The sequence below is a fragment of the Mustela nivalis genome (genome assembly GCF_964662115.1).
Source record: "Mustela nivalis genome assembly, contig: HAP1_SCAFFOLD_1091, whole genome shotgun sequence".
Lineage (NCBI taxonomy): Eukaryota > Metazoa > Chordata > Mammalia > Carnivora > Mustelidae > Mustela > Mustela nivalis.
In genome coordinates, this window is record NW_028135573.1 from 51,027 (window position 1) to 120,418 (window position 69,392).

Genomic DNA, 69,392 nt, shown 5'->3' on the forward strand with positions numbered 1-69,392 from the left:
GGAGGGGAGTCTCTGTTTCCACTTAAGCATCTGATACCAATTTCCTTATTTATTTATTTGTTTGTTTTTTGCGATTTTATTTATTTGACAGAGAGAGACCCGGTGAGAGAGGGAACACAAGCAGAGGGAATTGGGAGAGGGAGAAGCAGGCTTCTCGCTGAGGAAGGGCCCTGATGAAGGGCTCAGGGCTCGATCCCAGGACCCTGGGATCATGACCTGAGCAAAAGGCAGTCGCTTAATGACTGAGCCACCTAGGCGCCCTATTTATTCTTTTTTAACAGGGGGAAGGGCGAGCACAGTCCCCCACTCCCACAAATTATGTGGTCAAGTTTCCCACATTTGGGGAAATCTCAGGCATCAGCAAGATATTGAACTACACGAAAACCAAAGACACTGCCTAATTTAAACGTAGGCCCGGATGGAGAACGTTGAGAGAGACGTAAGTGTTCTATGCAAGGTAATCAAAGTCCTCCCCCAGAAAATAAGTACTCATAATTTGAGGTTCTATGTGAATGTGGGAGGCTGATTGGAAAGGAGAGAGGTCAGTGTGGTCATTTGTTTAGGCTATCTGCTCAGGAAGGAGCAGGACTGTTGAGCAGGCCTTGCAGAGGACTGTGGTGGCACAGACCAAGCCCCACCAGACTGGGTTGGGATGATGGCTTCCTAGGAGGGGAGTGAAGGCGTTAGTTCATGCTGGAGGCCAGAAGTGCTAACCCCATGCTCAAGGGTTTGAACAATGTCCTGGAGGCCCAAAAGGAGGCTGTGAAGATTTCTGAGTGAGAAGGGAGAGAATGAAAGGAGCATTTAAGGAGTTTTCTAAGGATGGTTCTCACCCTGGAGGTGAGAGGGTTAGACAGAAAGACTTGCAATAGGGAAATGAGTGGACACGCTCACAGCCAGCCTGCTACCAACTCATCTAAAACACACCTGCAAACTGACACGTGTTGAAATCATTCCGGTCAAGGTGTAATAATGGAAATGACAGTACCTAGAGGCAAGTTGAGAAATAAAGCAAGGCAAGTCTGTCTGGATTCAATGAAATCAAGAGGATGAAGTCAATACTGAGGAAACAGCAAAAGAGACCCGGAAATGCCAAGGCAGGAACTGTGGGTAAATCTACTGGATCAGTGGATCGTACTGGAGTGGGATTGTGGCTCTCCTGCGCTTGGGGAAGGAGCACGAGCGAGCTGGGTCCTATTCAATACCGCCCGCACTGTGTATTTTCTACGCTAATGGATGAACACCGGCTGGTTAAAAACCTCAAAGATGTGATGAGGTCTCCCTCCTTGTTGGGCTATAATGCTCATCCCGGTTTCTCAGGAGAAGAGACACCAGTTGGCTCCGGCACAGTGGGAAGAACCCGAACAGAGCTTGTCTGACTCATTCTGTCTTGCAGAAATGTTGCCATCAGGTAATTAACTTTATTTTTCGAAACAAAATTGCGAGGGCCTGCAAGTAGGGATGTTGAATGATGCAACTCAGTTGGCTACTCCCCTCCTCCCGCCTCCCGGGTAGGTCAGGCGTCTCCCCAGCCGCACCCACATCAAGCCCGCGCTCCGCGGCGCCGAGGCCTGGGCGCCCGGCAGGACACCCAACAAAAGCCTCGGGGTCCAGGCCCAGGCCGCGGGAGCTCGGCGCGGGGCCCGCAGCGCGCAGGCGGGGTTACCGCGTCCCCGCGGGACACCGTCGGCCGCGGTCACCGGACCCCGAGGAGCTCGCCCCCGCGCGCCGCGCCCCGGGCGCTGGCGGGGCCTCCCCATTCGCTCCGGGAGGAACCGTGCGCCCCCGAGGCCGCGAAAGCGCGTCGCGCCAGGGGCCCGCGCCAAGCCCCGCCCCGGGGCCGCCCCTTCCGCTCGCGCCGGGATCCGCTCGGACGCGGCCACGTTGTCCTGCGCGCCCCGAGCGCCGGCTGCGCGAGTCCGGCCGGCGGCGCCCCTCGGCGGCCCCTCGCGCAGCCGCGGGGCTCGGCGGGGCCGCGCGACCCCCCAGGCCCGGGCGGCGGGGGCACCGCGGCGCAGGGAGGCCCGAGCCACGCCGGGGACCCGCACGCGCGCGCGCGCCCGGGATCCGGGCCGGGAGGCGCCGCCCTCCGCCCGCCCGCCCGCCTCCCCGCGCCGCCCGGAAGCCGCGAGCGGGAGGGCGCGCGGCAGAGTTGGGCTCCGCGCAGAGCTGGGCGCCGGGGCCCATGCCCGTGCGCCCCCGCGGGCCCGCGCCATGGCCTCCGGGAGCGTGGCCGAGTGCCTGCAGCAGGAGACCACCTGCCCCGTGTGCCTGCAGTACTTCGCCGAGCCCATGATGCTCGACTGCGGCCACAACATCTGTTGCGCGTGCCTCACCCGCTGCTGGGGCGCGGCGGAGACCAACGTGTCGTGTCCGCAGTGCCGGGAGACCTTCCCGCAGCGGCACATGCGGCCCAACCGGCACCTGGCCAACGTGACCCAGCTGGTGAAGCAGCTGCGCACCGAGCGGCCGTCGGGGCCCGGGGGCGAGATGGGCGTGTGCGAGAAGCACCGCGAGCCGCTGAAGCTGTACTGCGAGGAGGACCAGATGCCCATCTGCGTGGTGTGCGACCGCTCCCGCGAGCACCGCGGCCACAGCGTGCTGCCGCTCGAGGAGGCGGTGGAGGGCTTCAAGGTGAGGGCGGCGCGGCGAGGGAGGGGCGGGAGCGCGAGCGGACAAAGGGAGGAGAGAGCCAAGGGGCTTCCTCTTTTCCGCCTAGAAAATGGCTGAGCCGGACGTGTGGTTCACAGCCGTCCTTTCCTCTCTGTCCGCTCCAGAGCCTCCGCACTCAGATTTGGGAGAACCTGTAGCTGGTGAGGAAGCCAGAAGTGTCCCCACCCCCCGCCATTCCCCCTCCCCCCCGGGGCCCCTGGGTCTCCCCGCGCTCCGGCACGTTACGCACCGAGAACACGCCCGCTCCCTGACGGTGTAAAGGATGTGCGTAAAAGCAGGCACCCACCGCCGCGCTCGTGCTCCTATCGGATCACGGGTGATCTCACACAAAACACACTCGGACGTCAACTGGCTGTGTGCCCCGCCCGCAGGTGCCCATCACTTAGTCTGTGAGCATTTCCCCAGCCATTCCCTGCGCTCCGGCCTGTTCTAGAAGCCCATGGAAAAGAGCAGCTCTTTCCCGCTGAAGTCCTTTAACCAGATTACACAGTTACCATGAAGATTACACGAAATCAAATGAGTCGGTCGCTCTTTGTGAACCCTTGGACCGGTGGAGGCGCACGGCCAAACAATGACATGGAAACAAAGTGTTGACTAGAACAGTTGTAAGGCAACATTCTGTTATCTGTGTATTCGCCCGCTGGAGGACAGAAGGGTATACAGTTATGTTTAAATGTGTGTACGTTTGTGCATAACTAATCACTTAGTATTCATGGTACTCTCCGATATATTGTTTTACACTGGCAGTACCTCTGGAGTAGGTTGGGAAGGTGGTATTCGCCTATGCCACATGTGAGGAAAATGAGAAGTTAACTCATTTACTCTCTATGTGTCTGTGGAGAGCCACAACCCAGCTCTAAGCCTCACAGCCCACTCACCTTTCCGTTGAGCAATGCGGTATCCGTCCAGGGATGGGCAGGTGACCCACCAGTTTAAGACACACACAGACTGCCACAGAGAGGTGTGGAGACCTCTGTGCCCTGCCGATGGCAGGAAGTCCAAGGACAGGCGCTAAGCAGGGATGTGGCCTGAGGACTGGTTGCACGTGATAAGCACATGAGCCGTGCTGATGCTAAGGTCTGTCTAATCTTGAACTGTGCACCTGTTTTGCTTTTCTCAGGAGCAAATCCAGAACCAGCTGGACCACCTGAAAAGAGTGAAGGACTTAAAGAAGAGGCGTCGGGCACAGGGGGAGCAGGCACGGGCTGAACTCTTGGTAAGGGGGTGTGGAATTCACAGATGACACCGCTTATGCGGGCCACTGTGTTTTGTAAGGCTGACGTTACTTCCCTTACCCTTACCCCGTCAGGACGCCCAGAACTTCAGCTGTGGGTGAGATGGCCCCAGGTGGGAGTGGGGGGCTCACCCGGAGAACCAGAGGAGTCCCACTTTCGGGGGGAAGAGATAGAGGAGCTGAGTTGGAACCTGTGGGGATCTGACCTATCGGAAGTTTATCCCGCTAGTCTTGTGTAGATCAGGGCTGATCCTTGATGACACTGATACAGGGGAAGTTCTTGGGCACAGTTAGCCTCCTTTGGTGCCATTCTGCAGATGGCTGCTGACGGTGGCTGAGGAGGGGACGACGGATGTGCCCTTTTGTGATAGGGATATAAGGGGCTTTTGTTCTGACAACCAAAAATTTAAAAAAAAAATATGGAGACTTTTATAATAAATCCTTATATGCACCACAGAGGTGCTCAAGTAGTTTTCTTTTTTTTTAAGATTTTATTTATTTGACAGAGATCACAAGTAGGTAGAGAGGCGGGGGGGGGGGGTGGGCAGGTTCCCTGCTGAGCAGAGAGCCTGATGCGGGGCTCGATCCCAGGACCCCAGGACCACGACCTGAGCGCAGAGGCTGTAACCCACTGAGCCACCCAGATGCCCCCAGTTCTGTTTTTTTTAACAGTAAATAAAATATGAGAAATTCTCAAGAGGAGCAAACTGTTAACAAACTTGTGAGGTTTTGTCAGTCCTGGCCAGGGTGTCATAAAGGACTTTTGGGCAGGGAACGTCGGATTCCACCATTTGTTCTGCACCCCCCCCCCCCAAGACCTCATCTCCCCGAGCTTGAAAACAGGGCTGCCGGTTGGACAGTCTCCTGGCGGGCCTGCGTAGAATCCCCCCACACACAGCCATTGTATCCCCTGTGAGAGGGCTGTCAGGGAAGAAAAAGCCCTTCCTGGAGAGGACACTTAGACATGCTTCCTGGTTCTGACCCTCCCTGCTGGAAAGGCGGGGAGCGTGGTACACCGTCTCTGCCTGCTTCCTCCTCTGTGGAGTGAGGACATTGGACTCGACCTGCGGTTTTTCATCAAGGCTGGTGCTGCCTTCTCCTGCCCTCCTGTGGCATGTGGCTGTCCCTTTGGTTGTCACTCGAGGAACTGAGTCACTGGGGAGGGAGGGCAGAGACGCCAAATGTCCTGCCTTCCAAGGGAGTTCCATGCTGGGCAGAATTGTTTTCCCCTTGTTCCCCCTCCGCCGCCCCAACGAACCAGTCCTCCAGGAGCTGCCCCTTCTAGAAGCTGAGAATCAGTTGTTCCTTACGGTCAATTTCAGCTTTAGTTTTCTATTTCTTTTTCTTTTATTTTTTTTTTAAGATTTTTATTTATTTACTTATTTGATAGAGAGAGAGAGATCACAAGTAGGCAGAGAGGCAGGCAGGAGAGACACAGGGGGAAGCAGGCTTCCTGCTGAGCAGAGAGCCCAATGCGGGGCTCGATCCTAGGACCCTGAGATCATGACCTGAGCCGAAGGCAGAGACGTAACCCACTGAGCTACCCAGGCTTCCCCCCCATTTCTTTCTTTTTTTTTTTTTTTTAAAGATACTATTTATTTATTTGACAGAGATCACAGTAGGCAGAGAGGCAAGCAGAGAGAGGGAGGAAGAAGCAGGCTCCCTGCTGAGCAGAGAGCCCGATGAGGGGCTGGATCGCAGGACCCTGGGATCGTGACCTGAGCCGAAGGCAGAGGCTTTAACCCACTGAGCCACCCAGGTGCCCCTGTTTTCCATTTCTAGGGTTACGTTGTATCACTTGTGTCTTTGAAAGGCTCTAGCTGAAGGGAGCTGTAACCTTACCAAAGCGACTTGGAAGGAAGGTGTGTGCTGCCCAGTGAGTGCTCAGGAAGGGGTGCGAGAGGGACAGAGGGGACCGTTCACGGGAAGATTCTCGGGGAGGGGAGCTGAGAGCAAGTGTCAACAAGCTTCCGGAAAGGGCCGGACAGTGTTTTTGGCTCTGTGGGCCACCTATGGCCGTGCCCCCCAAAATCTTCCTTCCTCAGGAGTCAAGAAAGAGAGTTGCTGACAATTTCTTGAGCACAGAGCCCTAGAGTCCTGTCAGGGGGCGCGGGGAGAGAAGGAAGGGCACCTTGGCTTCGGAAACAAATCTGCAGGAGAAGGAGCCGCACCCATGGCTGAGAGGGGTGGTTGAGGAACACTGCTGGGAGCCAGAAACGGGGTCTGGGCTACACAGGAAGGGCCTCAGGGCCGTGGTCCCAGTCCCTGTCCGAGGATGGAGTGTCCCGGTCCACCGCCGCGCGGCACCTGGCTGACTCCATCCCTTCCCCGGCGTCTTCCGTGGCTCCCAGTTGCCACAAGTCTTGCCCCACCTGGCCTGGCAGGTGTTTTACCCTCTTGCCTTCTGTGGCTTCCCCTCTGCGCTCACGGCTCTGCCGGACAGAATCGTTGGCTCCTCTGCCCGTCCTTCCAGTGTCGTTCCCCTGTCAGGAAGCCCCGTCTGCTCTCCAGCCGCAGGGGACAAGACTGCCCCGTGCTCCTGTGGAGGCTGTACCAGTTCTCGCAGCGCGGGCCGCCCCGGCCTCCCATCTGGGACGACTGTCGTGGGACTGATAGCTTTATTATCCCCGGGCGACTTGCCTCTCAGCCGCTGTGTGTTCAGTCCGCACAGCCTGACACCGGGAGCGAGGGAACAGGGTGCTGGGATGAGAGGATGAGCTCTTGGGCTGGCGAGTGGGGAGCAAACACAGCGGCTCTGGGGGAGCCTTCCCTCCGGTCAGTGCCCTTCCCTGTCGCCCGCACAGAGCCTGACCCAGATGGAGAGGGAGAAGATCGTCTGGGAGTTCGAGCAGCTCTACCACTCCTTGAAGGAGCACGAGTACCGCCTCCTGGCCCGGCTCGAGGAGCTGGATTTGGCCGTCTACAACAGCATCAACGGCGCCATCACCCAGTTCTCCTGCAACATCTCCCACCTGAGCGGCCTGATCGCGCAGCTGGAGGAGAAGCAGCAGCAGCCCACCAGGGAGCTCCTGCAGGTGAGGCTCGGGGCAGCCGCCAGCGCGGCCCGAATATCTCCCTTCCTGCTTTGCCGGGCGGCTCGGGGCCCTTCCTGCCCGTCTGTTCCGTCACTTACCGGGCCCTGGCTCAGCTCTCGGCTTGTCAGAGGGAAGACATGCCTCGCGGAAGCTCCGGTCCCCACGGCTTGGATCGGGCGGTGGCGTTGTCTCACAGAAAGGGCAAAGGAGGACCATAGGCCCAGGCCCGTCCTGCGCCACCTGGTCTGATCACATGCAAGGCTCTTGACCTCTCCGGGCCCAGTGACCCCATGGAATGAGGGGTTCGGCCCCCATGCCATTTAGAGACCGTCTCAGTGCAGTATTTTGTGATGTGAACATCTGTGTGTGTACCGGCCCGGCCATGAAATAGCGAGCCCTTGAGCAGGGGCGGCTGGCCGAGTGGTCCAGTGCGGCTGTCGTGCACGCGATCCCGGGTGATCCCAGGCGATCCGGCTGCGCTGACCTCAGCAGGACCGCAGGACACGAGCTGCTGTGCTTTCGGTGCGTGGGAATTGTCTGTTCTGGTCCGGCACTGTTCCAGGCAGCAGGATTGAGTGGTGAGGAAGCTCTCCTGGAGTTTATGGTCTGCTGTGGAGGTCAGACAGGAGAGAAGTGAGCCGTGGGGATGGCTGGTGTTGATAAAGGTCATAAGAAGGGCCTGGAGGCCTAGGGCAAGGGTCAGCAAACTGCCCCACCCTCCGCTTTTGTATGTCCTGCAGGCTAAGCATGGTGTTCACAGTTTGGGGATTTTTTCTGTGTGTTTTTGTTTCTTTGTTTTCTCGGTGTTTCTGTTGTTGTTTTTAGTGGGGAAGGGGCCGCGGGAGAGGGGAAGACAGCATCTGAAGCCGGCACCACACTCCGTGCAGAGCCCGACCGGGGGCTCGATCCCACTGCCCTGAGATCATAACCTGAGCTGAAGTCAAGAGTTGGATGCTCAACCGATTGAGCCCCCTCACCCCGGCACCCCTGGTTTTTACAGATTAATTTGTTTAGATTTTATTTCTTAGAGAGAGAGGGAGAGCATAAGCAGGGGGAGCAGCAGCAGAGGAAGAAGCAGGCTCCCTGCTGAGCAAGAAGCCTGATGTGGGACTCGATCCCGGAACCCTGAGATGACCTGAGTCAAAGGCAGGTGCTTAACCGACTACGCCAGCCAGGCATCCCTGATTTTTACAGTTTTTAATGATTGGGAAGAATCAGAAGCATTTTATCTCACAATAAGTGAAATCATATAAAACTCCTACGTCGGCATTAGCCACACGCGTCCCCGGACGGTACTGTGCGCGCTTACCTTCCACTGCCGCAGCCCAGCAGAGTTGTACGTGTCGGATGGCGTGTGGCTTAGGAAACCCAAAATATGTACCGTCCAGCCTTTAGGAAAAAGTTGCCTGGCTCCTGCTTCAGACTCCTAAGAAGCCTAGCCCTGAGCCTTCGTGAACACTAGTATTTAATGGTCAGGGAGAAAAGGAGGAGTTTGCAGTGGGAACACTTGGCCAGAGACGCAGAGTATGACCAGGGAAGAGGGAGTGGACGGCAGAGTCTCAGGCCCTTAGGGCTGACATCCGAGTGGTTTAAAGCCGTGGGTGTCACTGATGCTGGCAGAGGGGCTGCTGCGGTAAGCAGTTTGGGCAGGGGCTGCCTTGGGGGCAGTGGGGACCGGCAGGGTGAGGGCCGGTGCGGGAGGAGGTGACGGTCAGGGAGGAGGGCCAGGAGGACGGAGGGCCGGTGGGGCTCCCAGAGAGGGATGCTTGAAGAAACGAGCTGAACTTGGTGGAAAAGAGTCTGCAGAAGAGTCTGGGGCAGGATCCTGGTTCGGAGAGTCGGGGAAGCGGTGACTGATGAACTTGCCCCTCCCGGCTGCGCCGAGAAAACAGGCGTGGAGGGGACTGAGGCGCGCGTCTAGGAGGGGGTTTGGGAGATGGTCTTCGGGCAGGTGGGTGCGGGCAGTCCCGGTTCGGCGGCTTCCGTTCTCCCGTCGTGGGAAAGCAGGTTCCCTGCGGCCGGTGAGCAGGCCTGAGGGCAACAGACGCTCCGAAGACTGGAGCGGTTCGCAGGTAGCTTGTGAGACACGGGGGTTCCTTGGGCGGCCAAGTGCGGGTGTCCCAGGCCGGTCAGCCTGGCTGGGTGACGCTTGCTCACGGGACTACCACGGTGCAGACGCGGGACATGCAGGTGCGCCCACCTTAGGGCTTCGTAGGATGGAGCCGAGGGCCTGGGTTTGCTCTGTTCCGGTTATAAAATTCGTGCAGCAGTAGTTCGTCATTTCAGCCGTTTCAGGGTGTGCGACTCGGTCGCGTCTGGCAGGTCAGGAGGTGAGGGTTCGGTCACCACAGTTGTGTCGCTCTGGAACGCGGGCGTCGCTGCAGAAGGCACTGTGTGTCGCTGAACAGTCGCTCGTCCGGCCTGTCTCCCGGCCTTGCCTGCGGCAGGTGGCCTCTCGCCTTCCATGTCTTTCACGGCGAGTCCCTTTGTCACGGTTCATCTGCCTGGAGCGTGTCAGTCCCTCTCTCGGGCCGCTGCGGCTCTGCTGCAGGACGAGCCCTGCGCGCTTCCCGGCTGCGTCCAGGAGCTCCGGGCTGCTGGTTTGTTCCCGCCGCCGGGTGCCCGGGAGCCGCCAACCGACCCGGGCTTGGCCTGTGCTTTGGCGGCTGCGGCCTCGCCTGTGCTGGGGCCGCGTCGGGCGTGCGTTTGTGCACTGCAGGGTCGGGCCCTGGAGGTCTTCAGTGTTTCTTTTTAAGGCGGAGGATATTCGTGAGGACATTTTTGAAGAGATCGTTCTGTAGAAGAAAGAGGGGGTCGGGGACGTGGAATGAGAGGGAGACAGGGCTGAGGCGAATGTCCCTGGAAGAGCAAGCGAAGTCTTCCTCGAGGAGACACTCAGATGCGTTCCCACCGAGGTCAGGAAGAGGCAAGATGCCCGCCGCTGTCTGCCTCTGTTACCCTCGTACGGAGGTTTCAGCCCGTGTAGATGAAGCAGTTGCAAGCATAGGCGTGGGGAAAGCCTGGGCACTTGGCTGGCTCCGTGGGTGGAGCAGGTGACTCTTGAGCTCATGGTAGGGTTTGATCCCCGAGTTGAGTGTAGGGTTTACTTAAAAATAAAATCTTTTTTTTTTTTTTTAAGATTTTATTTTTATTTATTTATTTGTCAGAGAGAGAGGTAGAGTGAGTGCAAGCACAAGCAGACAGAGTGGCAGGCAGAGTCAGAGGGAGAAGCAGGCTCCCTGCAGAGCAAGGAGCCCGATGTGGGACTCGATCCCAGGACGCTGGGATCATAACCTGAGCCGAAGGCAGCTGCTCAACCAACTGAGCCACCCAGGCGTCCCAAAAATAAAATCTTTTTAAAAAAAGGATGAAAAAGGGGTGGCTCAGTGGGTTAAAGCCTCTGCCTTCGGCTCAGATCATGCCTGGGATCAAGCCCCGCCTCAGGCTCTCTGCTCAGCGGGGAGTCTGCTTCCTCCTTTCTCTCTGCCTGCCCCTGCCTACTTGTGATCTCTGTCTGTCAAATAATAAATAAAAATCTTGAAAAGAAAAAAAATGAAAAAGAACAGCGTTATAAAAGACATTAAACCATGTCATTTGGAGAATATATATTATATAATTATAAAGTAAAGAATCAGTGCTAAAATTAATTAAAGAATTCAGCAAGGCAGCAGGATGTAAGGTTAACAGACAGAAATCGGCAGGCTTTGTATGTGCAGATAACCACCAGAAGACATTTTAGGAAAGAATACCCCATTTCCAATTGAAAAACGGAAGAGAACTCCTAGGTGGCTCATTTGGTTAAGCACCTGCCTTTGGCTCAGGTCATGATCCTGGGGTCCTGGGATTGAGCCTCGCATCAGCCTCTTTGCTTAGTGGGGAGCCTCCTTCTACCTCTCCCTCTGCCTGCCACTCTGCCTACCTGTGATCTCTGTCTTTCTGTCAAATAAGTAAATAAATCTTTAAAAGAAAAAAAAAAAGGCAAAATACCTGGGAATAAACTTAAATAAACTTACAAACAGTGTGTGAAAATCTGTGTGGAAAATATTGTAAAAACTCCTGATGGACACAAGATAGACTTGAAGTAATAAAAAGACATTTCTTGTTCTTGTCTAAGACATGTCAGCATCATCCCATCAGTTCATCTTTTTTTTTTTTTTTAAGATTTTATTTATTTATTTGACAGAGAGAAATCACAAGTAGATGGAGAGGCAGGCAGAGAGAGAGAGGGAAGCAGGCTCCCTGCTGAGCAGAGAGCCCGATGTGGGGCTCGATCCCAGGACCCTGGGATCACGACCCGAGCCGAAGGCAGCGGCTTAACCCACTGAGCCACCCAGGCGCCCCCCATCAGTTCATCTTAAGTTAATTTATAAACTTAATGCAATCCCAACAAAAACACAACACAACACTTTATCTGGAACTAGACAAATGGATGGTACATTTCAGATAGAAAAGTAAGCCCATAAAAATAGCTGGGAAACACTGAGAACAAAGAACTGGGGGTGGGAGCTGGCACTGTTAGACATGAAAACGTACCGTGGTGCCGGTCAAACTAAGACAGCGCATGATAGCACCATAGAAAAACGCATAGACACTGTAACCGTTCAGAAGACCAGTGTCACAGGCTGCCCGGGTGGCTAAGTCGGTTTAGCGTCCAGCTCTTGATTTTGGCTAAGGTCATGATTGCAGTGCCCTAGGACTGAGCCGCGTGTCAGCCTCCGTGCTCAGCAGGAGTCTGTTTGAGATTCTTTCTCCCTCTCTCTCTGTTCCTGTGCACATACAGACTCTCTAAAATAACAAATACGTCTTTAAAAGACCAGTGCCAATTTGAAAGAAAATTGCAGCAAATATCACAAATAATATATAAAGAACATTCAAAAATAGTATATAAAGAACATTAAAAAAATTGGGGGGGGGCAAGTTCTGTAGAAAAATGAGCAAAAGGGACGCCTGGGTGGCTCAGTTGGTTGGACGACTGCCTTCGGCTCAGGTCATGATCCTGGAGTCCTGGGATTGAGTCCCATATCGGGCTCCCAGCTCCATGGGGAGTCTGCTTCGCTCTCTGACCTTCTCCTCGCTCATGCTCTCTCTCACTGTCTTCTCTCAAAAAAATAAATAAATAATCTTAAAAAAAAAAAGAAAAAGAAAAATGAGCAAAAGATATGAATAGGCACTTTGCAAAAAAATATGAAATTGGACCATGCATTTGTGAAAAAGTGTTCTATTGTACTTTTAATAAGATGCTAATTAAAAACCATACTATAATACCCTTTCTGCCCCATTAGAATAGCAAAATTTTCTTTTCTTTTTTTTTTAAGATTTTATTTATTTATTTGACAGACAGGGATCACAAGTAGGCAGGGAAGCAGGCAGAGAGAGGGAGGGAAGCAGGGTCCCCGCTGAGCAGAGAGCCTGATGCGGGGCTCAATCCCAGGACACTGGGTCATGACCTGAGCCGAAGGCAGAGGCTTTAACCCACTGAGCCACCCAGGCGCCCCTAGAATAGCAAAATTTTCTTAATTCGGTACGCCGTTAGCAAGGATGTGGGAGAGAAGTCTCACATAGTGGTGGGAAGACCAACTGTTTTGGCAGCATTTAACAAAAGTATACATGCAGTTAGAATTTGACCAAGAGTCCTTTCAGGAATTTACCTTGAAGAAATACTTAAGTATGAAAGTAGGTACAGAAATATACACATACAAGGTACTCAGTGTAACATTGTAACTGCAAAATATGGGGGGAACCACCTTCCAAACCAAGAAAAGGTGGTTGAACCAATTGTGTGTGTATACAGTGGAATACTATGCAACTGTGTAGAAGAGTAGAGAGGATAACCTCTGAACTGATAGTGGTTTCCAGAAATGTGCTGTTAAGTGAAAATCATAGTACAGAAAATATGGAGTGTGCTACTTTTTGTGTAAGAAAAAAGATAATTGGAACATCACGTATCTGCTTATTTTTGCAGAGGGAACGGGAAGGATAAACCAGATGGGAATGGGGAAAACGGGGTGGGAAGAGATAGGAAGAAAGTGACGGAGACTCTGACCCAGTTTCAGACTTCTTGAGCACCAAAATAAAAACAAACAGTGATGGATTATAACCTGTTAAATAAAATAAGAATATATGGGTCCATATAATAATAAATGGGGAAATCACTCCTAGTAAAATGTCGATTAATATAGAAGGAATTTTGAAGCTAGCCAATGACCCTTTAATAACCATCATAGTAAAAGGTAATTAAGGCAGTGATTATCAGTGGATGCTAAATCTGGTAAGGAAGTCTGATAAGGGTTGGAGTATTAACATAATTTGAAAGTATCACTTTTCGATTGGTTCTTTGTTACAAAAGGAAAGATAGTAGCTATACAGCCATCAAAATAGAGCCAGTCAGGGGCAAGCTAATATCATGTACCTTTAGAAGGACATACCATGCACTAGCCAAAGATGATACAGCCTGGCCTTAGTCACATGGGGAAGAACTGACAGGCCGTGGAGGGATGGCCGCCTGTAGATGACGACACAGCGTGCGTGAGACCTATGGCACTGCCACGAAAGAGATTGGTGCGAAAGGACTGTTCGAGATATGTGTCGTGATGCTGTGTGTGCAGAAGGGCCATGGAGGGGGGCAGCTGCGAGGTGCTTCGTTAAGACTGGTCCGACTGGGCTCTGGACTGTGGGTTAGATAAAGGTCATTTAGGCCCTTGATTCAGTGATCTTTAGATCACTGTTGCTTATAACTACTGTAGTTGCATAAGAAAATGTACTTGCCCTTAGGAAATACAGAAGGCTAAGGGGGCAGGGACACATTATAGAATGTAAAGAGTGATCTCTCAAATGGTTCTGAATATAAACGTGGGTATAATAATCTGGGAAGAAATATACAGGAGCTCTGTGCTAGCAGCTTTTCTGCAGATTTGAAATTATTTCACAATAAAAAGTCAAAGAAAGCTGGACAGGTAGGCTGTTGTGGTTCACAGGTGGAGCGCTCGCTAGGAAGTTTGAAACCGTGAGATCCTTGGCTGGTGGGGCAGGAGCAGGACACAGAAATGCCGGGGTTGTGAATGGCACCTCCCAGATTTCTTGCTCCTAGACTCTGAGTCCTGCTCCTGTTCCTTGTCCCCCCGGCGTCTCGCAGGAGGGTCAGGTTAGCTGGGTTTTCAGCAAACAGCTGAAAGAGAACTGAAGTTACGACTTCTCATGACCCTCCTTTTCCTTTCTCTTGTAGGACATCGGGGACACACTGAGCAGGTACCGTATTCCCCCTCCCCAGTGTTAAAGCAAGTGAAGAGGCTGTTTTTGCCTTGTGCCCGTGAACCCTGGAAGGAGCCCAGAGCCGGAGAAGGACAGCTCACCAGAGCAACATGTTCCCTGCCCGTCTCTGCACAAGTCACTCGAGTACACAGAGCTGGATGGACCAGTTCTCCATAAAGCTCAGGACCTCCAGACAAGCCGGGAGGGGGTGTGGGCGGCTGGGGCTGCCATGGTTCGTGAGGACGTAGCCCTGGCGAGAGTGGAGGCCCCTACACACGTGGGCACAGTGCAGGGTTTCTTGTGGTCATCGCTGCCTCCAGGTTTCAGAGTCCTCCCCCAGTGACCCCCACCCCCCACCCCAGTCCCTCTGTGAGGAAAATACGGTCTTAGAAGAGTGTGACTGGCTCAGAGTTACTGAATTCATGTGAGTTTCCTGGGTCCTAGCCCTTGTTCTCATTGTTGCGCAGCGGCGGCAGCTGTGGAGTGAGAAGAGCTCTGAGTGGGCCGGATGCTGGGGCGGCCGCGCGGGCCAGCGGGGCCGGCGTGGGGCGCGCGCTCCCTGTGCAGGAGTGCCCACAGGGCAGAGACTGGCTTTGAAGCTGGCTCAGATACTGGACAGGGAAGACCCTCCAGAGGCGGGCTGCGGGGCTGCGTGGGAGCGTTTGAGGGGCCGGGCAGGGCCGTGGAGGTGGAGTAGGTCAGCTGCAAGTGCAGGGGGTAGACTGTGTGGGTAGAGTTGAGGGTCTTGAGGGAGAGGAGTTAGTGCGTGTCCAGCCCCAGCCAGATGCCCCAGTGATTACTGCCCTGACTTGTCAGTTTTGCTGTCTGAGGCCAGTCTGGTTCTGGTCCAGCACCGGGATACAGAGGTCCAGAGCCTCGCACTCCGTGACGTTAGTGTTTGGCTGTGGCTGTATGAGACAGGAATCCCAAAATGTCATTGGCTTAAGGCTTAAACATAATTTAAGACGATGTCGCCATGTAGGAAGTGTGCAGGTAGGGACCCCTGGGCTGGGCTGCTGGTCTCCTGCCCTTCACTCTCCTACCTCGATGGGACAGCCCGAGATGACAGTGCGATGGTTGCTGGAATGCCCCCGGCACGGAGCAGAGAAGTCCCAGCACAGTCCTTTTCACAGCAGGCTTCTCAAGCTGCCACAGGACACTCCTTACCTCTTACTGGGCAGAACTCAGTCACAGGGTCACATCTAGACTGGGCAGCCATGAACCCTGTAGAACTTGGGTGATGGGAGACGGGATACGGGGCAGGCATCCGGCAGTCCATTTTTGCCATGGACCTGAGCAGGGCGGGCGCCTGTCTGGAGGGTTCTCACCGTTTTGGGAAGCTGAGGGCTCTGGGATCCTGTCTGGGAATCCAGGGCTTTCTGGCAAGGTCAGCCTTGTATTCAGTTTAGTTCCGTGACCCTTTTTGAGGACGAGCCATTTGAAAATCCGTGAGCTGGGGGCTGTGGGGGTAGTGACCGTGAGTAAGCTGTTTCTCCTGCTCCCGTGCAGAGCGGTACAGTCTAGGAGGAGGTGGGGGGAGCTGGCGTGGCTGCGCTTGAGAGACTGCCGGTTGGCTTAACCCGGGCTTTGGGCTCTACAAGGTGTCGGGTTGGGGGAGGGATTTACTTTTTTTTTTTTTTTTAAATTTTAGAGCGGAAAGAATCAGGATCCCTGAGCCCTGGATCACACCTCCAGATCTGCAAGAGAAAATCCACATTTTTGCGCAGAAATGTCTATTCCTGACCGAGAGCCTGAAGCAGTTCACAGGTAATAGAAGAGGCGTCCGTCGGGGGAATGCATTCGTGCTCTGGATGTCTGTCTAGCCTCAGCCCGGTGTGGGATGAAAACTGACTGTCTTCTTTTCTGCCCTTAGAAAAAATGCAGTCAGATATGGAGAAAATCCAAGGTAAATTTATGTATTTACTGGGCTTTTGATGTTGGAGTTTCCTGGGAAGATAGACATGTGCTTTAAAAGCCGGGGGGCAGGCAGGGGGGACACCCCCCGGCAGCCTCTCTGATCTTCTGAGTCTTCCTCTTCTGTGTTTCAGTTAATGGCCTCGTGCGTACTCAGTTCTCAGTCTCTGTTAATGGGGCTGAAAAACGGGCAATCCGAAAATTAATCCAGAATTTGCCTAATTCTTTCTTTAATTGGGAAGAAGAATGAACAGAAACTATCCTGGCTGCATTTCATTTGAGGCAGCGTTTAAAGTTGTAATTTGCCGGGCTCCTCCCGCTCATGGGCGTTGGTGCCGGCCAGGATAGAGGGGGTCAAGCCGCGCTTACTACATACAGTGGCTTAGGTATTCAAGGGAAGGCCTTCTAAATGTAAAATTTTCTCTTCGTGAGCCACATTCAATAAAGAGTTGGCTGTATCCTAAATGCTAAAATTCCTGGACAGTGTATTGGGATCTGAAATAAGGAAACCCTTTTTTTCTTTGTTACAAATCACAAATCCCCCTAATCTCAGGTGATTTCCTGTGCAATGTATCCTAAGACTTTGCGTTTTATCATTCCAAATACATATGTAGGAGACACTCTGGTGTCTTCCACAATCACACAAATAGGGACAGGCCGCCCTAGACACAGTGGGTGACACCAGAAGGCAGGACTTTCCTTGACTGGTTCACACTGATTTCTCCTTCTCTCCTGCCACTTAAAAGGCTCATGAGAGCTTGTTTGTGAACATGCTTTGTCCGCTGTTAAGTGCCGGTCAAGGGAGTGGTGTTCACCCCCCCATGGTGGTGGACAACCACACGTGGAGCCCCGCAGCCATGGAACAGGTGGCTTCGGAGAGCCGAGAGTTGCACATGACTGGGGACATGGAACCGTGTTTCCCGCTGCAGGGCCAGCCAGCTGCCCGCTGGAGGGAGGAATCCTTGATCTTGGCTCAGTTTGACCCCGTTTGCTCCCCGTCTCAGGCACATGGTTACCTTCCACCCAAAGTTCCCAGTCCCTATTCCTTTAGGGCTCTTGGTTTAACAATGGAGTCAGACGTTGGTAGAGACGGCAGCCCACGGCCGATGACAGCCCACGGCCACGACAGCAGTCCCAGGCTGTCTCCTGAGACCGTGGCTTCACGCAGGCTCTGGCGGTTCGGTTGGGTAGTTCTTGGAAATACTCACAGGTCTGTAACTTCTTCTCTCTTGTTCTTTCAGAATTGAGGGAAGCTCAGTTATACTCAGGTAGGTGATGGAGACAAGGAGGTGATGGAAACAGGAGTGAAACTCCTACTAAACACCTAACCGTGGTTGTGAATGATCTTGGAAATTGCCTGAATTGGGGTTCTCTAGATGACGTGTATCAAAGAGATAAACAGCAACCATGAAAAAAACCATTGATTGTTCCTATGTGTTTACAGTATCTTTGCCTCCTAAAATGTCTCAGAGCTGAAGCTGGTGGCCTTTGGAGTAGGAGGAAATCAAGGTCAGGTGCTTGAGTAGAAAGTGCAGTCCTCAAACAGGGGCTCTGCCTGCTCGCCGGCCCTCAGGGCAGCGTGTGCTCTGCAGAAAGCAGTCATCCTTCCAAAAGAGTTAGGGTTCGGCTCTTCTCCCGAGTGCGGGATAGTGTGGGGATCTCGGGTCATGCCTTCCCTGTGCCGGGGCAGGAGTGGAAGCTCTCCTTGACCGTCATCGTCACCAGAGGGTCGGGGACTGGGTAGTTCTGTGGTCCTGGGGGTGTTCGCATCTTGGGTGTGTACTTCCTGTGGTGACGCGGCACCCTCGTGGAGAGAGGCCTGCAACAGGTGTTCTTTCCATGATGCCCTCCCGTGTGGTCCATATTTCGTTCTTTCAGCAAGTGTTAGCTGGAGACCGTGCGCATGTCCCACAGTATCGAACGTCATGTAGGCTTTTGTGGGGGTGCGAAAGAGCCTGGAGTTCACTGTCTGATTGGGGAGCCCACCCATGGTCTCGGGGACAGAGCGGTGACTGCTGTGCACGGGTGGGGGGGTGAACACGAATCTGGGACCTGGCGCTCCTGGTCCCTCCATGGTTGCTCATCACGAACATTCCGTGGGAGTCCTTCAGCCCGCCTGAGCCGTGGTCCGGGGACACCGTGTTGGGAGTGTTTAGCCTGAGCAAGACTGGAAAACCAGGACGGGAAGGATGGGTTTAGGTTCGGGAGAGGGCGAGGGTGAAGGCTGGTGAGCAGCGGCCCTTGGAGGGAGATGCGGGGGTTGCGTGGACCTTAGAAAAGGATGAAGGAGTTTGCAGGTGTGAGTAAGAGCTTGTGGAATGGAGGGTATAATATAGTGATTTGGGGTTTTTTTGTTTGTTTTTAAAGATTATTTATCTTAGTGTGTGTGTGTAACAAGTGGTAGGGAGGGACAGAGAGAGAGGGAGGGATAGAAGCCCGGGCAGACCCCCCCACTGAGCACAGAGCCTGTCACAGGCCGGTCCCAGGACCCTAAGATCAGGACCTGAGCCGCAACTAAGAGTCGGACGCCCGGCCGGCTGCGCCCGAGTGATACAGGTTTGCAGTCCCCTGTTCACATACCCAGAACGCTAAAATTTAAGTAGGGAATTCAGTTTATAATGGATAATGGGACTTAAGGTGTTTTTAAAAAACGGAGCAGAGGTGAAATCAGTACTTTCCACGTTTGTTGGCTTAGAAAGGCAGTCGGCCAACGCAGACAGTTTCTGGAGCGTAAACTCCAGGATGACCTTCACGAGAGAACGCAGCCTCTCGTGGGGTGGGCGTGCTCTCTTCTCGGGGGGGGAGGTGGGACACGAGCTGGGTGTCCTCCGCTGTGCGCCCAGCCCTTGGCTGACCGCCCCGTCCCCCGCTGTGTCTCCGCAGTGGACGTGACCCTGGACCCAGACACGGCCTACCCCAGCCTGATCCTCTCCGATAACCTGCGGCAAGTGCGGTACAGTTACCTCCAGCAGGACCTGCCTGACAACCCTGAGCGTTTCAATCTGTTCCCCTGTGTCCTGGGCTCTCCGTGCTTCATCGCTGGGAGACATTACTGGGAGGTGGAGGTGGGAGATAAAGCCAAGTGGACCATAGGTGTCTGCGAAGACTCCGTGTGCAGGAAAGGCGGAGTCACCTCGGCCCCCCAGAACGGATTCTGGGCAGTGTCCTTGTGGTATGGGAAGGAGTACTGGGCTCTCACCTCCCCGATGACTGCCCTCCCCCTGCGGACCCCCCTCCAGCGGGTGGGCATTTTCCTGGACTATGATGCTGGTGAGGTCTCCTTCTACAACGTGACCGAGAGGTGTCACACCTTTACTTTCTCTCACGCCACCTTCTGTGGGCCTGTCCGGCCCTACTTCAGCCTGAGTTACTCGGGGGGGAAGAGCGCGGCCCCCCTCATCATCTGCCCCATGAGCGGCATCGATGGCTTTTCTGGCCACGTTGGCAATCATGCTCATTCCATGGAGACCTCCCCGTGAGGCAGGCGGCGAGCTGGGGCCGGGAGGGCTGTTGGCCGTGACCCTGCCCCAGGCCCAAGGCGTCTGGCTGCCTTGCCTCTTCCCGCGTGTCACAGCTGGATGTCCTCGCCGCTCCCGTGACCCTGCCGTGGGAGACGGGCGTCCACTGCCCTCTCCCTTCCCATGCAAACTGTCAGAAGATTGCCCAGACATAAACACCCGACGTCCACCTCCGGTGTTTCCACGCTTTGGTTCTGTGCGTCACTGGAGGGGTAAAGAGCAGGGATGACCTTGGGGAGCCAGAGCAGATTCCTCGCCGCGGCTCCCCTGGCTCCCCCCGGTTCGGCCCCACATAGTGATCGTGGATGTTTGCTGTTTTCCGGACCAGGGCTCCTTTCTGAGGACTTAGAGTGGACCTCCCTGGCCCTGTGAGCATGGCTCCCCCTGTCCCAGTATTTCCTTTGGGAATAGGACCTCCGCCCTGACTCCCACTCTGCCGTAGTTTGATTAACTCCAGTAAAGAGGCTTCTCTGTGTTTTGATTCTTTACAGTTATTTGACGGTAACGGTGGGAAGTGGCCCCACCTCTGTCCCGGGGTAATGTTCTAATCAATGTGCTCTTTGCCTCTGCGTCTTTTCCGAGGGCTCTGTCTGCTCCCTTCATGCTAACGGAAGGTGCATCCTGGTGTTGGGCGCCCCTCACCCAGGATAATTTTCTGCCAACACCATCCGTGGTTCCTGGATCCCCTCCCGCTCACGTTTGTGGACTGACGGTCAGTCGTACGCCGTCCCTGGAATGATTCTGAGGCAGTATTCCGGGGGCCCATTGACTCTGCCCCCATTGGGGAAGGGGGGATTGACCTTTCTGAGACGTGTACCATCAAGGGGCAGTTCCATCCCCACGGCCATCGGGTCACGAGGCATTCTGGGGCCAGAAGGCTAAGGCAGATGACTTCAGGCCCCCACAGTGGTTCTTAGTCCTGCTTCCCTTTGGATACATGCCCTCTGTTTGAAAATAAAGTGAGTATGGATGTTGTTTACATTGTTGTTTTTTGACTCTCGGTAGGACTGGGTTGGTGGAGGTCGGGGTGGGAGTGAAGGCCTTGGTTAAGGGTGTTGATTTCCCTCGTGGGTCCAGAATGCTGCTCTGACCAATCTTTTATGTCACACTGGACGATAAAACTGCTTGGTGGTACCATGTCACGGTCTCAGGGCGTGGAGAAGCCTGCAGCTCTGTACTGGCTGATCTTGTAATCTCAGGAGGAAAGGGTTCTCTCCAGCCCTTTTTATAGCTGGCAGTGGGTTAACGCAGCAACGCTTGGCATAGATCAGAGGGCTGAGAGCCACCAGCCTCCGCCCTTGGGGATGCAAAGGTCACCCACCCTGTGCTGAGGAGGCAGCACCAGGCTGAGAACAGCTTCGTTCCAGGGGTTTGGATCTTTTCTGCATCTGGACACGGCCTCAGAAGACAACATTTGTGTGGTCTATACTTCGTCCTGTCAGAGCTCTGAGGTTCTGTATTTGAAGATCATGAATGAGGTCCTAATTTATTCATCTCATCCTGTTCAAGGGGCTAATACACTCAGGGCCTGTGGAAAGGGCTGTTTACATACATACGCCGGGTAAAATACTCTAACAGACACGGACCAAGGCACACAGTCGTTTCTAGGGTTGCCCTTAATTTACAGATGCACAAACGGAAGCACAGGGGAGCACCTCGCTCATCCAAGGTGCACAGCCCAGAAGCAGCCAAGCCAGGAACCGAACAAGATGGAACATTTGACCACATGCACCTCGCCCCACCCCTCGGGATGTGATGATGCGCTCGCGCACGGGAAGGCAGAGCGTGGGCCGGAAGCCTCCCGCGCTGGTCCCGTGCTGGTCCACTGACCAGGCCACCTGCCCTTCCCAGGAGCTGTCTACTCCATGTAAGGGTCTGCCGTTGGGTGAGAGTCCCAGTCCACACTGCATTCCAGTCTCCGCTAGCTTAGTGCACGGGGCAGGGAGAAGGAGTAAGAGCTTGCAAAGAGGATGCCTTGCAGGCGTCAGGGCAAATGTCCTTGGCGCAGACACCCAGTCCTTGGGGCCAATGTTGGAGCTGTCTGGGCTTACAGGGCTCCCCAGGACACCCAGGGCTCTGGGAGCAGCATTTTTTCTAACAGCCGCAGCAGCTAAAGCAGCGATGAGTGTCGGGTTCAACAACATGACTCCCGGCAAGATACGGATGTGCTTTCAGGAGTGACTGTTCCCAGCCATGCTGGGGGAGGTGTCAGGGGCTGTGAAGAGACCACATACCTCATGATACCCTTTTTAAAAAAAATTTGACAAGAGATCACAAGTAGGCAGAGAGGCAGGCAAAGAGACAGGGAAGCAGGCTCCCCACTGAGGAGAGAGGCCGATGTGGGGCTCAATCCCACAACCCCAAGATCATGACCCGAGGGAAGGCAGAGGCTTAACCCACTGAGCCACCCAGGCGCTCCACGATACCCGCTTTATAGTATGAGCAAAGGATTGTGGTTACCAGTGGAGTGTGGGATGATGGCAAAGATGTCAGGGAGAGGTGGGTATGTTACTGGTTAGCTTCTGGTTCTTGTGGGTCCCTAGGTATTCAAACATTATTTAAATTTTTAATTAAAAAAACAACCCTGGGGTGCCTGGGTGGTTCAGTGGGTTAAGCCGCTGCCTTCCGCTCAGTTCATGATCTCAGGATCCTGGGATGAGCCCCATATTGGGCTCTCTACTCAGCGGGGAGCCTGCTTCCTCCTCTCTCTCTGCCTGCCTCTCTGCCTACTTGTGATCTGTCTGTCAAATAAATAAATAAAATCTTAAAAAAAAAAACACAAAAAACCCTGCCATTTTGGATAACGTTGCATGAACTTGTAAATGATTCTAAATTTACGCATCTGCCAAAAGGTAGGCAACATCTGAATTCGTTGAATCAGGATTTGGGCCCTCAAGGCAAACGCGGGCCCAGTACCATCCTTTTGGCTCCTGCCCTTTCCTCAGAAGGCCAGACGTTGTTGATTAGGCAGCAAGACTTCAACCACTCACTGGTTAGGCCTTGCTGCCCCAGGATATTTACTACCCTCTGTCTGCAGCTGCCCCTGTTGTGTCGGATACTGGCCTGGCAGGCTGAGAAGAGCACCTCGCCCTGGAAGAGGCCAGGGCAGAGAACAAGAGGAAACAACATGGGTCCTGCCCCCAGTACGTGCAGTGCAGAAGATGAGAAACACTTGGGGTAAGTGCCCAACACCGGTGCTGTGTAGGAGATGGAAAGCTAATCGCCGTCCTGACAGCGAATGAGCCGTTTGTCCGCGCCTCCCACCGTCTGCAGTCCCAGTCAGAGGGTAGACGGAGGTCAGACACCTCCCAGCAAAATCAAAAAACTTCAAAGTTTCTCTCTTCGTGCACTAATGTTGGGTGACGATTCCTTGACTCAAATGACACAATTACGCAGTGTTGGGGACCCCAGCGGAACTTGACTACCCAGGAGGAGACGAGAACATGGCTTCCGTTCCTGGAAAAGTTCATGAAGTCAGTTAAGGGGGGAAAAAATAATGAAAATGCAGTGTCAACAGAAGCTCGTTTGTGGGCAAGTGCAACGTGTGGCACAGATGGCCCCGGTCTGAGGAGGCCGCAGTGCCACGGCCTCACTCCGAGGGTGAGGGGCGGGTACTCCTGAGCTCACGCCTGCGGTATAAGTTGTCCTTGATCATGTGACTAAAGCACGAAACCCAAGCACCTCCCCATCCCAGGAAGTCCCCTGTGCCAGGTCTCGGGAACAGGGAGCGAGACCGGCCGCACCGGGGTGGATCCCGGGCACTGGCCTTGCTAGCCTGGACTTGGGTAGCTCGGATTTCAAACTCCGCACCGGAACTGATCCCGACAGTACTGGCCGCCGCAGTTCCTTTTTCCCTATTGGAGAGAAAGCACAAATGCCTCAGATTTGGCTTATTTGTGGGCATAATTTCATCCTTGAAGTTTGAATGAAATCAGGGCATTTGAAGGTCACTTTTTGAGGTACACTCTTCCCTGATGCTTCATTCAGAAGGCAAAGGATGTGTCTGGATAATAGTGCGGGACACAGTTGCCAAATTTAGTTTGGGACTTGTGATGCACGACAAGAATGTAACAGATTTTTATTTTCATGTCGAGATTTCACATTTCTCAGCCTACATTTTTTTTTAAAGCGTAAATAAATATGCCAAAGTATTAACAGATGCTTTTGATGAGATTATGAATGATTCCCCCCCCACCACCAGTATTGAACCCTTCACTATGGAAACCTTTAAGCACACACAAAAAAAGAACGATTTGGAAACCCTCTAGCATTCCCTAGCTTCAACAATCAATTAATGGCTAGTCCCATTTCCAGTGTAACCTCCTTTGAATTTCTGCCCTATCCCCGTTTTTTATTTTATTTTCTTTTAAGATTTTATTTATTTATTTGGCAGACAGAGATCACAAGTTGGCAGAGAGGCTGGTTGGGCTGGTGGGGCAGCGGGGGGAGAAGCAGGCTCCCCACTGAGCAGAGAGCCCAATGTGGGACTCGCTGGCTCCCAGGACCCCGGGATCATGACCTGAGCTGAAAGCAGCGGCCTAACCCACTGAGCCACCCAGGCGCCCACCACCCTATCCCTGTTACTCTAAAGCCAATCTTGGACATGATAATCAAAGAATCAGATGTGTTTTTTTTTTTTTTTTAAAGATTTTATTTATTAATTTGACAGAAATCACAAGTAGACAGAGAGGCAGCCAGAGAGAGAGAGAGAGGGAAGCAGGCTCTCCGCTGAGCAGAGAGCCCGATGCGGGACTCGATCCCAGGACTCTGAGATCATGACCTGAGCCGAAGGCAGCGGCTTAACCCACTGAGCCACCCAGGCGCCCCTCAGATGTGTTTTTGAATCAAAACATTGATTAAGAGGTTGGGAATTAAATAATTTTTTTAAAAAAATAGGTATAGACCACTGTTAGCTTGTGTTCTTTTTAGTTCTCTCTACCCTTTAAAATTTTCAGGTCCTTCACAGTCCCTCTTGTGGAAGAAGTTTTCATAAAAACGTAGGATGGGCGGGTCCTATTGCACAGTAAATAATGTTAGTGAATAATAAACTATTTACATATTTAATTGTACCTCACCTTATTCCACAAAGGAGCCGGAGTTTGACGTGCGGTAGAAGAAAGAGAAATGAGGACGGGACAAGAGTGAGCAGGAACACAAGTAAATGCACACAGCATGGTAACGAGAAACAAATACGACCCACACTTCGGTTTTTAGGTATTGTTCAGGGAACTCTGTTAGTTTTGTAGCTCACAGTGTCTAGGAGATGAAAATCGAGCCAACAAGGGACAATGCGATTACAAGACAGAATATAGTAAAAAGAGGGGCGCCCGGGTGGCTCCGTGGGTTGAAGCCTCTGCCGCAGGTCATGATCCATCCCAGGGTCCTGGGATCGAGCCCGGCATGGGGCGGGGGGTGATCTCTGCTCGGCGGGGGCCGGCTTCCTCCTCCCTCTGCCTGCTTGGGATCTCTGTCTGTCCAATAAATAAATAAATAACATCTTAAAAAAAAAAAAGAATTGTCTACGACGAGTTTCATGTCGACGTAGGGAAGGCCGTATAGCCGCGGTGAGGGTGTCGTCCGGCGTCCTCTGCGCCGCGGCACAGGTACCCCCGAGGTACCCCCGAGGGAATCCAGCCGCGGCAGCGCCGTAGCGTCCGGCGACAGCGGCCCGGGCCCCGCCGCCAGCTCCCTGCGGCCGCGAGCGGATCCTCGCGGGCCGGACTCGTCCACAGGCGGACTTCGGAGACGACGGCGCCGCCACAGCTGAGGGGCCGTTCTCTTCCTGCCGACAACATCCCGAGCACAAACAGCCTAAAATAAAACACTCGACGGGGCTTGTACTTTTCTACACGGACCGCTCAAGTGTGAAGCGCGCTGCCACGCGAGGACGGCAGGAGCCGACCCAGCCGTGAAGCAGGAAGGCGCGGGGCACGACAGTGTCGTGAGCGTGGCCATCCGTCACGTGTGCGGAAGCCGTGTGCGCCCAGCGCGGAGCACGACAGTGTCGTGAGCGTGGCCATCCGTCGCGTGTGCGGAAGCCGTGTGCGCCCAGCGCGGAGCACGACAGTGTCGTGAGCGTGGCCATCCGTCACGTGTGCGGAAGACGCGTGCGCCCAGCGCGGAGCTGCCCGGCTGCGGCGGGAGGGCGGCGGCGACCGCCGCTGCGCGTGTTACGGCGGTTTTGTTGACCAAGACGCAGGCTCCGGAGCCACGGTGCTCGCGGGCCGCCGATGGGGTCAGGGGCAGAACGGGGCCGCCGCGCAGGGCGAGGCCGCCCGCCCCAGCACCCCCAAAACCCGGCGCGAGGCCGGGGGTCGGGGCGTCCGCCGACGGCCACCGCCGCACACGGCTCCTCGCCGAACCGCGCCCAGAAACACGGGTCCGCGTGAACGCACCGCGACAAAGCGTCCTCGCGAGTCCCAACCCCGTCCCCGCTCCGAGTCGGCCCCCAGCAGGGCGGCGGGGGCAACGGGGCGACCCTGCTGCGCCCAGGGCGCTCGCCGGCCGCGCCCCCGCCCGCAGGCTGCGCGGTCTCCGCCGCGTCCCCGAGCCCCCGCGCTTGCGTCCGGCCGGCAGACCGGCCCCGGCGAGCCGCGAGGACGCCGCGCACAGCGGGCAAAGCGGGGGAAGCCCGCGTCGGGGGGCGTCGCGCCGGGCCGCAGCGGTCCCCCGCCTGCGCCGGGCCGGAGGGCTCGGACCCCCGCGCCCGAGAGCGCCCGAGGGCTGGGACTGGGACCTGTGCCGCTCCCCGGCCCCGCCGCTGCCCTGTCCCTCTCCCTAACCCGGCCGCGGTACCTCTCCCTGCACCTGCACACGCGGGCCGGGACGCGGCTGCGGGCGAGAGGCGGGCGCCGAACGGGGGACGGGGAGGCCGGCGCTCGGTCCGGCCCGAGGAAGTGCGTCCTCCCGCGAGCTCCCTCCTGCGGCGGCCGCCAGATGGCGTCAGCGCTCCCGCCAGCCGCGGGTGCACGTCACAGGCGCGTCACTCCTCCACAGCTACTTTAGCGGAAAATCTGCCGCCTTCCGCAGGGTGTCAGGATGGCCGAGTGGTCTAAGGCGCCAGACTCAAGCTCCGCTTCCCCGCGCTGGGGATTCTGGTCTCCGAATGGAGGCGTGGGTTCGAATCCCACTTCTGACACATCATTTTTTTCTTCCTCCTAATTTCCTACACAACGAGACGGATCGCAGCAGCAGGGATAGGGGTCTTACCGATCTACATTATTAAAAATTAACTTAAATTTTTCTTACAGGGGCTTTTAAAACACTGAAACTAGCGGAAGCGAAAATATCGCGATATGTTCTGAAGCCGAGAAATCTGGCGCGCCCTGAAGGAGAGCCGCGACCCCGGAGGATGGCATCGCGAGATGTCTGGAAAGCGCGAGACTTGGGGCCGGCGCCGGCTGGCGGCGCGCGGGAGGGGCGGCGTGATGGCGGGTCTCTCCTCGCGGGCTCCGGCGGCCGGCTCTGCCCCGGACCGTGTCCCCGCCGCAGTGCCCAGGAAGGCCTTCACGGTCCTCCGAGCCGGTCGGCGTGCGCAGCAGCCGTGGAGCCCGACGCCCCTCCCCGCGGCAGCGTCCGGGTTCGTGTGCTCGGTCCACGCGGTCCTTCTCACCGACCCGGGACGGGACGGCTGCCGCCCGCTCCGCCCCCGCTGGTCGTGTTCCGGCCCGGCCGTGTTCCGCGGAGCGCCCGGCTGCCCCCGGGAACCCCTCCGGACGGACCGCGGGCCGCAGCCCGTCGCGCGGCGCCCCTGCGTCCCGCCCCGGCGGCGCCCTTGCCTCCCCCAGAGAGGAGGGACCGCTGCGCCCGCGGCGGGAGTCCGGGAGGGGCCGGGGGCGGCCGCCCGGGGCTGCGGCGGGGACGCCACCAAACAGGGTAAAAAAACTAGAATCCAGTAAGTTCCTGCCCTTGTGTTACAAGGAAGGGACCTCGGCTCTGCCCCCGGAGCGCCGGCCGCGGCTCCTCGTCCCCGGGACCAGCGTCCGTCCCCAGTCGGGTTCGGCGCTGAAGGCCGCTGGGGAGCACGCGGGTTTGGGTGCCGGAGCGCTTCTCGCCGTCGGTGACGAGGGAGTGAAAGACCAAAGGAACCCCCCTGGCTAGACGGGCGTTTTCACCCTGTTAGCCAGCGGGTTTCGCTTCTGTACACGCTTTGCCGCGGCTGACCCGCGGTTCTGCTGCTGGAGGACTGCTTTGTCCGCTTTCGCGCGCGGGCCGCTGAGCCAATCCGCGGGCGCCACGTACGCGTGTTCAAGCTGCCAACCAATCAGCGCAGCCGCACCCGGAACTTGTTTGCGTCTGTCTATAAAAGCCCTGCACCCACCCAGCTCCGGTCCGCTCCGCGTTATCCGCCAGGAGCGCGCGGAGTTCCAGGTTCGAACCTGCAATAAAGGACCCTTGCTGCTTGGCTTGGACTCACGTCTCTGGTGGTCTTTAAAGGTGGGAGGAATACTCAGTTGGTGTTTCATTTGGAGGTCCCACCGAGGCCTCCCCTTCAAGGGTCGCTGCAACCCATCGGTAAGAAAGCCGGCTTTGTCTTTGGTCTCTGTTTTTCGTATGCTTTGTTCTTATGTCCTGTGTGTCTTGTCCTTTCTGAGATTATTCCTGGGTTAGAGTCCCAGGACCTGGGTTAGAGTCCCAGGGCGGTGACTGGCAAATACGCCCTGGCGGACGCGCTATAGGGTTTCCAGCGGGCCGACAGAGACGTCCTCGTGCCCGGCGGGAACAGTCCCTCAGAGATCGTGGGTTCGAGTCCCACCTCGGAGGCCAACAATGTATGTCTTCATGTTATGTCTTTAAATGTGGTTCTACGTCCCTTGTACTGGTTATGAAGGTTCCATTCTGTTTAAGGGGAGGGTGTCTAACCCGTTTGAATCTGAGGAATGTTTGACTGTATGAATGTGTTTATGTGGCTCCACTGCTTTGGGCTCCGGAGTCTGAGTGGGCTGCACCCTGAGGCTCGCGGAGCGTCGTACGGCATAACGGTCATCTACTCCATGGAGTAGCCTGGTCCGGGGTTTATACGGATAGACCTCAGCTAAGACGCTCCTAAGTTCCCGCGAGGGACGCGAGCAGGACAGCACCTGAAAGGTCCCCCTCCCCTGGTCTGCGACATCCTACAGATCGCGAGGGAATATAAGAGATCGGTATTAAGAGCTAAAGCCAGATTCAATGAATCAATGATATGAGAGTAAACAAATTAGGAGAATCCTAACGTTCTGAACACCGCTGGTCCCTTGTACCTTAACAGTTGCTCCTCCAGGTTGGAGGTAATCCTTTCCCTAATTATCCTGCCCACACTCTCCTAACCCATGTCACTTTCAGGTTCACCCTGGCGGACAGAGGAAAAGAATGCCTACTCTCGCCGTCGGAGGATGAAACTTGCCTAGCTCCTATCCCCAGGCCACCAAAGGCTTTCATCCACCCCTTCGGACTGGTTGAGCCGGAACACACACCCTCAATTCGCCCTTTCGAATTCCTCACTTGCTCGTACGTCTCGCACCCCTTACACCGGTGTCTCTGTCGCTTTCTGCCTATTCTAGGCGCCTTTCTTTTCATCTCAACTATTACCTTGATCTGGGAACAACCTAGTCTAATGGGGCAAACTCAGAGTACCCTGCTCTCCCTTCTCCTGGCTAACTTTAAGGATGTTCGGGCGAGAGGCAATAACCTGAGCCTGGATATCCGGAGATCAAGACTTATCACTTTCTGTCGCTCCGAATGGCCAACCTTCGGAGTAGGATGGCCCACCCAAGGCACTTTTTGCCTCCCCATAATTCTTAAAGTTAAGGCTCAGGTATATCTCCCAGGTAAAGAGGGACATCCAGACCAAGTCCCTTGCATTACAGTCTGGCAGGATCTTGTGGAAACCCCCCCCCTTGGTTGGCCCCCTTTCTGTTTCCAGAAAGCTGCAAGGTTCTCGAAGCCAGGCCGACAGAAGCACGAGGATCTCGTGCCCCATCTGCACCCCCTCCACCCGTCCTCGCTGATAGTCAAGACTTACTTAGTCTAGATCCGCCCCCTTATCAAATCCCTCCCCTAGCCGCCACTGCGGCTGAGCTTTCTCCCCCTGTGCCCGCCCTGGCTGAAGCCGCCCCCCGCTGGGCCCTGAAGCAGAAGGTGGAGAAGCAATTGCTGCAGTCCCTGCAGCTCACGGAGGGACTGACGGCCCTGCCGGGCACACTAGGGGGCGCACTCAGAGAGAAAATCCATTTCGCCCGGCAGATTCAACTGTGGCTTTGCCAACCCTTAGAGAGATTGCCCCCCCCCCACCCCCCCGCCCGCCCATGATACTGGTAATCCCTGACTCCAATATTGGCCCTTCTCAACTAGTGATCTCTACAATTGGAAAGCCCAAAACGCGCGCTTTTCAGATAATCCAAAAGATCTCATAGCCCTTCTAGATAGCATCATGTTCACCCATCAGCCCACCTGAGATGATTGTCAGCAGCTCTTGCGTATCCTATTCACTACCGAAGAAAGAGAGAGAATCCAGGTGGAAGCAAGGAAGCTGGTTCCCGGAGATGATGGCAGACCAACCGTGAATCCAGACCTCATCAATGCGAGTTTCCCTTTAACCAGGCCCAACTGGGACTACAACACGGCAGAAGGTAGGGGACGGCTGCTCATTTATCGCCAGACTCTAATGGTGGGTCTCAGGGCTGCTGCTTGCAAGCCCACCAATTTGGCCAAGGTATATGCAGTTTTGCAAGGTAAGACAGAGTCCAGCAGCATTTCTAGAGAGATTAATGGAAGCCTTTAGGCATTTTACCCCTATGGATCTTGAAGCCCCTGAGAATCAGGCAGCAGTAGTCATGTCTTTTGTAAATCAGGCAGCATCAGACATTAAAAAGAAACTACAGAAACTAGAGGACCTACAGGGCAAACAGATTCAAGATCTACTCCGCAGTGCACAATGGGTTTATAATGCCGGAGATACCCCGGAGGATAAGCAACTCAAAGTAACAAAAGAAATGTCCAAAGTCCTAACTGCCTTTGTCCAGGAAGAATCAACCCCTCCAAGGGAACCTCAAAAGGCCCAAGGGTTCCAACGCAATCTGGACCCAGATCAATGTGCATATTGTAGAGAAAAGGGACATTGGGCACGTAATTGCCCCCCGAAAAATAAGCGTAGACCGCAACCATGGGGAACGAAACCCAGCCCCACTCTGGTTACCCGAGATTCAGAATAGAGGGGACGGGGTTCGGATCCCCTCCCCAAGCCCAGGGTAACCCTACAAATGGAGGGGAATCCCGGAGCTCAACATTCAGTGTTGACCAGACCCCATGGGGAAGTTTCAGACAAATTTTCCTGGGTCCAGGGAGCCACTGGGACTAAAAGGTACCCTTGGACAACTCAACGGACTGTTAACTTAGGTACAGGAGAAGTAACTCATTCATTCCTCATCATCCCTGATAGCCCTTGCCCTCTGTTGGGAAGAGACTTATTCACCAAGATGGGAGCGCACATTTATTTTCAACCCAACGGCCCCATGGTAACTAGCTCTCAGACCTTGCCGTTATCAATACTCACAATGCGTTTGGAGGATGAACATCTACTCCACCAAACCACCCCCCCCTTCCCAGGAACTCAACATTGAGTCCTGGCTTCACCGATTCCCTAAAGCCTGGGCAGAAACAGGAGGCATGGGGCTGGCTAGACATCGACCGGCCCTCTTCATAGAGCTAAAGCCTGGGGCTGACCCCATCCGAGTCAAACAGTACCCCATGCCCATGGAAGCCAAATCGGGCATCACCCCACATATTAGACGTCTTTTGGACTCAGGTGTGCTACGCCCCTGTCACTCGCCCTGGAACACACCTTTGTTACCGGTGCGTAAACCCAATAGTGGGGACTACCGACCTGTACAAGACCTAAGGGAAGTTAATAAACGTGTTATGGACATACACCCTACTCTCCCTAACCCCTATACTCTCCTCAGTGCCCTGGGGCCCACCAGAATATGGTACTCAGTTCTTGACTTAAAGGATGCTTTTTTTAGCTTGCCCTTGGCCCCCAAGAGCCAGGATCTTTTCGCCTTTGAATGGACAGACCCTGAGAGAGGTATAAGTGGACAGTTGACATGGACTCGCCTCCCACAAGGGTTCAAAAACTCGCCCACCCTGTTTGATTAGGCCCTCCACGAGGATTTAAGTGAATATAGAAAGCAAAACCCTGATATAACACTCTTGCAATATGTAGATGATCTCTTAATAGCTGCAGATTCCCAACAGGCCTGCCTACAAGGAACTGAAAACCTCCTCCAGGCTCTCGGCGACCTGGGGTACCGGGCCTCAGCGAAAAAGGCCCAAATTTGCAAGTCTGAGGTAATGTACCTGGGATACTTATTGAAAGGGGGACAAAGATGGCTCACTGACGCCCGCAAGAACACTGTAATCTGCATTCCCCGACCTGCTACACCACGGCAGTTAAGAGAATTCTTGGGGATGGCAGGTTACTGTCGATTGTGGATACCGGGCTTTGCTGAGATGGCCAAACCCCTGTACATAGCCTCTAAAACTCAGCAGACCTTTGAGTGGACGGAAGAGGCAGAACGGGCTTTCCAACAGGTGAAAAAGGCCCTCCTTTCAGCCCCGGCGCTAAGACTGCCAGATGTATCCAAACCATTCCACCTATACGTGGATGAACATAATGGGGTGGCTAAGGTGGTGTTGACCCAACATCTAGGCCCCTGGCCTAGACCCATAGCATACCTGTCAAAGAAACTAGACCCGGTAGCAGCAGGATGGCCCCCCTGCCTCCGAATGATAGCAGCCACCACCTTGATGGTAAAGGATGCTGATAAACTGTCACTGGGTCAAGAATTACGAGTGACCACTCCACACGCCATTGAAAGCGTTCTCAAACAGCCCCCTGACCGATGGATGAGCAACGCTCGCATGGTCCACTACCAGGGACTATTGCTCAATCCTACGAGGATAGTCTATACTTCCCCTCAGGCCCTAAACCCCGCATCACTACTGCCTGCCCCAGACCTGGATGCTCCCCTCCATGACTGTATTGACATCTTAGCCCAGGTCCATGGGCTACGGGAAGACCTGCTGGACTATCCCCTGACAGACGCTGAAGTCGTTTGGTTCACTGACGGCAGCAGTTTCATCCACGAAGGACAAAGGTATGCAGGGGCCGCAGTCACCTCAGAGACAGAAATTATCTGGGCTGGTGCATTGTCTCTGGGCACCTCAGCGCAAAAAGCCGAGCTAATCGCCCTGACACAGGCCCTCAAATTAGGGCAGGGCCTCCGGATGACTGTATATACAGACAGCCGATATGCCTTCGCCACAGCCCACGTCCATGGGGCAATCTATAGGGAGAGGGGATCACTCACCGCCGAGGGAAAGGACATCAAAGACAAGGACGAAGTTCTGGCCTTACTAGCAGCCATCTGGGCCCCTAAGAAATTGGCCATAGTCCACTGTTCTGGACACCAAAAACCAAGCGATCCAGTCTCTAGGGGAAACAATTTTGCTGATCAGACTGCTCGCCAAATAGCCTGTAGCAAAGTCCCGACGCTACCAATACAACTACCCAACCCGGGACCCCGAGAACTGCCACCCCATCCGGAATACTCCGAAAAAGACATCGCATGGATGAGTAAACTCCCAATGGCCCAGGTTAAGGATGGCTGGTGGCGAGATATGAAAAATAACATCATCCTCCCCGAGGCCATGGGACAAGAAGTTCTAGAGCGAATTCACCAATCAACTCATTTAGGTTCCAGATGGCTACAGGACCTTATGCGACAATCCAAACTATCTATCAGAAACGTCGTTGAAAAATCAGAAAGAATTGCCACCGGATGTGCAGCTTGCCAACTTCAAAACGCCTGCCCACACTCCTCTATAACCGGATCCCGAGAGAGGGGAACCCTGCCGGGAGCCTATTGGGAAATAGACTTTACAGAGGTAAAGCCTGGGAAATATGGCTATAAGTACTTACTGGTGTTTATAGATACCTTTTCAGGATGGACTGAGGCTTTTCCAACCAAGCATGAGACTGCACAGGTGGTGGTGGCAAAGAAACTACTCGAAGATATTCTGCCCAGGTATGGCTTTCCGGGTCTGGCTTCCATAATTGGGGTTAATTGGAAATTACATTGTGCATATAGACCCCAGAGTTCAGGACAGGTAGAAAGAATGAACAGAACCTTAAAAGAGACCCTTGCTAAATTGACCATGGAGACTGGCGCTAACTGGGTGGCTCTGCTCCCCTACGCTCTGTATCGAGTACGCAACACCCCATATAAGCTGGGGTTCACACCTTATGAGATCATGTATGGTAGGCCTCCTCCCATCATACCTAAACTCGGAACTGACCTTATCCAGTCAGATCATGATAACTCCTTTTTATTCTCCCTCCAAGCTTTACAACGAGTCCATAAACGTATTTGGCCAAGACTAAGGGACTTATATGCAACAGGACCTCCGTCTGTACCCCATCAGTTCCACCCTGGAGATTGGGTTCTTGTCAAGCGACACCGAGCCGAGACCCTCGAACCTCGTTGGAAGGGACCTTTCCAGGTTATCCTGACTACCCCTACAGCCATCAAGGTGGACAGCATAGCAACCTGGATACACCACACCCACGCGAAGCCACTTGACCCACTGTCAGATCTCATCAGAAAACCCAACCAGGACGTCAGTTGGACAGTGGACCGCAGTAAGGACAATCCTCTTAAACTAACCCTGCGCCGAAAACCTGACTCCCGTTTCCCCAATAATTAATATGAAACTTCCTCTCTTTGCTCTGCTGTTTACACTCCTGCCATGGTATGGGGCCTCCAGTCCCCATGCCCCAGCCATTTTGACTTGGCAAGTCACTAATAGTGTGGGCTTAGTAGTTTGGAACATGTCACACACAGCTACTCCCTACACCTGGTGGCCTAACTTATACCCTGACGTCTGTAAGTTAGCCATGGGAGCCCCAGCCAACTGGGACGCAGAAAATTACTTTGACCTACAGAAGCCCCCTTCACAACCATCCCCCCGGGGGCGACTCGGGTTAGACCCTTGGGGAGGCTGTGGGGACTGGAGTCAGCGAAGTATGTTAAGCACACTTACCTTCTATGTATGCCCCGGGGTTCACAGACCCAGGGAATGGACCCACTCATGTAGTGGGGCGGCCCACTTTTATTGTCGCAATTGGGGCTGCGAAACCACGGGTGACACTTATTGGAAACCCACCTCAGACTGGGACTACATAACCGTGACGGCGAATTATTCTCACGCCAGGAGCAGTCCCAAATGGACACAGAACCCAGCCTGTAAAGACCAGTGGTGTCACCCACTCAAAATAGCCTTTACTGAGTCGGGAAAAAGACAAACTAACTGGGTGAGGGGATATACCTGGGGCCTCAGATTCTATAAAGAACGTTATGACGACGGTCTAACGTTCACTATAAAACTTTCTATAGAAACCTCTAAAGCCACCATAGGGCCCAACCCCGTACTTGCCCCACCACCTCCAACCAGGCCCCGCCTAACAGTTGTCACTCAGAGCCCTGCCACTTACGGGGCAACACAGACGGGCCACAATCGGACCGTAATCCTCCCACTCCCCACAAGCCCCACCAAACGGCCTATGATAAGTACTGAAAAACCTAGATCAAGAAACCCCAATGACCACCTACTTAAGTTGATCCAATATGCCTTTCAAGTCCTGAATTATACTAATCCCAATGCCACTGAGTCCTGTTGGCTATGTTATGACATAGCGCCCCCTTTTTACGAGGGACTGGCCACTCCAGGATCTTACAATCTATCATCCGCACCCTCCATGTGCCGGTGGACAAGTCGAAGCCCCCGCCTAACCTTAGCAGCCGTACGGGGCCGGGGGACATGCGTAGGAAAGATCCCGCCTGAACACATGCACTTATGTAGTCAGAACCTTACTATAAATAACACAGAGCAATATGTAATACCTCCCCAAGATGCCTGGTGGGCCTGCGCCAGTGGGATAACGCCATGCATCCACCCAGGAGCATTAAACCGAAGTGCAGACTACTGTGTAATGGTCCACCTGATTCCTCGCTTAATCTATCATCCTTATGAAGATTTAATGTCATATTGGGAAGGAGGATTACGTAGAACTAAAAGAGAACCCGGAAGCCTAACCCTGGCACTTATGCTAGGCCTAGGGTTAGGTACCACCGGGGTGGCTACCGGGGCATCAGCCCTAATCTCACAACAACCTCACTATCAATACTTACGAGAAGCCATTGATAGAGATATACAGGAATTAGAATTATCCATTTCTAAACTTCAGGAGTCTGTCAGCTCATTAGCAGAAGTTGTCCTCCAAAATAGACGGGGATTGGACCTCCTATTCTTCCAACAAGGTGGCTTATGTGCTGCCCTTAAGGAAGAATGTTGCTTTTATACAGATCACTCAGGAGTAGTCAAAGACTCGATGGCTAAGGTACGGGAAGGGTTGGCAAAACGGAAAAGGGACCGTGAAGCTGGGCAAGGTTGGTTCTGGTCATGATTTAATTCATCCGCTTGGCTGACCACCTTAATATCCTCCTTCCTAGGACCCCTTTGTATTCTGATCCTGTTACTGACCTTTGGCCCATGTATTTTAAATCGTCTGGTGGCCTTTGTCAATCAACGCCTTCAGACAGTACAAATCATGCTCCTAAGACAGCAGTATCAGCCCCTAGACTTGAGCAACAACAACGACCTCACTGGTGACAACCAAGGACCCAAGATTGGCTCCTCAGGCACCTGAGAGAAGGGGGGAATGAAAGACCAAAAGAACCCCCCTGGCTAGAAGTGCATTTTTATCCTATTAACCAGCTAGTTTCGCTTCTGTACGAAGGCTTGCTTTTTCGCGCGTGCGGGCTAATGGGCCAGTTCTGCTTCTGTAAGACTGCTTTGCTTGTTTCGCGCACGGCCCCTGAACCAATCCGATGGCGCCAAGTATGCATGTTTAAACTGTCAACCAGGGCGCCTGGGTGGCTCAGTGGGTTAAGCCACTGCCTTCAGCTCAGGTCATGATCTCAGGGTCCTGGGATCGAGTCCCGCATCAGGCTCTCTGCTCCACAGGGAGCCTGCTTCCTCCTCTCTCTCTCTGCCTGCCTCTCTGCCTACTTGTAATCTCTCTCTGTCAAATAAAAAAATAAAATCTTTAAAAAAAAAAAAAAAAACTGTAGGGCGCCTGGGTGGCTCAGTGGGTTAAGCCGCTGCCTTTGGCTCAGGTCATGATCCCAGGGTCCTGGGATCGAGTCCCGCATCGGGCTCTCTGCTCAGCAGGGAGCCTGCTTCCCTCTCTCTCTCTGCCTGCCTCTCTGTCTACTTGTAATCTCTGTCTGTCAAATAAACAAATAAAATCTTTAAAAAAAAAAAAAAAAAAAACTGTCAACCAATCAGCTCAGCCCCACCCAAAACTTGTTTGTATCTGTCTATAAAAACCCTGCATCAACCCAGCTCTGGACCTCTTGGCATTATCGGCAAGAGCGGCCAGAGGTCCAGGTTCGAACCTGCAATAAACGACCCTTGCTGCCTGGCTTTGACTCATGTCTCTGGTGGTCTTTTAAGGTGGGAGTAATACTCTGTTGGCATTTCAGGAGCAGCAGGCGCCCGCAGCCCCCGCTGGGGAAAGTGTGACATCCTAGGGACTCGGCGGCCCTAAAGGAGAACAGACAGCTGACTTGTAGAGAAGACGATCCTGCAAGGCCGGAGTCTCCCTCAGCTTGCAGATGTCCTAGTGATTTACAAGGAAGGGGCTTTCTTACCAGTAGCCTGACTTCCAGGGACCACTGACTCCGTGCCTGAAGCCCTAACATCTTCCCCTCCCTAAAACTGAGGGGGGCGAGGCAGAAAGAAATATAAACAAAACTGAATTTGTTTTAGAACTGCAGCCCCTTGATAAGGACGTGGGACAGGAGAAATGGAACATTCCTGCTCCCAACTGTCTTACAGTGACTGCGGGACTACAGGGGAAAACCACCTTAACCTGAGAGTTAGCAGGGCCCGGGTATCCTGTGAGCCCTCCTTAGTGCCTGACAGTGCTTTCCAAACCCTTTTCCTCACCTTCCCCAGCCCATCGTAAGTAAGCAGCCACTGCACAACTGACGTCACCCCCCCACCAACTTCACCTGTGGTTCCATAAGGGTAGCATCATGACCACTCAGGACCCTACTCTCATTATGGATTTTACAGGAATCGTCAAAATGGGAGAGAGGGTGCGGGTGAAGAGTCAGCCGTTCTATTCAACAACAGAATTCTTGGGAGACATTCATCATGGATGAGATCCAACTGCCCCATCTGAAGGGCGCAGTTCTGAATTGAGACGGCTGGAACCAAGTGGTTTCACTACTACCAAATAGGCTAACTCCCTGCGCTACTTAACTGTGCTCAGGCGAGATGTGCAATGAAACATAAGATCGTAAGGACCTTCATAGCAAGAGGCTTTCACTAAAGTTAAACTGTCCCTGCTCCCCTTCCTCCAGGGGAGGAACAAATCCCGGAAACCAGCTCCAGGTAACAAAGCCCAGATACAAGGGTGGGTCAGGCCAGGTGGAGACATCCGTTGGCGGGGGAGGTGGAGGGGGTGGGAATGCTTACTGTCTCCCTGATTACCAAGGAGTATGGGCCTTGCCCTTTGGAAGCCTTTTGGGTGCCATTCCCAACCAAGGTGATAGGCTGGTTCAAATGTCTACTAGGGTAAATTGTAACTCAATTGGTCACCTAGCATCACTGGAGTTTCCCGTGTGTGTTACAATCTCATTGGTCACCTGTGCTTGGCCAGGCCCAACCGCATGGCCTTTGCCCTGAAAAGGTAGACTGCAAAATGGAGAAGGGTCACCCTCTCTTGTAAGAGGTGGGTCCCCGAACGTTCGGTTAGGTTTTTGATGCTTGGTGTGAAATAAAGCTTTGTGTGACCTTTGTTTTGTATCAGTCTTGCTCCTTTAATCACAGACCCATTATTGGGGCATAACAAAGACAAGGGGAAACCAACTCTGACAAGGTTTCTGTTACTATTAAACACCCGTACAGCACATACATCTTACTCATGTATGAACACTGTCCCATAAAATCATTTTCAGAGGAGCCGATAATTGGATTTCTGAAGACCCTGGAAGAATCTGTAACTTCTGACTCACTGGGTGAGTTACAAAAAGGCAGGAAGATCACGTGAGGGAGAGGAGATAGTAACCGTTTCACCTGGAAGGAAAAAAATAAAGATGCTTCTGGCTTTTCATATCTCTGGCATATTGGATTTTAAAAGGTTAACTTTTGTTTTATATTTTTGAACTTTTAAGAAGATTATTTATTTATTTATTTATTTGAGAGAGAGAGAGAGAGAACCTGAGAAGAGGAAGGGTCCGAGGGAGAAGCAGACTCCCTGCCAAGGAGGACTTGATCGTAGGACTCCAGGATCCTGACCTGAGCTGAAGGCAGTTGCTTAACCAACCAAGCCACCCAGGCGCCCTAATTGTAGTTTTAAAACAAATACCAAAAAATATGGTTACAGAATTTTGACAAAACTTTTTTTTAAAGATTTTATTTATTTATTTGACAGATCACAAGTAGTCAGAGAGGCAGGCAGAGAGAGAGAGAGAGGAGGAAGCAGGCTCCCTGCCAAGCAGAGAGCCCGATATGGGCTCAATCCCAGGACCCTGAGATGATGACCTGAGCTGAAGGCAGAGGCCCAACCCACTGAGACGAACTTTCCCCTTTCTGTTTCACTCATAAATGCCTCTTGGAATTATTGGGAAGATACTTAACTGTCTTCACCCTCTTCTTTGTCCTCCCCATAGGAAGAAAAATCTGCGTGAGAGTAATAGTTTTTCCCTCTTGGGTTCACATTTTTGGGTGGCAGTAATACTCAGCTGTGGTCTAGTGGTCTCTTTAGCTCTTTGTATTGGTGGTTTAATAGAACACATGTGCCTTCACAGAGCTGCTGGATGAGTGTGTCTACTGGGTTCCAGGTATAGACATGGGAAGAATGAGTAAAGAAAGCCCATTTTAGTTTCAGATCCAAACCGTGTTCTTTGGTCTACATTTGCCAGCCACAGGTTGGTATTTTTTTCTGTCATTGGTGTGTATACTCTTAGTTTCCAAGTTGTTAATAGACTGTTTTAAAAAATTACAAATTTATGATTCTCCTATAAATGAAAATGAGTATGTGTCAAATAATGTAACAACCAGTAAGATGTTACAACTGGCTCAGAAGAAAATTCATGATGAATCACAGGCCTCTGCCTCTGAAACCAATAATACACTATATGCTAATTAATTGAATTTAAATTTAAAAATGTTTAAAAAATCAAAGTGTTACATATTTATAGACAATCTGGAATGCTGAAAGTAAATTTACAAATAGGTTTTTTTTTTTTAACTGTTAATTTGCAGGGCGATGGTCATTTGCATTCCACTGGACACAATTTCCCTTGCATTTCTGTGGATGAAAATCATTTGCACTGGTACCAGTTTCCTACAACTCAGAGTTCTGCGATAGCTCAAAATCAGTGAAAATCACTGTTATGGAATGAATGGGTCCCTCCAAAATTCGTATGTTGAAACTCTGCCCCTAAGGTCATGGTATTAGGAAGATAATTAGGATTAAAATGTGAGGAAGGTAGAACCCTCCTAAATGGGATTAGGGTCATTGTCCGACCCCGACTGCGGGGACCGTTTTTTAAGTTACGCTCTTAAAAACAAACAAAAAAGTAACACATTTATTAAGCACAGTGCACTTGTTGGTACAAGCGTCCCATTCTGTCTAGAACTATGAAGCGGTGTTCTGCTTCTCAAGGTTTCCCCTGTCTAGGAGATGCAGTCTGTGTGCTCTCCACTGGCTTGGGAAATGGTCTTTCTTTACTTGCTACTGTGGAAACACAGACACAAGAACCTAAGGAGGGGCGTCTGGGTGGCTCAGTTGTTAAGCATCTGCCTTCTGCTCAGGTCAGGATGGATCAAAGGCCCGCATCGGGCTCCCTGTGAGGCAGGAAGCCTGCTTCTCCCTCTCCCACTCGCCCTGCTTGTGTTCCCTCTCTGTCTCTCTGTCAAATAAATACATACAATCTTAAAAACAAACAAACAAAAACCCCAAAAAACAGCCAAAGAATATGATTCTCCCTTCCAAAAAAGGAAACTATAGAGCAAATCACAACAAAATACTTGGTGTATTCGAGCAGTAAAGAAACTATCTGTGCGATATTCCCAGGTCCTCCTGCCAGACTGTCGCTACCTTGTGATCTACATTTGGAAACATATTTGGGGATATTTTTTGGTTGTTGCAGTGAATGGGATGTGTTACTTATATTTTGTGAGTGGGGTCCAGAAATTCTAAACATGGCCTATTAAGTAGCACATATACTCGTATGTCATACAGACAGTTGTATAGAGGAGAGTATATTGCAGTGGAGTATAAAGAAAGAATTTTTCCATCCAATCTGCTAGTAATATTCCTTTTGGAAAACATTGAAGTAAAGCGTAGGGAGTATTTTCAACCCAGGGTATTAGACAAAGGTTTGTTAATTCAGTTAGGTTCAAGCTGCAAGTAAGACTGAACTGTGCTCTCGTCTTTATCCAAAGTATTGCATTTCCTTTATGTGAATGCCATGTAGTGTGATAAGGGAATTAAAGAGTGATGCTGTGGGGGCTAACCTACTTAGGCCAAAGGCTAAGCCTATTGGTGCTTCAAGATTATGGAATTATATTCAATGTTGTAAAGAGCCAAGGAGGCTTTAAGTCTCTGTCTGTCTCACAAGCACACACTCCCCTAGTCCTCAAGCCTCTTCCACAACCTCCTGTATGTGGCCCCCAAACCACCCTGTGGATGTTACTGTCTAAATTTACTTGTCTCTTTGGCTTACTTCCTGTCTAGGTTCATCTCCTGGAGGAAGAAATTGTGTCTTTCATTCACCTTCAAATGAACAGATCTGACTCTGGGGTCCTGAGGTTTATTTCTTGCTCGCTATCTCACATTCTGTCTCCTTTTCTACCCTTGCAGCTTGTGCCTTCTGGAATTGCACAGAAGTCAGAACAGCCCTGTTCAGCTCTGATGGTCAGTGGGGATTCCTCTCAGCTCCTGCCCTCCTTGCCAACTCTGCTTGTCTGCACCAAGCCAGCACCCTGGGAGGATGTTGTCCCCTTAGACACTTACTCTGGTCCCTGGAAGTTTATTCTAACCTGCTTATTTGAAATCTGATGCTTCGAGCTTCATTACAATTTCATTCGGTACAAACTGCAAATAAAATTTACCTTCCTTCCCACAGGAAATCTCAGCCTACTTGCAGACTCAGGGCTGTGTAAGTAGTGAAATACAGTTACATGTAATATTTTATATTATTTACTGTGTGTGGCTATTGGAAAGCCAAATATTGGGCAGTCTGTGAAATCAGCTTATATGGTGAGAATCTCCAAAAAGGCAGAAGGCTGGGCCCTCCCTTTCTCTCCCAAATGGCCTTTGTTTTGAATGCCTTTTGTTCTTCATACTCTGAGACTCTTTTGCAACCAGTTATTTCAAATTTGGATTTGATACGTTTAGATAAATATAAAGTCATCTGGTCTGAAACTAGAAATTCTTTTATTATTTTTATTAACTTTTATTTAACTTTTATTATTATTAATCATTAATTGCTAAAGTATCAAAACAAAAGGAAAAACATTTTATTTACTTATTTTTTAATTTTACTTATTCGACAGAGATCACAAGTAGGCAGAGAGGCAGGCAGAGAGAGAGGGGGAAGCAGATCACAAGCAGGCAGAGAGGCAGAAGCAGGCTTCCTGCCAAGCAGAGAGAGCCCAATGCAGGGCTCAATCCAAGGACCCTGTGATGATGACCTGAGCCGAAGACAGAGGCTTAACCCACTGAGCCACCCAGGAAAAGCATTTTAAACATCAAAACTGAAAAGCACATGTCCAAAGAATAAAAATCCTTAAACGAAGTAAATGTAATATTTTGTGAGAATCCATTGCACAGTCCGCCTTTTTCTCCTTTCCCTACAGGTTTGTGAATACATTATCATGTGTTTTTGGTGTTTGCAATTAAGAACCAGTGTCCCCTGCCAATAGCCTCTCAGTCTTCCCTCAATCTCACTTCCTCACTCCCTTTTTTAAAGTTTCTTTCTTTCTTTTTTTAGTAATTTCCACACCCAACGTGAGGCTTGAACCCACGACCCCGAGATCAAGACGCTCTTCCAACTGACCAGCCAGGGGCCTCTCTTCTTCATCCTTTAGAAGCACAGACTTCTTAGCAGAATAAGAATTTAGGTGGACAGCACTTAGGACAACCCATGGATTGTGACAGAAACAGTAGCAGGTCTCTCTGGGGGTCATCGCTTCCCTGTCCCCAGCGTTTAACTCCCAGATCGGTTCTGCTTCCCTTGGTTCTTACACAGAGCAGCTTGCTTGTAAGTGAATCCGATGGGCGCAGGCAAGGCTACATGGTTGTGCACGAATGAAACAGTTCGGAGGGTAATACAAGGTCCGCACCTGACTCCTTTGGCTTTTAACATGTGAGTCAGATAATACAGAATAGTGCTGGCTTGGGCACACATACACCAGAGTTAAAGTGAACAGTGGTTAGCTTGGGCCCTGCAAAAAGGATGTTAAAGTGAACAGAGGTTAGCTTGGGCCCCGCAGAAAGGATGTCATGCAAAGTCCCAACCAAAATATGAAGCATTCCATATTTTTAAAAAACTAAAAATTAAATCAAGCAGGTAATGCGGGTTTGACTAAGCTCTCCTTGGAATGGTAAATGTCATCCTAACAATTGAGTTCGTATCATGATGAAGCCAATATTCTCCAGGGTAAAGCATGTCTAGGATTTTAAAAGTCAAGTTAGGGAGCCTTAAAGCCTCTGCCTTCGGCTCAGGTCATGATCCCAGGGTCCTGGGATCGAGCCCCGCATCGGGCTGTCCGCTCCGGGAGAGCCTGCTTCCTCCTCTCTCTCTCTCTCTGCCTACTTCTGATCTCTGTCTGTCAAATAAATAAATAAAATCTTAAAAAAAAATAAAAATAAATAAAAGCCAAGTTAAAATTCAGCTGAATTGTGGCTAGCTCCCGCTTCACTAAAAATGAAGATACATTTTTTAAAAGGGGCAGAACATTCGGCATAGAAAGTAGGTGCAGAGGTCAGGCGACCCACGTACCTGATACCTCCACCGACAAGAGAGCATACGTGAGGTAAGTGTGCTCCAGCAGCAGAAGGCTCCTGGGACAGTCCCAGGACAAGTACCTGAACTTGTTTCTCTCTGAATCATTAGGCTAGGACTCTTCAGTAGAGAATTCAGCAAGACCTCTGGGATCCTTCAGTTTTTAAAATAAATTTGGTGTAGAATTTGTTGAAATGACACAGTATTCCGACTTTAACTCCATTTCATTCCATTTTATTACGGATATTCCCCTTTCATGGAACATGAGATAAAAAGAGACTGTGATTCACCACTTAAAACAGCATGGCCTTCCTCAGCATGATAAAGGGCAATTACAAAAAATCTACAGTGAACATCGTTCTTAATGTTGAGGGAATAGAAAAGCTTTCTCCCTAAGATCGGGAATGAGACAGGATGCCTTTCTCGCCACTATGCTATTCACAATGTACTGAATGTTCCAACCAGAGAACGAGACAAGAAAAATCAATCCAAGATACCTGAGTCGGAAAGGAAATAATAATAACTGTCTCTATTCACAGAGGTATATGATCCCAAAGAACCCACAGGTTCTTTGTATAATGCTAACAATGAACCCAGCAAAGTTGCATGTGATTGCACAAGACAATCACATAAATCAGTTCCATTTCTATCTAGCAGCAATGAACAGCAATCCAGAAAGAAAATCAAGAAAGCAATCCCAATTACAATAGCATAAAATACCTGGGAATGAATTCAGCCAAGGAGGCAAAGGACTTGTTCACTGGACCCAGAAAGGACATCCCATGTTCCTAAATAGGAAGACAGATATTGTTAAGGTGTTAGTTCTACCCAAAGTGGTCTGCAGATCAATACAATCCCCATCAAGTCCAACAGCCTTTTATTTTTTTTATTTTTTATTTTATTTTATTTTTTGCAGAGAAGAAAAAGCCATTCGTCCAGTTCATATTAAATTCCAGTATGAATCGCTGAAGCAATCTTGAAAGACAAGAACAAAGGCGGAGAGTCACACTTGCTGATTTCAGAGCTTCGTGAGAGCTACCGCAACCAAAGCTGGGTGGGACTGACAGAAGGATGGACAGACCATTGGGATAGAACTGGGAGTCCATGGGGAGCCTGGGTGGCTCAGTGGGTTAAAGCCTCTGCCTTCCGCTCAGGTCCTGATCCCAGGGCGTTGGGGATCAGGCCCTCTGATCAGTGGGGAGCCTGCTTCCTCCTCTCTCACTCTGTTTCCGCCTGCCTCTCTGCCTGCTTGTGATCTCTGTCAAAAAAATAAATAAAATCTTAAAAAAAAAAAAAAAAAGAACTAGGAATCCCAGAGAACAAATAATCCAATTAAAAAAGGGCAGAAGACCTGAACATTCTCCAGAGAAGACATGTAGATGGCTTAGAGCGCATCACTCATCATCAGGGAAATGAAAATCAAAACTGCAATGAGATGTCACCTCACAGGTGTTAGTACGGCTTAAATCAACAGCTCAAGAAAGCACAAGTGTTGGCGAGGATGTGCAGGGAAAGGAACCCTCAGGCACTGTTGGTGGGAACGCAAGCTGATGTAGCCACTCTGGAAAACAGTATGGAGGTTCCTCAAGATGTTAATAATAGAGCTACCCTACGACCCAGCAATCACACTACTGGGTATTTGCCCCCCAAATACAAAAACACTAATTTAAAGGTATATATGCACCCCGTGTTTGTTGCAGCATTATCTACAACAACCAAATTATGGAAAGAGCCCAGATGTCCATCAACGAATGAATGAATGGAGAAGACGTGGTACATATATACAATGGAATATCACTCAGTCATCAGAAACAACGAAATCTTGCCATTCGCAACAAGAAGACTGGCTCTAGAGAGTATAATGCTAAGTAAAATATGTCAATCAGAGGAAGGGAATTATGATTTCACTTACATGGAATTTAAGAAACAAAACAAATGAACAAAGGGGAGATAAAGAGAAACCAAGAAACAGACTCTTAACTATAGAGAACAAACTAGTGGTTTCCAGAGGGGAGGGGTGGGGAAATAGGAAATGGGGAGTAAGAGTATCCTTATCACGGAGAGCCATGAGTGATGCATGGATTGTTGGATCTTCACACTGTACGCCGGAAACCCCTACAACACTGCATGTTAACTGTGCTGGAATTACAATTTTAAAAACTTCATTAAAAAACCGAGAGTTCAGGGGCGCCTGGGTGGCTCAGTGGGTTGAGCCTATGCCTTCGGCTCAGGTCATGATCTCAGGGTCCTGGGATCGAGCCCGGTGTCGGGCTCTCTGCTTGGCGGTGAGCCTGCTTCCCCCTCTCTCTGCCTGCCTCTCTGCCTACTTGTGATCTCTCTCTGTCAAATAAATAAATAAAATATAAAAAAAAAAAAACCCTGAGAGTTCAGAAACACATCCGCATGTTTGTGACCAAGTGATTTTTTAAAAACAATGTATATGTATTTGTAGTTGTGATTTAAAAACCCATAAAATTTTCCATCTTAATCATTTTTAAGTGTGATAAGTAGTGTTTCGTATATTCATATTGTGGAATAGATCACCAGAACTCTTTATCTTGCAAAATTGACACCACATACCCATTAAAAGAGTCCCCATTCTCCATTTCCCCACAGGATGGTAACCACCATTCTATTTTGTTTCAAATTGGACTAGTTTAGAAACTTTGTGTAAGAGGAATCATACAGTACTTGTGTTTCTGTGAGTGGCTTATTTCACTTCACGTAGCAAGCTCAGGGTTTATCCGTGTGTGGCATGTGACAGGATTTCCTTCCTTTTTAAGACAAAGTAAGATTCCATTGTCTGTGTGTACCACATTTGGTTTATTCATTTATCCTTCCAACGACATCTGGGTTTTTTCCCTTCTTGACTGTTGTGAATACTGTTGCTATGAACATGGGTGTGCAAATATATCTTTGAGACACTGCTTTCATTTCTTCTGGGTATATACCCAGAAGTGGAATTACTGGGTCATTTTAAAAATGGTACTATTTTTAATTTTTTGAGGAACCTCCCTGTTGTTCAGATCCATTTATGGCATTTGCACTCTTGGTAAGACTGAACCCATGATGACTAACTAATAGTAGTTGCTGGGGAGGACAGTTAAGGGTAGGGTAAGCGCCTTTGGTGGCTTCTCTATTTAGGCTTCTCTCTGAGATCACTGCTTGGGAGTTAGTGTTGTGTTTTTGGTACCCAATGAAAGTCTGGAGAGCACCGATTTCAAACCATGTGCAAAGGCACAGCCACAGGGACCTAGTGAGGGATCTTGTTCCTAGAAATTCAATCCATCCTTACCCCCTTTTCACTGATTTTTTTTTTTTTTTTAAGTGAACCCTTCCCCCTTCCTCCCGCCTCAGAAAAGTTCGGTGATACGAGCTTTGGGAAGAGCAGGTGTCTCCAGGTTGTCCACGAGTTTTTCCTTCTGCCAGGCGTGCGCTGCCCTAAGAGCCCTCCCTCTTCTTGATCTCCCCCATGGCTTAGCTCCTTCCTGGGACTTGCGACGCGTTTTAGTCGTTGTGTTGGTTTCCCTGATGTCCTCTGTCGGGTCTACTAGAAAGTAAGAGTCTTGAGGACACACCTGCTACTTGTGCCCTGTGCGTTGGTGCAGCAAGTGTCGCACACTGAACAGCCCGAGCGCGCCTGTTAAATGCGAAGGAAAAGGTTGCCCAGAGGCCTGGAGGTGCTGTGCCCGCCTTACTCGCGCGGAGGAAAACAGCGACCACGAAGGGACTCGAACCCTCAATCTTCTGATCCGGAATCAGACGCCTTATCCATTAGGCCACGCGGCCAGCCGGCGGGTCGGCTTCTCTCCGCTGGGCACCAAGAGGATGTGGCGCGGTGGGAAGGCGTCCTTCCGCGGCCGGCGCGGGCTCGCTGCTCCTCCAGGGCTCCTCGTCCGAGGTTAGCCCCACCGACAGCCGAGCCTCGGCGCCCGCGGAGCCCGCCGGGACGCACAGCGGAGCCCGGAGCCCGCGAGGACGCACAGTCGAGCCCGGAGCCCGCGAGGACGCACAGTGGATCCCGGAGCCCGAGAGACGCACAGTGGATCCCGGAGCCCGCCGGGACGCACAACTGAGCCTCGGCGCCCGCGGAGCCCGCAGGACGCACAGCTCCGCGTCAGGACGGGGAGGCCGGCGGCCAGAGGGGAGCACCCCCGAGGCGTTGAGTGCTGCTTGGAGAAGTGGCGCGGGTACGCGGGACTAACGTTGCCTCGTGTCCCGGGGCCTGGAGGCTGTGAGCTCTGGGGACCAGGAGCGTCCCTGCCGTCGACGCGGCGGAGAGCCCTGCCTCGTCTCGGGTTAGCGCACCGAGCAGCAGGGGTTTGGAGCGGGGGAGGGGGCGGTCGCGGCTGGGAATCGCCCAACCCTGGGAGTCAAGCAGTAGCCCCCGCCTGGCCGTGGACTCGATGGTTTGGGTCCTTTGGAAATGAGTTTTTGAAGCAAACCCAAGTCAAAGCAAAGTTCTCCCCTCCCCCCCTCCCCCACGGAGAGGGTCTCTCCCGCCGACGTGCCCCGCGCCTCCCACTTTTCCCCAGCAGTGTGTCCCCTGGGGGTTAAGGCAAAGCCAGCGTCTTTGGATGCCGGCCGTGGAGGCCCGGGGTCCGGGCACAGCGACCAGGGAGAGACGCGCGGCGGCGCGGCGGGTGTCCCCGAGGAGCGCAGGGCCTGGCGTGGTGACGCGTGGGTTATAGAAGCCGCTGCCCAGCAGGGACGGGGACAAAAATACCCCAGTTCAGCTTAGGAAGGTCGTGTCGGGGAGGAAAGAGTGATCCTCTTTGGATCTCTGGCTGCGTCCAGAAGAGAGTATCAGGAAGAGAGCATCCAGCTTTGTTAGTGTAAGTTTTGGGTGAGGTGGGAGGCTTCAGAGGGAATGAAGACCCTAGGAAACGGTTCAGTCTGAGTATTTCTATGCTGGGTTCGATGAAGAGTGAGGAGACCCATCGCAGAGGTCGAAAAGCACGAGGTAGGTGTAGGGAACGGACTGTGCTTAGCAAGGCCTGTTTGTAGGGTCCTTCCTGATTTCCCTTTGTTTTCTGCAGGCAAGGACGCTCCTTTCCTCTCTGTATAGGGAAGGGGCCTCTCACCTGATGGTTTTATGACCGAATTCAGGGGTGGGAGGAGGGTCAGAGTGACCCTCCCAATTCTGCTATTTTGGGGGGCAGCGCCCTGAACCGCAGGGTACGCAGGGTATCCGTTGGGTAAAAGGTGAAAGAGTTACTATTCCTGTTCACCAAGCATGGTCCCCGAAAACATTTATTTCTTCAAGGAGTGGGGTTCCTCAGTCAATTGCGTTTGGAATAGGGCCGGGAGAAAATGATTTCAGTGAAATGTAAGCTCTAGTGGCCGAACTTCAAATCTCGGTTCTAATGCCGGGCGGTGGAACTATTTCAGTCCTCCAGAACATTATGTGGATTCTTTGCATGAGGTGATCTTTCTAGCATTGATGAGGGAAAGGTGCCCGAGTCCTGGGGAGGGCTGGGTGGACAGAGAAGATGAATCCCCACTCAGTTTTCAGCTACCCAAGTAATGGTTGGGTCCACTTGCCACAAACCTCACTGAAAAAAAGCTTCACACGGTCTCTGGAAATCTCTTGGATCCTAACTAACTTCTGTCTCTCTCCCCTTCCCCTCCTTGGCCTGAAAAATTTCTCTTCCTCCACTCACAATGAGAAATTAACATATTTGCACTATCTTTTTTTTTTTAAAGGATTTTAATTATTTATTTGACAGGGAGATCACAAGTCAGCAAAGAGGTAGGCAGAGAGAGAGGGAGAAGCAGACTTCCTGCCAAGCAGAGAGCCCGATGCGGGGCTCCATCCCAGGACCCTGAGATCAGGACCCCAGCTGAAGGCAGAGGCTTAACCCACTGAGCCACCCAGGCGCCCCATATTTGCACTGTCTTAAAAGTAACTTTAGGGCTGAAATCTTAGAGATTTCCTTCAGAGAGGGAACAAGGAGATGTAAAGTGGGGGAGGGGAAAACGTTCTGACATCCCAACATTTACACCTATAGCTGTCTTCCTTCTCATCTGTGGTCCCAGTTTCTGGATTTTTGTTGACCATGACATGCCCCTCTGTCCTTAGGGATGCAGGGGAATTCTGTTTTCCACTGAAACAGAAACCTGTGGTTCCAAATCTGGGGGCTTTTCTCTGAAGGGATGATGGGGCACAGAGAGGCTAGGGGGCAGGGAGAGGGACTGACATACAGCTCAGCAAACTCTAGACCTGCCAGTTCTGTGATGGCCCAAAAGGCAGAAACAAAACCATTTGACTCATAATTCTAAGACAAAGAACATGCTAGAGTTCGTGATTTTATTAATAATCTTTTGGTCAAAGAGTGAAAATACAGACGGAAAGAATCTTAACGCCCCGTAGCAAACAAATTTAGAAATGTGAAGGTGGGTTGCAGATCCAAGCTGGGAGTAAGTTTTGCGTGGCAATTAAGTAGCACTCTTTAGAAACAGGTGGCCACAGTCCAGAGGAGATAGCATTGAACTTAAAAAATATATATTTTTTAATTTACACTCAATTAGCCAAGGTTTAGTACATCATCAGTTTTTGATATAGTGCTCAGTAATTCATTAGTTGAGTGTATCACCCAGTGCTTGTCCTACCACGTTGAACTTCCGGAGTCTAAACTCTGTACTGGGTTCTCTTGGGTTTCTATCTTGACATCATTACATATCCCCTAGCCCAATTTTGTACTTTTTCTTTCTTCCCTTCATTGTTCTTGTACGTGGTACTAGACGGACCACACTATTCCTTAAATACGGTGCTGGCTTTGGATTCATATGGACGATCTGATTCTCTTAAGAAAACACTCGCCTTTTAGTTTTAGGATATGGTGGCAGCATAGAAACAAGCTTCCCCAGTCTGCCTGGGGAAGTTTCTGATTTTTTAATTCTTTTCCCTTTTAGACCCCATGCTGTACACGACGTCCTGGGACTTATTTGCCTGATAACTGGAAGTTTGCACCTTTTTATTCCCTTCACCCCTTTTGCCCCCACTCCAGCAACCACTGATCTGTTCTTTGTATGGAAGAGAGTTTGGGGTTGTTTTGTTTTGTTTTAGGTTCTACGTATAAATGAGAGCATAACGGGGTTTGTGTTTCACTGTCTGATTTATTCCACTTCGCATAAAGGCCTCAGGGTCCATCCCTGTTCTCACAAATGGCAGGATTTCCTTCTTGTTTTGGCTGGACCACATTTTCCTTATCCGTTCATCCGTCCAGAGGCACATCGGCTTCTTCTCATATCCTGGCTATCGGAAGTCATGCTGCCATAAACACAGGGGTGCAGATAGCTTTACAGATTCGTGGTTTTGCTTTCTTTGGATAAATACCCAGAAGTGGAATATCTGGATCATGTGGTAGCTCTGTTTTTAATTTTTTTAGGATTCCCCATACTGTTTTCCATAGTAGCTGCACCAATTTGGAGTTCGAATTTTTCCACATTCCTTTTGACTCCTACTGAGATCATTTCGTTTTTTTCTCCTTCAGGCTATAAATTCATCTTCATAATGGATTTTTTTTTCCCTGATGATAAATCATTCTCAGGTTCCTGGAAAAATATTGGTTCAATATGATGTTCATTTTAACATGCAAACATTTTATTCATCAATTTTGTAACAAGACACAGGAATAAGATTAGTCTTTGTTTCCTTGACACTCCACTGTGGAAAAGTTTTGGAGTCAAGTTTATACAAGTTAGCTTAAGGGAATTGGAAAAATTATTATTATTTTTTTAATTCTTTGGTGGGGCACCTGGGTGCCTCAGTGGGTTAAGCAGCAGCCTTCCGCTCAGGTCATGATCCCAGGGTCCTGGGATCGAGTTCTGCATCAGGCTCCTTGCTCAGCGGGAAGCCTGCTTCTCCCTGTCCCTCTGCCTGCCACCCTGCCTGCTTCTGCCCTCTGTCGGTCAAGTAAATAAATAAAATCTTAAAAATTCTTTATTTAAGTTCAATTTAGTTAACGTTTAGTGTATTATTGGTTTCGGGGGTGAGGTTAGTGGTTCACAAGTTGCATACAACACCCAGCGCTCATCACAGATGCCCTCCTTCATGTCCATCACCCAGTTACTCCATCCCTCCCACCCCCCCAGCAGCCCTAACTTTGTTTCCTAGAGTTTAGAGTCTCTTATGGTTTGACTCCCTGTCTATTTTCATCTTATTTTATTCTTCCTTCCCTTCCCCTATGAGGAAAACTTAATTTTTAAAAATATACGGCAAAACAGTTTAAACGGTATTGGAAACGTACATAAGGTTATTTCAAAGCCTATCATCATTTTAGGTGACCACATTGCTTTTGTTTAACCAGCTGCTCGAGGATTTCTGAAAATTGTTACTATATCCTGAATATGTTTTCGGTTCTATGCAAAACTTGAAGCTGTTCGGATAAGGCACTGGAGAGCTATTGATGGAATGAGTTGGAGATAATTAGGAGCAGCTCAAGTTCCCTGAAAACCAATAATTTCAGAGCTCTTTTCTTTTCTTTCTTTCTTTCTTTCTTTTTTTTTTTTTTGATTGCAGAATTGTCCAATAAGAAGTTATTTCAAGCTGGAGTGCCTCAACTTTGAGAATGTTCTTCTCTAGCAAGAAAAGAAAGTCAAGACTGAGGTCAGAATGCTGGGATTCAAATTGGCCGCATGTCCGTATCTTGCTAGCAGTACCGGGCACAAGGAAGACGCATGCTACTCATGGGACTAATACTGTCTTTTCCAACACAATTAGAGGTATCCTGGCCACAAATAACTCTTAGCAGCAGCTGGACTAGAAAGCAAAGCTGTTGTGAGCAAGACTCCAGCTTGCAGGGGCCGCCCCAGTAGAGTTCAAGCCCGACACCTCAGCACTTGGCTGTCCCAGCCCTGGACCTCACCCTTCTTTGTATGTCGATATCAATCATAATGTTTTGTTGCAACATCACAATGATTGGGGTCAACCTGGGTGATTTTAAAAATCCAGTGGCAGGGGAGACCCATGCCTTATGGAACCCAAAACTTATATAGTATTGGGGCGCCGTCTTTAAGAAAAAAATACAGAACAGTGAATACAAAATTAGCTACGAGAGTAAATATTTATTTAGAATACAAAAACAAATGGAAACAAATTATAAATTTTTAAAAAGTTCATGAATTCTACAATCATTAGAAAAAGTTAACTTATTAATATACCTCTATGTTTCTTCTCCATTATTTAGCTGCATTATTTTCTATTACCTTTCATATAATAACAATTTTGTAGCATTCTTTTCTTTTTTTTTTTAAAGATTTATTTATTTATTTGACAGAGAGAGATCACAAGTAGGCAGAGAGGCAGGCAGAGAGAGAAGGAAGCAGGCTCCCTGCCAAGCAGAGAGTCCAATGTGGGACTCGAACCCAGGACCCTGAGATCATGACCTGAGCTGAAGGCAGCGGCTTAACCCACTGAGCCAGCCAGGCGCCCTGTAGCATTATTTTCTATAGAGAAAATAGATAATTAAGTCTTCTAACATGGTTAAATTATTTTTTAAAGATTTTTTTTTAAAGATTTTTTTTATTTATTTATTTGACAGAGAGAAATCACAAGTGGGCAGAGAGGCAGAGAGAGAGAGAGAGGAGGAAGCAGGCTCCCTGCTGAGCAGAGAGAGCCCGATGCGGGACTCAATCCCAGGACCCCGAGATCATGACCCGAGCCGAAGGCAGCGGCTTAACCCACTGAGCCACCCAGGCGCCCCTTTTTAAAAGATTTTTAAAAAGATTTTACTTATTTATTTGACAGAGAGCGATCACAAGTAGACAGAGAGGCAGGCAGAGAGAGAGGGGGAAGCAGGCTTCCCGCTGAGCAGAGAGCCCGATGCGGGACTCGATTCCAGGACCCTGAGATCATGACCTGAGCTGAAGGCAGCGGCTCAACCCACTGACCCACCCAGGCGCCCCTAAATTATTTTTTAGTATAGTTTAGAAAAGGTGTTTTTTGTTTTTGTTTTTGTTTTTTGTTTTGGGGGTTTTTTGGCTTCACAACTGATTGTAATGCCAATCATATTTTTCAAACTGTTGTTACATTTGGGAAATACTTGAAGGTTGTTTTGTTTTGTTTATAAGATTTATTTTTTTGAGAGAGATCAGGGGAGAGGGAGAGAGAATCCCAAAGAAACTGCCCTGAGTGGGGAGCCCTGGACCTGGGGCTCGTGGGGCTCAGTCTCACGGCCCTGAGATCATGACCTGAGATGAAACGGGTTAGATGCTTACCCCCGCAGAGCCACCCAGGCATCTCTGAAGCTTTTTCTAGTAGGGACTGCATTTCCACGCTTCCACAGCGTCCCGGGAAGAGGGAGTGAAAAAGAACGATGGCTGGGGAAGGAAGTGTGATGGGAAGATCATGGGAGCCTGCAGGCGGGAGCTCCAAGTCCTCTTGCAGAATCCAGGATGGCGGCTGATCCTTGCTCTTCTGGTGTTTAAAGAATGGTAAAAGAAAACCATTTAGGTGATCCAAACAACCTTTTACGCTTCATGAAACTGACGTTCTCCTTTCAGAGAACTGTAAAATGGGGGTAAAAGGCAGGAAGCTTTATAGTATAAAGAACAAAGAACAAGGAAGAGAAAAAAAATTGCCGATCCGCTGGGCCACATCAACCGTGTTTGGAGTGAGAAGGCCCGGAGCTGGCCGGGCGTTTGGGGAATGACTGGACATTCTGCAGGTCTGGCCAAGCAGGTCATCCACAGGGACGTGGAACTCACCTAAGTCTAGGTCTGCAGATGTGGCACCCTCTGGCAGAAGTGGCTCCAACCTGGGTTTGGAAAGTGATTTAAACAAGTGTTTATGTAAGAAGAAGGAAACAATAGAGAAGTTACTTAGAAGAATTCCAGAATGATCCAAATTCCCTCAGTACCTTTCACTTGCTAAATACTTTCACAAATGCAGAAAGAGTCTAAATAAATCAAGTCAGAAATAAGAATATCTACCTGTCTGGAGGGGATTTCTAAGGATTCCCCTCTCTCTTCCCCCGTGGAGCCGGAGGAAGGACAGGGAGGGTGGAATCATGAGCGACTGTGTTCCTCCTTGGGCCTTTGCAAGAAGCTTTCCATGAGCAAGTTCCATATGGGGTTGGCTCTCTGAAGCTGAGGAAATTTCTTGTACAGTACAACAAAAAGACACAGAAATGGGAAGTGAAAGAATTCAGAGATGATTCCAGGTAGTTTAACAACCAACAGGAATTCTAAACAAGAGAAGGAAGAGAATGAGAAGACAGAAGACAAGAAAAAGAAAGGACAACAACAACAGCAAAAAATTATCCAATATTTTAAAATATGGTCCTAGAATCAAGGGCTATGATTTACAGATTAAAGGTGAATTAGTTAGATCCTTCTAACAGCATGAAACCAAACAACCCCCTAAGCAGAAAGGAAATGTATTTCTTGTACACACACAGTAGAGAATGGGGGTTCTGATCAATGGGGGGGGGGGTCCTTCAGTCAGCAGGTGGAGGACCCAACTCCTTTCAGTGTGTGGCTCACCATCTTCAACACACGGCTTCCAAGTTAGCCTGCTCCTTAGGAGAGGAGAGGAGAAAGAGCTCGGAGGACTGGTTAAGAAGTGTTCTTATGGGGCCCCTGGCTGCCTCAGCTGGTTAAGCCACCAACTCTTGACCTAGGCTCAGCTCATGATCCCAGGGTCCTCGGCCTCTACTCAGTGAGGAGTCTGCTTCTCCCTCCTCTCATGCTTGCTCTCGCTCCCTCTCAAATAAGCAGAATCTTGAAAAGAAAAGTCTGTATGATTCAGCCCTGCAAGAGCAACAAGTCGCAGCTCTTTTCGTGGGCGCTCTGTTCCGCACGCAGACAAAAATCAAAATCCCTACATCCCAGGTCTCTGCGGACTTCCAGAGCCATGGCTATCAGACATTTCCAGAAGCTGTCCCAGACGTGTCTAAAAATTCTTGTCCAAAACCAAACTGTGCTCCTCGTCTGGGTCCCCTCCCACTGACCACAAGTTATTAAGCAGCAGCTGGACCGCTCCCGGCTCTCTAGCTTGGTGAAAGACAAGGACAACCACCGAGTCAAGCGGGCTCTAAATCCCGTTGACTCCCGTTCCCCGTCCGGTCCCAAAGGTCCACCCTTCCGTCTCCGCAGCCTCTGCTGGTTTCGGCCTGGAGCCCGGTTGCACGCGAGCACCCGCAGGTCCCACCGGCCCGGCGGCCTTCCCTGCAGCGGGACAGACCCCGGGCCTTGATCAACAAAAGGTCGAGCAATCACCGAGTGACCCTGCGGGGCCGGCGGCGACAGCTTTACGCTCGGAGCACGCGCGTGGATAGAGCCCGAACTTGGAGCACTGAGCTACGCGGGGGGTCAAGAGCCTTTTCGAGCCTGTCCCGGCTGCCTCGCGGTCCCCGGGGACTCGTGCAGCTGCCCCGCGGCGCCCTGCGGGGGGTGCGGCCCCGGGGTCTGCGGGCGGCGCGGGCCGGCGGGTTCTGCAGACCCGGACTCCGCGGGAGGCGCCCCCTTCCGCGCTCTCGGCCGTCGGTGCGGGCTCCGGCCGCGAGAGGGCGCTGCGCGGGCCGCCTCGCCTGGGGCTCTCCGCGCGCGGGGCACCGGCTTCCCGCCGTCCGCGACTCGCCGCGGCAGGTGCGTCCCCCGCGGGCGCTCCACGCGCGGCCGCCCCGGCCCCGCCGCACTTCGGCTGCTCCGCCCTCCGGCCGCCCTTTCCCGCACCGAGGCCGCCTCCCGGGCCTCACGTCCCCGGCAGGTGGCGACCGGAGTGAGGCCTGCGGACCGGACGGGACCGTCGTGGACACCGGCCGGCCGCACGCCGGGGTCTGGGACGGGAGGCCCAGGACGGACCGCAGCGCGGGGACCCGCCGTCTGCCGCGGCCGCCACCGGCCGAGCGGAGCCATAGCGGCGCTCCCGAGCCCTTCCCGAGCGCGAGGGGGTGTAGCTCAGTGGTAGAGCGCGTGCTTAGCATGCACGAGGCCCCGGGTTCAATCCCCGGCACCTCCACTTTTGAGGTCACTGTTTTTGCTGCAGTTTTTGCCCCCCGCCACCCCGGTCGCCTCATCATTTGTTAAGTTGTGTCGGCTGCTCGCTTATTCTCTCCTTTCGTTCCCTTGCAGTTCTTCGAAGGCGCACGGAAAACGAGGAGAGGGCACGCGGCTCTGTTCCCGGCCCGGGCAGCCCCCCCGGCTGCCAGGTCTGCGGGCACCTGCTCGCCCCGAGCCAGGTCTGCGGGCACCACCTGCTCGCCCCGTGCCAGGTCTGCGGGCACCACCTGCTCGCCCCGAGCCAGGTCTGCGGGCACCACCTGCTCGCCCCGAGCCAGGTCTGCGGGCACCTGCTCGCCCCGAGCCAGGTCTGCGGGCACCTGCTCCCTCCGGAGCCCCAGCCCCGAGAACACGCGCCGCACCCAGTGAAGCAGCGCGTCCCCGAGGCCCCGTCTCGCAGCTCCGGAAGAACAAGGCGCTCAGAAAGGGAAAAGCAGAAGCAGAGGAGCCGGGTCGGGGACATTCTCCTCAGCGGGCCTGGCCTTCTGCCCCGAGCCCTCCCTCCCGCCTCCCCACTCCCGGGACTGCGCCCCGCCCCCTCTCCGCGTCCTTCCCCACCCCCTCCCTCTGCTGTTGGGCGTCTGGGGCGGTTCTTTGACCCGCTGGTCCCGACTGTAATTACAGGAACTTCTAAAGCCTGCAGTAAGCTCCGGGTGGAGGTGAAAGTTCTTTATTGTGTTAAATAAATTAGATCCTTCTACCCGACTTGAAGAAGCACCTGCTTGGCTCATTTTGAAACATAAATTAGGGAGAGGAATCAGAAAATAAAGACAGAGCCCCGTTCCCTTTCCTTACCACCCCTGATTCCATCCCACACTTTGTAGGGCTTCCCACCGGCCTGTGGGAACGTCCCAAGACACACTCCCAAGCTTCAAACACACCCTTGGCGAAGAGCCAGTCCAGGGCCGGCTGCCCAGTTTGGGAGCAGTTTGGGAGCATGCATGCGAATGGCGCGGGCTGCCCTCACCAGGAAGCCATCCTGTGCACGCCCTGGCAGGAGGGATGGTGGGGCTGTTTCCGTGGAGCATTCTGGAGGCCTGGGAAAATCGAGTGTGGACTCCATATCCGTAGGAGGAGACATGGCCGGGAGGCCCCAGGCCAGAAGCAGGTTACCTGCAGGTAAGCACAACACCGAGTGGACACTCCAGAGTTTAAGGGGGATATTTGTGTTTAACCAGAACTTTCCAACATAGTTCTAGGTTAACCTCACCGGCTGTCTTTCCTAATATATCCAGTTTCCTGACTGATGTATGTGTGTGTCTGGTAGTGTCTCTTTTGGAAAGAGATCTTGTACTTGCTGGACACAGGACTGTATACTTGCCATTAGATGGTGACAGTACTCGCAAAATCAGAAGGTTTTGTAGGGGAGGAAGAAGATTCCCTCCCCCCTCCCGGGGTCCCTGGCTGGGTCTAACATTAAAATGACAGAGACAGATTAACAGGACAAAACTATAGACATTTATTTAATAGAAGTTCTACATGACACCATGACATGAGAGCCTTCCCCAGGAAATGGAGCCCCAGAGAAACAGACTTGAGTGTTTTATGCCTGGTTGGATGCAGCGTGGGCAATCATGGGGGCTGTGATAGGTTAAGGGGCATGAGGTCAATTGCAATAAATTGTAAATAAATAAATTGTAATAAATTGAAATAAATTATAAAAATAAAATACGTTATAAAATAAAGTATTATAAATACAAATAAACTGTAAAAAATGATAAATTGAGGAATATGAGAAGTTAAGCAGTATGAGGTAACTGCAAAAAATAAATTGGTTAGCGAGTATGAAGCGATTATAGTAAATTGGGGGAACTCAGCAAGGTTTGTTTGTTAGGAATCTTCTTGACATCCCTTGGTCTTTGAAAGTAAGGATGCTCCTTCCCATTACAGGGAGGGCATCTCTCACAGGTCACCTTTTACTACCTATTTCAGGGCAGTGGGGCAGTAGGGGAGGTCAGAGTGACCTTTCTGCTTTTGCTGTTTCCTCAGATTCCTTCAGCTTGAAATATTTAATATGCCTAAGTGCCATCTTTTGGAGTAGCATGTCCTGAACTCCCTCAGTAACAGGGTAGCATCTGTCAGAGGAGGAAATCAGTCTGAAATTCATAGAGTCCTCTAACGATGTTCCATGGCAAGGGTTTGTGAGGATTTGGGGGCATAGCTCGTATTATGTTAGGACTCGTAAATCAATTAAACACAGAGGCCGGTAGACCGAGGGGGCTCTAATGCCAGTATAAGCAGATTATAAAGGAAGCCTGTAAATGTTCGAGGTTGGGAAACAGAAACCAGTCACAGCCAATGAGGCATTCTAGACACTCGAATAACTACCTTTCTTTGCTTCTGCAGGTTTTGTGTCCAGCCTCTCCCCCAGCCTTGGGGGTGGGGGGGGCAGCTTGACACTAGCTGATCTGAATCACTTTTTGCTCAAATAAACTCTTAACATGCTTCAGTTTCTCTTTCACTGGGTCTAAAGGTAGAGCTTTAGGATAAAAAAAGCTCTTCTGAAAAGTTGAAAATGTTGGTTTAAAAAACCATAAATTTAATGTGGCTGCTTTCTCAGTTTTTGTGTTTCTCAGTTGTATGTTTCAGTGGGAGAATCTTAAGAATTTTATCAGAGTTTTAGTTTTGTTTCGGTGGGGAGGGATTATGTTAAACTGAGGTAGAAAAGACTCAGCCACCAAACAACTTCCTGGGTAAACTTTTCCTCAGAACTGAAAACTCTGGAAGAACTTGTCCTTGCCCTTAGGAGCGGGGGCGGGTCTGGAGAATGTTGTGGGCGCCACCAAATGGCCATGTTGGGAACACCAAGGTCATTTGCTGTGCATGACCGTTGTGAGGGGGCCAGTAACTGTCCTAGTAGACTGTTGTTTGTGATTATATCCTTCTGGATTCTCAAAGTCACATGGAGGCACGGTTTTTCTGACACCGAGAACAGGTGTCTAGGAAAAATTCTTCAGCTTCAAAAGGTCTAATTTTAGGATAGGCTTCAATATCCCTATTGACCTTTTTTTCAGATGTTGACTTCCCCTCTAATAAATCATTAACATTTTCCAATTTTTAAAAGTAGGCTCCACACCCAGCATGGAGCCCAACACAAGGCTTGAACTCATGACCCTGAATCAGGACCTGAGCTGAGTCAGACTCTCAACAACGGAACCCCCCAGGTACCCCTCTAATTTTTCTTTTTTCTGAATGCAAAGCCCATGCTTTTATTTTTATTGTTTTTAAGATTTTATTTATTTTTTGACAGAGAGAGACAGAGCAAGAGAGAGAACAGAAGCATGAGAGTGGGAGAGGGAAAAGTGGATAAGGACACTCTCTTTCTAAACAAGGTTACAAAGACCCTATTTCTAAATAAGGTCATATATTTCTAAATACAGACCTCTAAATAAGGTTACATAAATGAAGCCAAGTGGATGTGAATTTTTGGAGGACACTATTCAACCCATTACAGTAGCAAATATATGTTGTTTTTTGTTAAACGGTTTTTAGAATCTGTAGAGATGGTCATGTATGTTTTTTCTCCTTTTCTCTGTCAACATGATGGTTGATGGTCTATATTCATGTTGTTAAAGATAAGCCAGAGCTGGGTAGGAGCTAAAGCAGGAAAAACAGATTTCATTCAGGAATACTGTAATAGGGGAAAGGAACTTCAATATATAACTGGGACCAATTGCAAATATAGTATTTGAAAAGTGGGAATTTATAGCCGAGAGTGGGGTGAGGGTCCGTTGGTGGGGAGATAATTATTAAGAAGGAGCACCAGGCAGAAGGGTGGGTTCTGACTATGTGGATGTCAGAGGAGTCTTGCTGGAAGCCGGCCAAGGTGATCCTACATCATCTGGGGGTGGGGGCAGAGGATGAGGAGCCCAGGTAGATATTCAGGGTGATCAGGTATGGAGAATGGGGGAGTCGAACCCAACTAATCCAACCCAGTTAAGGAGTTTTGCTAAAACTGAACCATGCAGAGATGAAATGGAAGTCCAGAAGTCGGGGGCCTCTTGGAAAGGAGAGTAGGGGACCCTGAGTAGCTCGGTGGAGAAGAGAATCTTTGGTGATGTCTTTCTTAATAACAAGCAATCTCTGCATTTCTGGAATAAACCCCAGTTGGACGTCCTGGATTATGTGAAATAGGCCTGTAGTTTTAATTCTTGGTGCAAACTGAAAAAGGTTGTGATCAGTGTCACACTCTTTATGTGATGAATAGGAAGTTTTTTTTCTCTTTCTCTGCCTTGAATAATCTAAGTAGCATCATGATTTTCTGATATTTTAGTGTGGTAGAATTAGCTTGTGAAAGTATTTTTGTCTGGTACCATTGTCAGGGGCGTGCCTATTCAACTATTTTCTCTTTTTCTAAAGCAATGATCCATTATTTCTGTCTCTACAAGGATTAATTTGGATAAACTGTATTTACAAAATCCACTTCCTCTAAGTTTTCAAATCATTTTAGTAGAGCTATGATGTTTCTTAGGATTTTTTAAAAAGCTCTTTTGTTTTGATAGTTACATTCTCCAGTCAGTTCAATTTTATGTATTTGCACTATTTCCCCCCCTAATTAGGTTAGCTAGAGGTTTGTCTATTTTGTTGCCTTTTCAGATGCCTACTTTTTTGTTTTTGTTTTTGTTTTTGTTTTTGTTTTTTTACTAGTTCCACTTCTTAAAACTCATTCTTCTCTGCGTTTGTCTCTAGTGGCCTTTCATTCTTTAGTTTATTTTGGTTCCTCTGGTTAATTTTGTTGTTCACTTTCTAAGGTTTTAGCTGGGTATTTGGTTCATGTATTCCTCACGGGCTCTCACTGGCCAAGCCCTGGGGAACCACATTAGGTATTCTGTCTTTGGCCTAAGTGGGCGGCTTGCCCCGTGCCTGCTGCAGCGGGCGGGGGTGGCGGGGAGGGCGCGGCGCACCCACGCAGGTGTGGATGACAGGTGTGGTGACAGGTGTGGGTGACAGGTGTGCTGACAGGTGTGTTGACAGGTGTGGGTGACAGGTGTGCTGACAGGTGTGCTGACAGGTGTGGTGACAGGTGTGGGTGACAGGTGTGCTGACAGGTGTGGTGACAGGTGTGCTGACAGGTGTGCTGACAGGTGTGGGTGACAGGTGTGGGTGACAGGTGTGCTGACAGGTGTGCTGACAGGTGTGTTGACAGGTGTGGGTGACAGGTGTGCTGACAGGTGTGCTGACAGGTGTGGTGACAGGTGTGGGTGACAGGTGTGCTGACAGGTGTGGTGACAGGTGTGGTGACAGGTGTGCTGACAGGTGTGGTGACAGGTGTGGGTGACAGGTGTGCTGACAGGTGTGCTGACAGGTGTGTTGACAGGTGTGGGTGACAGGTGTGTTGACAGGTGTGGGTGACAGGTGTGCTGACAGGTGTGGGTGACAGGTGTGCTGACAGGTGTGCTGACAGGTGTGGTGACAGGTGTGGTGACAGGTGTGGGACAGGTGTGGGTGACAGGTGTGCTGACAGGTGTGCTGACAGGTGTGGTGACAGGTGTGGGTGACAGGTGTGCTGACAGGTGTGGTGACAGGTGTGCTGACAGGTGTGCTGACAGGTGTGGGTGACAGGTGTGCTGACAGGTGTGGTGAGAGGTGTGGGTGACAGGTGTGCTGACAGGTGTGTTGACAGGTGTGGGTGACAGGTGTGCTGACAGGTGTGGGTGACAGGTGTGCTGACAGGTGTGCTGACAGGTGTGGGAACCTGGCCCGGGGGCGGGGTCCGCGCGGGTCCTCGCGCGCCTCTGCTCCGGGGCTCGGCGGAGCGCGCATTCTGTCCGTGTCCCGCGCGGCGCCCTGTGGCCTTCCCGCAGCCCGGGAAGCGGGAAAGGAGAGCAGGGAGGCCCGAGAGAAACCTGGTGCCCGGCTTGGGGGGAAGCTGGGGGCGGGGGTGAGCGGAGAGGCGCCCCCGGAGCGGACAGATCCGGATACCCCCGGGCCTCCGCTCCGGGACGTGGTCTCTCTTCTGTCGGCGACGGGGACGCGCTGCACCGGAGACTTCAGACAGCGCGGGAGGACGTGGGGGGCCGGGGGCAGCCTGGGTGGGACGCGCCGAAGTGCCCGCGCGCCCCTTTACTAGACTCTGGGCGCCGCGGCTCCCTCGCGGGGGTGTAGCTCAGTGGTAGAGCGCGTGCTTAGCATGCACGAGGCCCCGGGTTCAATCCCCGGCACCTCCACTTTTGCTCCGGTCTCGGAGCTGCGGCGTCCGCGGGCCTCGGGCTGGGCGTCGCCGAGGGGCTGCGCGGGCGCGCGGGGACAGGTGGCCCGGGGGCCGCGCGGGGGCTGTCGCGTCGGCCGCGTTTTGCACGGTCGTTACTGGGGCCGCGAGGGAAGGCGAGGGCGGGCGGCGGGAGCCCCGAACGACGCGCGCCCGGAGCCTGTTGCTGGGCCCGGGCTCTCCGGCCGCGGTCGTTCGGCTCCGGCTCCGGGCGCGCGTCCGGCCGGCTCGTCCCGCTCCCGCCCGAGAACGCGCCTCGCTGCGGGCGTAGGGGGCGCGGAGCTGGTGTTCCCCGCGCAGGGGCGCGCTCTGGCCGGGGCGGGTGGACGCGGGTGGGCGGCCCTGGGAGCCGGGGGCAGAGCGCGCGCCAGCCCCGCCCCGACCCTCGGCTCGAGAACCTGCGGCCTGAGCCTGTGAGAAGCACTGGTGCGGGTGCGGGTGCGGGTGCGGGTGCTGGTGCGGGTGCGGGTGCTGGGACGGCTCCGGACGCTGTATCTGATGCGTCTGTATTTTCACTTTTTCCCACTTCCGATTGGAAATGTAGGAAAAGTAATTGCAAAAATGTCCTTCTATGGTTGGGCCATTTCTGTGTCCCAGTAATTGACCTCGTTCTCTCCCATGGTCATATAGTATTTATTACTATTTTCTGAATCAACACACATAATTGAATTTGAATTTTTATTTTTAATAAAAACGTGCAAGTTTTGAAATCAAGACTGTACTAACTTCCGATATGAACCTTTTTGTGAGGAGCTTCTAGTAATCTAACTGGTATCTAGGTTTCTGCAGGAGCAATTTAGGGGTTAATTACTCGATGACACGGGCAACTTTCACAGTTGTGTTTTCACACATCCAACAGCCTAGATAATATTCCCCCATCTTCCCAACACTTACACTCACACACTCACACACACAACCACAGGCAAGAGCTCGCAGAGCTCTGTGGACACCATTGCTCTCGCACTGAATTGCAGAGAGAACTGGCGCGTCTGTCTCCTATCTATGCCACCAGCCCTTGAGCCGACCAAGAGACAAACTCTGCCAAGTGCATAAGGTCCTATGAATTTTAAGAGACTCAGTGATGTACTTACTAATATAGCAAAGACATAAGATGAATGAAGAAGACAGAACACCACTAGGAGACTGGTACCTGGAAATGAGTCTTTTGGGTATTCCACGAAAGTTTCTAGGCCATGGTGCTAACCAGTGTGAGTCCTAGGGGTCGAGACTGGTCTGGGAAGAAGAGTTCTTTGGCTTTGGTTTCCACAGCCATCGATAACTGAGTTCTCACTCTCTAGGACCCCTGTGCCTCGCCCTTACACCCACGCCCAAGCACTCCGGTCTGGGCATTGGGTGGGGCTCACTGTGCTGCATCGGGCCGACCCTATAGATGGCTATGTTGAATGCGACCTGCCCCAAACCCCCCCCATCTCCTCCTCTCTGTCCCCTCTCCTTCCCCCGCAACGGTGATGAGAACAAGCCTCTCTTTTCTGCTTTTCTGCTTGGGAGAACCACAGATCTCTTTCTCCAGTCTCCCTCTCTTTCTGGCTCTGGAGACCGGTGGGGAGGCAGCTCTCCCCGTCCCGTGTCTAGCTACCCACTAACTTCCTTCCATCCCTGAATCTGCCTTGGTTCTCGCCGCAGGCGCGATCGTCCCGGAAGATCCCCACACCCTCCTCAGCTGCTCCGGGCTGTGAGAGCTCAGAGGAGCCTCCGGTCCAGAGTCGCTGACCCTACTGCTTCCCTGGGGCTTCCCATCAGAATCTTGCCCTTATCATTCCTGTGGAGCCAACAGACAAGAGCTGTCCCCTGGAAAGGCCGGCCCGTTTTCCCACAAAGGTTTTCAATATTGTGTGCCCCCTTTCAGGCTCCTCCCACAGCCCCGGGGCTCTTGGTCCGGAAGGAGTCACTCTATCCACCTGCTGCAGAGATGAGCACAAGCCCTGGGGACGGGGACGGGGCAGGGGGCGCCCGAATGCAGGGAGGCCATCCCTGCCAGCAGAGAGCTGGTGTAGCTCAGCCGGAGAGCATGTGCTTCACAGCTATGGGGCCTGGGCTCAACCCAGGCACCTGCAGCCGCTGCTGCCTGGTCCTTAAAGGATGCCGAGGGCACCACCTCCTTTCTTGCTTCCCTTACTCACTCGTTGCCTGCTCACCGGAAAAGCACCTGCTTGACCCAAGACGATCGTTTTGACTCTACCCTGTTTAGACCCCAGGAGCGTCAGAGCCACTCAGGGCGTCGGCAGACTAGAGTTCATGCGGTCTCTTGCTTTCCTGCCCAGGTGCAGCCCATTGACCCCCCGCGGCCGGGTGCCCCCACGCCTCAGCCTCAGGGTCACACTGTCCCCTCCCCTGCGCGTGGGAGACCTCCCTCTGCATCTCTCTTGTGAGGACGCTGCACTAACAGTGGACCCACCGCACTATCCAAAGCGAGGGCCCCACTTCCAGGCCCCAGCTGTTAGCACACCTGCAAGGACATTCCTTTCGTGTAAGGGACACAGGGGCCAGGGCCTGACACCTGCTATCTTGGGAGCCTTTGTTCAGCCTAGGATCCCCTAAACTCGAAACAGCAAGTGGGCACCACACCAAAAACCTGTCACGTCGGCCTCTATTTTCCACTACAATTGAGAGAAGGAAAAACGGAGACGGGAAGAAGAAAGAGAAGAGGTCTGTAGTTTCCTTTCTTTCTCGCGAAGTTTTTGGGAGGCGGAATCAAGTCTTCTGTCTGACTTTTCTACTCATCTCCTTCTCCATCACCGAAATGTTGGGCCAACAACAGCAGAGGACACTAGGTGAGGGGGGGCGCTGCTGCCACAAAATGACAGCTGTTGAGGCCTGACTCTGCCAAACGTTACAACAACCACACACAACGGCCTTAAGTCGCCCGATAGTCTGCATGTGCGAGCGGCTAGTTCGTGCTCTACAGCTTCCTTTCCTTTCATCGTGCCCTTCTTTTATCATACCTTTTCTGAAAAGTATACCCAGAAATGTCCGTTAACATCAAACATGCTACTGTGAAGAAATGGCAAAAAAGGAAAAAAAAAAAAAAAACTTCTGGTATGTGTCACAGTGGCAGTTATGAGCTGTCCAGACAAGAAGCCGAAGAGTTCACTAAAGTCCAAGACATCCCACTGCGGGGAAAGAGCCGAAACTCCCTCTATTGCTCCTTGTCCGTACTTCTGCTCCGCATTTTCCAGGCGTTCCTCCAAATTCCTAGTGCACTGAAGACCTCACTCAAGGGCTGTTAGGGTTTCAGTCCAAAGCTACCTGCCCCCGTGATCGTCGGAGCCTAGAGAGGAAGAGCGCATGGGCACCCATCATGGCTGTTTCTTCCCCAACCACGGGGGCCCCTCTCTGCTTCCCAGCTCTGAGCAGGAAATTCCGTCTCTTTCCCACGTCCTTCGTGTGAAAGGAAAACAGAGCAGCACACCTGCTAAATGCTACTATGATAAATAGGCAAGACTGCATCTTTGTCTCTGCTTGGCAATATTTTAAATAGGGAGGGAACCGCCTGAGAAGCACATACTGTCCCAAGGTCAGGACACAGGTCATCCCTCTCCCTCAACCAACAGATCAATCTATCATCTACCACATACCTACCTACCTAGAGACATCATTATTTTTCTATACTATTTGAGAACCATTTCCGGACATTATATCTTTTTGTCCACAATCTTTTTATTGCAAATTTCCACCATTATCTTTTTATTAAACATGGCAGCATATTTCTCCTTCCCAAGGCACAGATTTCAAATTCAGAAAATTTAACACTGGTAAAATAATATTATCTAGTATATAGTCTACAGTAACTTGAATTTTACTAACAAAATCCTTTATAGAAATTTCTGTCCCAAACTAGGGTCCATTCCAGCACCATGTATGAATTTAATTACTCTTTGGTCTTTTTAAATCTAGAATGGTTTCTCAAGCTTCTAGTTTGTTTGTTTGTTTGTTTTAGATTTTATTTATTTATTTGACAGAGAAAGATCACAAGTAGGCAGAGAGGCAGGCAGAGAGAGGAGGAAGCAGGCTCCCCACTGAGCAGAGAGCCTGATGAGGAGCTTGATCCCAGGACCGCAGACTTGGAGATGATGACCTGAGCTGAGGGCAGAGGCTCAACCCGCTGAGCCACCCAGGCGCTCCTCAGGCTTCTCATAAGATTGACATGTTTCTGAACAGCGCGTGTTTGTGATCTTGTAGAATGTTCAATTTATGTTGTGATTAGACTGAGGGTGTGAATATTTGGGAGGAATATCAAAGAAATGGTGTTTCCCTCCATTACACCAGAAGGCATGGGATGCCAGTTTTCCCCATTATTAGTAATGTTTGCTTTGATCACTTGGTTAAGGTTGTGTTCACCAGGTTTCTTCCCTTATAATTATCATTCCTCCGTGTACTTAATAAGTAACTTATAAGGAGATACTCTGAGACTGTATAAAATCCTGATCCTCATCAAAATTTTACCTGTGTTTTTAGGTCTGATTTATCAATTTTGCCTGAATCTATCATTGTTCTGATGGTCGCCAAGGGGTGATTTTCTAACTTATTTTTACTTCTACTATTACATATGCCGCCACAAGGAAGTTTTCCCTTCCTCCATATTTATTTAAGTATCCAGGGGTTATAATCACATGTCATTATTCATGCTCAAAGCATGTCCAGTTTGACCAGTGAGAAGAGGCCCTTCAGGTTGGCTTCTGGGTCCTTCCGAACTGTCCGCATCATTTTTAAGCACCGACATTGTAGCACAGAAAGATGCTTTAGGTCCATCTTGTTCATCCCCAGGGAAACTCCAGACAACTGTGGTCAGGAGAGGGTGGTCCAAGGTCCTCCAAGGGATGCAGAAGCGGGGGGTGTAGCTCAGTGGTAGAGCGCATGCTTAGCATGCATGAGGCCCTGGGTTCGATCCCCAGCACCTCCAGTTTTGCTGTCCCTTCTCACCTCTGCTGCTGCCCCAAATAGCTCTCGTCCAACTTGACTTGTCCTGGCTGCGGCTGTTCTTTCCTGGCTTCTGTGGGGCACAAGAGGTAGTTTTGCTCGTTCCCTGAAGTTCGTTGTTCATTCTGCTCTTCGCCCAGTCTGTGTGAGCGCTCTTGGTCACGAGCGTGAGGGCCCCCGTCAGCAGGCCACAGACACAGCAGCGATGTCAGCTCCAGTTCTAGAGTCAGTGATTTCTAAAAGTATCTCTGGTTCCTTTTCGTGGGGCATGGTATTTACAAGTCAAGATACTGGGTAGCATTGGTATAATTTCTTCTAGGTCCTGTTAGCAGACAAATCTAGGGGAAGGTGGCAGCTTTCTATGTGTATGATTCCACACTGATGCCTCTAATTCCCACCCTGAGCCAACCAGCCTATTCCTTCCTTCCTTCCTTCTCTAACAGAGAGGGTCTCGATTTCCAACTCCAAATAGGTATTCATTTTTCCAATCACACAAAAATAAATTCACTCAGATACACAAATGAAAACAGTCACACAAAATATCAGAATTGTCACACCCTTAAACACTACAAACAAATCAAAACAAAATAAAACCCCACTCCGTAGGGTCAAGGTGTTTGCCTTTCCCCGTCTTCACCATGAAGACAAACACTGTGAAACGTTTACCTGGATCTGTTCTTTCTTTCAGTGTGGTTAGGTTCCGTTCGGTTTGTTTCTGTTTGTGTTCAGTTTTCGAGTATTTGTACACACACACACTTGGGTCGGTGTAATTTTTTTTTTTTATCATGTAAAACATCATGTATCCAAGAGTTAAAAGAATGCTAGAGGTAATACTCAGAAAAGCCGCGAGAGGATGTTGTCCCGAGATGCACGCGGCCGTGGGCTGACCTGCGCTCCGGGCGGTGCGTGGGGCATGGGTCAAGAAGCCAACCCGAGGCGGGCTGGCCCTGAGCTGACCGCAAACAAGGAAGTCGCCTCTTTCTGCCACTGAGGTCCTTTCTCCTGCAGTAGCCGAGCCACAGAAAGGATGAAGCGTAGGGAGTTTAGGAATAACGGAACCGAATGTCCAGTGGTTCTGCTTTGATGACTTAGTCCTGAGACCAAGACAACTGTGGTCAGGAGAGGGTGGTCCAAGGTCCTCCAGGGCATGGCAGAAGCGGGGGGTGTAGCTCAGTGGTAGAGCGCATGCTTAGCATGCATGAGGCCCTGGGTTCGATCCCCAGCACCTCCAGTTTTGCTGTCCCTTCTCACCTCTGCTGCTGCCCCAAATAGCTCTCGTCTAACTTGACTTGTCCTGGCTGCGGCTGTTCTTTCCTGGCCTCTGTGGGGCACAAGAGGTAGTTTTGCTCGTTCCCTGAAGTTCGTTGTTCATTCTGCTCTTCGCCCAGTCTGTGAGTGCTCTCGGCCACAAGCCCGTAGAGAATTCGAGGACAGACACAGCACGGTCAGGAGCGCGAGCAGGAAGTCGGGAGTGCAAGGACCGTCTCAGGACAGAGA

General features: G+C 51.5%; 2 protein-coding genes and 3 long non-coding RNA genes across 8 annotated transcripts; 4 read left to right on the forward strand and 1 right to left on the reverse strand.

Annotated features, from left to right (window-relative positions):
- The first annotated feature begins 1,897 nt into the window (after positions 1-1,897).
- On the forward strand, positions 1,898-20,601 carry TRIM27 (tripartite motif containing 27). Its single transcript, XM_082750432.1, has 8 exons — positions 1,898-2,634; positions 3,794-3,889; positions 6,712-6,942; positions 14,165-14,187; positions 15,842-15,957; positions 16,064-16,096; positions 17,346-17,372; positions 18,988-20,601. The coding sequence occupies exons 1-8, from the start codon at positions 2,215-2,217 to the stop codon at positions 19,581-19,583; spliced, it is 1,542 nt and encodes a 513-aa protein (XP_082606558.1). The 5' UTR covers positions 1,898-2,214; the 3' UTR covers positions 19,584-20,601.
- Positions 20,602-22,416: 1,815 nt separating this feature from the next.
- LOC309857693 lies at positions 22,417-23,572 on the reverse strand. The gene is made up of 2 exons (XR_014307856.1): positions 23,389-23,572; positions 22,417-23,078 (listed from the first exon to the last, which is right to left on the reverse strand). It is a non-coding gene; the product is annotated as an uncharacterized lncRNA (long non-coding RNA).
- Positions 23,573-27,909: 4,337 nt separating this feature from the next.
- LOC309857694 (uncharacterized protein) lies at positions 27,910-35,238 on the forward strand. Of its 4 annotated transcripts, none has more exons than XR_014307858.1 (3): positions 27,917-28,136; positions 28,944-29,108; positions 34,003-35,238. XR_014307858.1 is itself a non-coding variant. In XM_082750430.1 (3 exons), the coding sequence occupies exons 2-3, from the start codon at positions 31,950-31,952 to the stop codon at positions 34,019-34,021; spliced, it is 1,755 nt and encodes a 584-aa protein (XP_082606556.1). In that variant the 5' UTR covers positions 27,960-28,136; positions 28,944-31,949; the 3' UTR covers positions 34,022-34,167. The 4 variants fall into 4 exon arrangements, 2 of the variants coding, with proteins under 2 accessions (XP_082606556.1, XP_082606557.1); XM_082750430.1 differs by having other exon boundaries at positions 27,960-28,136; positions 28,944-33,685; positions 34,003-34,167; XR_014307857.1 differs by lacking the exon at positions 28,944-29,108 and having other exon boundaries at positions 27,910-28,136.
- Positions 35,239-36,450: 1,212 nt separating this feature from the next.
- LOC309857695 lies at positions 36,451-37,150 on the forward strand. The gene is made up of 2 exons (XR_014307859.1): positions 36,451-36,592; positions 37,013-37,150. It is a non-coding gene; the product is annotated as an uncharacterized lncRNA (long non-coding RNA).
- A 10,579-nt stretch (positions 37,151-47,729) lies between these two features.
- Positions 47,730-52,930, forward strand: LOC309857697. Its single transcript, XR_014307860.1, has 2 exons — positions 47,730-47,934; positions 52,269-52,930. It is a non-coding gene; the product is annotated as an uncharacterized lncRNA (long non-coding RNA).
- The last annotated feature ends 16,462 nt before the right edge of the window (positions 52,931-69,392 follow it).

What these genes read in the sequence shown, in the direction of transcription:
- TRIM27 (XM_082750432.1), top strand. Translation starts at nt 2,215, where the DNA reads ATGGCCTCCGGGAGCGTGGCCGAGTGCCTGCAGCAGGAGACCACCTGC. An exon ending in CCACCAGGGAGCTCCTGCAG is followed by an intron (nt 6,943 to 14,164) that starts GTGAGGCTCGGG and finishes TTTCTCTTGTAG; the next exon opens with GACATCGGGGACACACTGAG. An exon ending in GGAAGCTCAGTTATACTCAG is followed by an intron (nt 17,373 to 18,987) that starts GTAGGTGATGGA and finishes GTGTCTCCGCAG; the next exon opens with TGGACGTGACCCTGGACCCA.
- LOC309857694 (XM_082750430.1), top strand. Translation starts at nt 31,950, where the DNA reads ATGTACCTGGGATACTTATTGAAAGGGGGACAAAGATGGCTCACTGAC.